General features: G+C 42.2%; 1 long non-coding RNA gene across 1 annotated transcript; it reads left to right on the plus strand.

Annotated features, from left to right (window-relative positions):
- The first annotated feature begins 5,083 nt into the window (after positions 1–5,083).
- Positions 5,084–39,799, plus strand: LOC133386215 (uncharacterized). The gene is made up of 4 exons (XR_009763094.1): positions 5,084–5,502; positions 33,093–33,366; positions 37,521–37,641; positions 39,144–39,799. It is a non-coding gene; the product is annotated as an uncharacterized LOC133386215 (long non-coding RNA).
- Positions 39,800–72,089: the final 32,290 nt, after the last annotated feature.

Below are 72,089 nucleotides of genomic sequence, written 5' to 3' on the forward strand. Positions count from 1 at the left end.
ACATCAGTCAATTCCTGATTGGTCAATTAATCTTGGACCGTTAGGATCTTTTTCCCTTAAGTATAGGGCTAGGGACCCACAGCCTTTGTTCTCTGTTCTCTGCCTATGCTGACTGGCACCAGAGTTCCAAACCTTTTCTGCCTTATGGTTCCTGGGGTTGCTTATGGGAAGGCAACCTATGTCTGGTTCCATTGCTTTATGTTGAACATCCATCTCTCTTAGGAGAGGTGCCACGCAACCAACTACCTCGTATGTAAGTAGTTAGGTGAGCTAGTTTATTATTTTCTTGTTGTGTGTATGAATTCTCTTGTAAGAACCTAAACCCCTGTTGGGTGAATGGTCTTAAAGGATTACTTGCTGCTATATGATATGTGCACTTATATATTTTAATAAAGCTACTTCTATTTAACCTGGTGTGTTCATTTAAGAGAAGGGGTGGTTCTAAATTCAGTGTTTTGACCCAACCTCAGTCACTCACTACCAAAGAGGGTTAAGAAGTTAAAAGCTTGGATTTTAAGTGTTAAACCAGAGGTGCCTGGCAAGGAGTGTAACTGTGACTCTTGCCTTTTAGGACCTTGGTTTTATATACCTTCTGGGCTCAGAGATCCCCTGGCTCTGAGTGGACCAGTATACAGGGGTGGTGGCAGCCTACCTTCTACCTTGCAGGGTTGTTGTGAGCGTACACAGCCTTGGCAAGGGTGAAGTAATAGCTTTTTGGTTCCAGTCTCATTTCCCTAAGGGTGGGGGTCTGAGCCTGATGCATGTTCCCGGGACCCTGAGGGTCGGGCGGGCATGACATGGCTGGCAGTGGTGAGGATCGAAGCCATTCCTGCTCTTAAGTGAACACGCTGTGTGAGATAAGTGCATTGCAGCAAGTTGTAAATTTTAAAGAGACTTCTGACACAATTGTTTGTTACTTTGGGTAGTAAGGTTAGTGCAGAATGTCGCAAAAGATAAAAACCAGATCTCAAAAGAATGGAGCCGAGGATGTGCTCCTGGCAGACACTGCGTTGCCTAGTCAGCTTGCTCAGCTGGAAGAAGGCGCTGCTGCTCTGTCGTTTATGCCTCAGCCTTCTGTGGATGACCAGGAGTTCGTGTCTAAGCAAACTGAGGATAGCGAAGATGAGGAGGAATCAGATTTGGATGAGGAAGAGTTGCCTAGGAGCATGCAGCGCTACCTGGCTAAGCAAATGAAGCTGTTGTCCCTGCAGTTCAAGGCTATGGAGGAAGACCGCCGGAGTAGGGAAAACTTTGCTCGTGAGATGCAACAACCGCGAGGAGGAAGACCAGACCTCCATAAAAAATCCTTTCCGACCTTTCGTGAGACAGATGACATTTTTACCTTCTTCCAAGTTTTTGCTCACTCTTGTAGAGATCAAGGTGTGCCTAAAAAGTACTGGATGAGTGCTTTACGCATTAATGCTGAAGGCGAGTTGAGAGAACTGTTGAACTCTTTGCCACTGGAGTATGCAGATGATTTTGACTACTTTTATGCTTTAGCCAAGTCTCACTTTGCGCTAACATCAGAAGATTGTTTTCGGCATTTAGAAGCAGACCAGAAGAAGTCTCGGGAAAGCTTCTCAGCCTTTGCTGCACGGATGGGCAGAAATGTGGAACGTTGGGCTGACACAGCCGAGGCTGTAACCCGAGAGGAGGTTTTAGATCTGTTTGCAAAAGAACTGTTTTACAGACGCCTCCCTCGAGATTTGATGGCTCTGGTCAGAGACCAGCAGCCCCGTTCTCTGACCGAAGCAGGCATGCTAGCAGATCGTATGTTTAAAAACAGAGCTGGAGAAAAGTATACTTTGTTTCGGAGACCGGAGTACGTTCCTGTGAAACCGCCGAGGCGAGAGACCGCAGGTATGCAGAAACCAGGGCAACCGGCGAAGGAAGAGAAAGGGGGGCCTGCTGGCTACTTCAAAGTACCTTCCGCCCGGCCCGAGGCTGCGTTGCAAGAGAAGCCCCGTGAAGAAATAATTTGTTTTAAATGTGGGCAAATTGGTCATAAGGCTAATTCCTGTTCTAAAATCTTGTCTAAGCCCAATCCTGCTGGAAGGAAGAACCCAAAGGTTGCTCCAGTTGCACGTGTGAGAGACTTAACGTCCCCTGGAGCGGAACCTCCTGAACTTTCTTCATGGTCGTCAGCCGAGGAAAATGAAGGAGCAGAATCGGATTTTGTATTTTCTGCCCCAAATTCACAAGACCGTCCTGAGACCCCTCGTGGACCAGTTGTTAAAGCCCTGTCGGTGAGTGTTGTACAAAATATATCCGGGGGCAAAGAGGGAGAAGAAAAGGATGGTTTGCTGCAAGGGAGGGACTGTCCAGAACCTCTTTCATCGGAATGCAAGGAATGGGTTCGAACGCAGTTTTCAGAACCCATATATGTTAACTGTATTCAGGTCATGGGACGGGTAGATTCGGGCGCAGAGCTCTCCAGTGTTGCTGAACACTTGGTGAAGCCAGAGCAATATGTCCCTGACCTACAAGTGACTGTCACGGCTTATGGACCCAGGGCTGTGCAAGCTCGTGTGGCCGAGCTAGTGCTTTCATACAAGAATTGGACTGGGCGCCATAGAGTTCTAGTTCATTCAACCAACAGTTTGTGGGACATTTTGATAGGAACAGACCTGCTCTTCCTGCACCATAAAGAGACTGAACGTAGGGCGGAGAGGGATGCTCTTGCTAAGTCTCAAGTTTTGTTAGACACCTGGAAAGGTAGTGGGAGAGAAGCTAAGGCTTTAAAGGAACGGGCTGTGTGCTTGCCTAAGCCGCAGAAAGAAAGTTCGCTTTTGCAGCCCAGGGGAGGGGGGCTGATGGAATGTAAAGTGCCGCCTGTTGGCTCTCAAGGAAGTAAGACAGTTCTAAAAAGGAAGGAAAGCCTTCAAGGTTGTAAAAGCAAAACAGAAGTTAACTCGGCTGTTTTATTACCAGCGGAGGAAGCTGAGCCTCCTAATAGACATTTAATTATGGCCTGTACCAAGGCGTGTGAATTTGCAGAGGATTCTTTGGATTTGGTTACAGAGAGTCAACAAGCAGGGGGGATAACTGAAATTACCCTGCCCGAAGGTTTGACTCAGGAGCAACGAAGGCAATTAGTTCAAATCCTGATGGACTTTAAACCTATGTTTTCCAGTAAGCCTGGAAGAACTGACTTGGCTATTCATTCCATTAACACCGGGGATCATCCCCCTATGCAAGCTTCTCCGTACCGAGTTATAGGACGAAATGCAGAAGTGGTAGAGAGGGAAATCCAAGCTATGCTGGAAATGGGAGTTATTGAACCCTCTACCAGTCCCTGGTCCTCCCCTATTGTGCTAGTGGCTAAACGGGAAGCTAATGAAGTGCGTTTCTGTGTGGATTACAGGAAGCTGAACCAGATTTCCCAAGTGGATCCGTATCCTTTGCCTAGGATGGACCATTTAATAGAAAGACTGGGAGCAGCAAAATACATCACTACACTGGATTTAACTAAGGGATATTGGCAAGTGCCTCTAGATGGGGACGCTGCTGTGAAATCTGCTTTTGTCACGCATATGGGTTTGTTCCAGTTCAAGGTTCTCCCATTCGGACTTCGAAATGCCCCAGCCACGTTCATGAGGCTTATTAATTCTGTGATTAATGGCCTAGGTGAATTTTCTTGTGCGTATCTGGACGATCTGGCCATCTTTAGCCCTGACTGGAAGTCGCATTTGAACCATTTGAGAATTGTTTTACAGCGACTGCAGGCCGCTGGACTAACCATCAAAGCGCAGAAATGTCAATTTGGTCTGGGGGAAGTTGTGTATTTGGGCCACAGGGTGGGGCAGGATTGTGTCAAACCCCTAGAGGCTAAGATCGAAGCTATTCAAAATTGGCCTGTCCCTAAGACCAAGAAACAGGTTCAATCTTTTTTGGGGTTAGCCGGCTATTACAGAAAATTTGCTCCACATTTTAGTAGTGTTGCTACCCCTCTAACTGAACTGTGCAAAAAGACTATGCCAATGCGTGTCATTTGGACTGATAAATGTCAAAGTGCTTTTGATGCTTTAAAGACGATGTTGATAAACTATCCTGTTTTGAAAGCTCCTGATTTTTCAAGCCCTTTTGTAGTTCAGACGGATGCCTCTAACTTTGGGCTTGGAGCTGCTTTGCTCCAGGAAGATGCTGCTGGAGAATTGCACCCTATTGCATACATTAGTAAGAAATTGCTTCCAAGAGAGCGCAATTTGGCTACCATTGAAAAGGAGTGTCTTGCTTTGGTTTGGGCTCTTGATAAGTTACGCCCGTACCTATGGGGACGTCATTTTCAATTGCAGACAGACCATTCTCCTTTGTGTTGGTTGAACAGGATGAAAAACTCCAACCAAAAATTGTTACGTTGGAGTCTGGCCCTCCAAGATTTTGATTTTACAATTCAGTTCATAAAGGGGCGCGATAATATAGTAGCTGATGCTCTATCTCGCCTATCTGTTCCAGTTGATTGATATTTGATTCATGCCTATTCCACTGACTGATTTTCCGGCTCTGATGACCTCTGGACCGTTTTTAGACCTTGTTTTACTCTTTTACGCTTTTAACATGTTTTATGGACTTTTTAAAGATTTTACGGCTTATGACCTTTTTTGAACTTGGACCAGTTTTGGATCACCCCATTTTTTATTCTATTTTTTTTATTTTTTTTTTTATAATAAAGTTTTTTTTTTTTTTTGGGTGTTTTAGGGGTCCCTTATTTCTTTTTTTTTTTCCTTTATTGTTTGTTATGTTGTAACTTTGAACTTAATTAGAAGGCATAAGACAAGAAGTAGCTCACTTGCCTAAAATGTATTAAATTGTTTTTTTTTTCTCTTTTTTATATGCTGTATTGTAATGTTGATGGAATTTTTTTTTCTGATTGTTCCCTTATTCCTGGTTGCTGTGGTGATGACGCAGAACTATTCAGAGTTCTGACATCATCTTCCCAAAAAGGGGCGTGTCATGAACCTGTAATGGTCATGAGTTATTAGAAATCTGATGACAACACTTTGGTTCCAGTAAGGGACTCTGGGAGATGGTTATAGTCAGACAAGACAGGCCTTGCCAATTTGCAAAGTTAAGTTTCATTTTCCCAGCTGAAGACGGTTAGAAGAAGCCTTAACAAGCTGCACCTGTTTATCTTTGCTGATTAGCAAGTGCCTGGCACCCAAGGTCATCCTTGGCCTATGCAGTTGGAAAACACCGTTGGGAGGGGGGCCTGAAGGCACGAAAATGTGAGAAACATCGAGAAGAAAGTTACATCAGTCAATTCCTGATTGGTCAATTAATCTTGGACCGTTAGGATCTTTTTCCCTTAAGTATAGGGCTAGGGACCCACAGCCTTTGTTCTCTGTTCTCTGCCTATGCTGACTGGCACCAGAGTTCCAAACCTTTTCTGCCTTATGGTTCCTGGGGTTGCTTATGGGAAGGCAACCTATGTCTGGTTCCATTGCTTTATGTTGAACATCCATCTCTCTTAGGAGAGGTGCCACGCAACCAACTACCTCGTATGTAAGTAGTTAGGTGAGCTAGTTTATTATTTTCTTGTTGTGTGTATGAATTCTCTTGTAAGAACCTAAACCCCTGTTGGGTGAATGGTCTTAAAGGATTACTTGCTGCTATATGATATGTGCACTTATATATTTTAATAAAGCTACTTCTATTTAACCTGGTGTGTTCATTTAAGAGAAGGGGTGGTTCTAAATTCAGTGTTTTGACCCAACCTCAGTCACTCACTACCAAAGAGGGTTAAGAAGTTAAAAGCTTGGATTTTAAGTGTTAAACCAGAGGTGCCTGGCAAGGAGTGTAACTGTGACTCTTGCCTTTTAGGACCTTGGTTTTATATACCTTCTGGGCTCAGAGATCCCCTGGCTCTGAGTGGACCAGTATACAGGGGTGGTGGCAGCCTACCTTCTACCTTGCAGGGTTGTTGTGAGCGTACACAGCCTTGGCAAGGGTGAAGTAATAGCTTTTTGGTTCCAGTCTCATTTCCCTAAGGGTGGGGGTCTGAGCCTGATGCATGTTCCCGGGACCCTGAGGGTCGGGCGGGCATGACAGAAACATTTCTGAATTTTACAGTTTTTTTCCTTTTGGCAGCAGATCAGTGCAATGGTTTACCCAGATGAAAAACAGGGACTTGGTATAGTGAGTTGCTGTACCTTGTTTCAAAGTCCACTGAAGCTCTTTCAATTAGCTTTACAGAAGGTGAAGGATATAGCATGTTATCAATTCCTTCTCCACTTATACTGGTTCAAGTCCTTACATTTCTGTGGGTATCAGTTTTGCAAATCTGAAGATCCGTCCAACTGTCAGCATATTGAAGGTGTGACTTCCCTGCACAGCAGCAAGGCCTTGGGCAGGATTCAGGCTGAAAGCAAACAGATAGCAGAACTCTGATGTTGCTTTAGCAGCCATCCAACTAAGACTGAGCCCTTTAATAGTAGCATCTGCATCCCCGTTGCTAACCCTGTCTTCATTGGAAGGTTCCTCTTCAGATAAAGAGCGCTAGCCAGCTCCAGTAGCTGTCTGACAGAACTGGGAGGGGGGCACTCTAATCTCACTGGGGCTTCTGCAGTAGAGTCCACCAAGTCCAAAGACAGAGGCACTGGAACCACAGACTCATCTTATGGAAGCGCTTCTGGGATTGGTCCTGTGTGCCAGTCCCCTTCTGTTTCCAAGTCCCCAACCTCATCTCATGAAGAAAGGGAATCTGGCTCCAGGATCATGACAGTCATATGTGCAATAAAGCCCTCCCCCACAGTAGTAGTTATGTAATTTTAGACTTTGGATTTAACAGTCTCATCACCACCACCCCTTTAGATGGCAATGTACATTACTTCACTTATTTCAACCTAAAGTAAGCAACCCTGCTACTTTTGGGGATCCTTCTGCTCATTCTGGAAAGTGGGGCCATGAATGTCTGCCCCACAGTACTGCCCTGATGGCATCATTGTCCCCCACCCCCATACACACACATGTGTTGATGATGCAGCTGTGCTCTGAGGGTCATGCTGTTAGGTGCCACTTAAAAAAAAATCAGCTTGGTACCAGTATGATGAAAAACAATATATATACACACACATTTTTACAGATTATATTTAAAGCAAATGTTCAGAACCTTTATGATACTCATGTTTGATGATATTGTTTTCTTTTAAAAAAGTTAAACACATAGTGTATACTTCAAAGTTTAACACTTTTTAAGTCCCCTAGATTTCAATGGAATAGTTAAGAATATGCTTTGCTCTCTTGCATTGCAATCAGTAGACGTTTGGCTATATTGTGCCCTTAGCGTGTTCTGTAGTTGTTCATTACCCTTTTGTGTGTAACTAAAGGCTATATTCATTATCATAGCCTTCTGAGGCTCTCATCAAGAGCCATGAGATTTTAAGGTGCTATGAGATTCCATGTAACAGCCACATGGAGGTTTTGTGCTGATGATAGCAGTGTGCTCATAACCAATACACTGACACACCTTGAAAAGCCTTCAGATATGATTAGGTGCTGTGTACACAGTATGCTTTTTCCTCTTTTTCCAATGATCCTAGTGGGGCAGTTGCACTTGTGAATTGGTGTCTGGCAATAGTGGTGGAAGTCAAATAAACCACTTAATCCTGTCAAAATGGAGGTGTTGATGGCTGGCTGAGGGTTCAGATGGCCTTAGGGGCATGTATTCAACTTGTTTTGAATGAGATTTATTCTTTATCAAGGATTCACTTTAAAGTTTGAGGGTGCCTTTGGATTCTCTGCTGTTCCCAGATGGTGCTGTCGGTCAGGAATGTTCTTATCAGTTGATGTTGGTAAATTGGGTGTGCTCTCTCTCCTGGGTACAAAGGATCTGGCCAGCGTCTTTCATGCCCTTCCATGTTATACTACTGTAACATGTTGTACTCAAGGCCTGCTTCTGAAAACTGTTCAGAAACTCAACTGGTCCTGAATATAACAGCAAAGCTAGACCCATCTGTATTGCATAGAGCATGTTGCTCTGATACTTTACCAATTTCACTAGCCCCAGATAAATTTCTGCTCCCAATTCAAAGGGCTGCAGCCTGGTAATGACCTAAAGGCAGGAGCAGGGAACCTTTCCTAGCTAGAAACTGGATTATTACTTCCCACAATCTGCACGGGCCATTTTGATAGGTGAGTGGGGCTATTTCCTTTTGCCTCTGTTTGAAATCAAACCACCAGGGAAAGGCTCAGGGATTTGTAGGCACCAACAACAACCTGTAGCTGATTAGCGTCTCCTGCAAATCCGGTTTCTTTCGCAGGGGAGATCAAACTGCATAGCCAAAAGCACAGAGGTTTGCAGTTGTGGTTGATCAGCTGTGGCTGCAAATCTCACTTCTTTTGCCCAGGTGGTTTGAAATAAAATCATGCAGGTACAAGTGTCTTTGATGGTGCCTGCAAACGCCAATTTTGGCAGAGAGATGTGTCTTCATCTGCTACACCACAGGAAGTAGGCATGGCTTGGGGAAAATGGCCTCGGGGCAGAGCTTGGAAAAGTTACTTTTTTGAACTACAACTCCCATCAGCCCCAGCCAGCGCTGGCTGGGGCTGATGGGAGTTGTAGCTCAAAAAAGTAACTTTTCCAAGCTCTGCTCAGGGGCTAAAGCAGAACCCCTGCAAGGCCTAATTAGGCCCAAGGGCTGGAGGCTCCCCACTGCTGACTTGGGATAATGACCTAAATCAAGGATGGGGAACTTTGTTTTTTGAGGGCCACATTCCTCAGATAAAATCTGCTGGGAGGCATATGCCAGCAGTGAGTGGGGTCACAGAAAAAAGTGGACAGAGTTTGCAGGATTGCATAACCCTGTCTCCTCTCTCTCTCTCTCTCCCTGTGCTTGCCACACTCCCTCCATCTCTCTGTTTTTGCTCCTCCCCATTAACACAGGTTAGAACTGGTTGTTTGCAGAGGGCTCTCTCTTCTTCCACCCTCATTGCTCTATATGGTTTGGCTCCCTACAGTTTGATTGTTTCCTTTCCTACTTTCCTTCTCTTTCCCCAGCTTGGCCCATCAGCTTGTGGTTCACTGCAAGATTCCCCCACCACCCCCAGACCCACTATCAGGTAGCTGAGTCTCCTTCTCTCTCTCTGACCCCCCCCCACAAGCACAATGTGGTCTGGGGAGCAAGAATGGGCCCACAATGACCAGAGGGCCAAATGAAATTAGGCCGAGGTCAAATGTGACACCCTCCAGGTCACAGATGCCCCCACCAATGACGTAAGTAACCTGGGCACAGAATATCTCAAGAACCACTTACTCCAGAGGCGTCTAATGCAATGCCCATGGTCACCATAGTGCCTGCAAAGCCCTTCATAGGCACCACCAGGAAGGGATCCCAGAGTGTGAGCTTTCATTTAAGGAAAAAGTAAGTCTTTAGCTCTCCTAGAAAGAAATTTATGAAGTAAAATGTGCAGGTAACCTTCTAAGTGATTTATTTGAAATGAGCCAGCTTGGCTGCTCCTGCCTGTTAGTGTTTTTAGCTAATGAGTGAAATGAGAGCTGTGATTGATAAGTGAGTTGTTTGGACACCAGGCAGTAGTTATCCCTGGGGTCCTAAAGAGCTTCTGTTTCCCCCCATCTTTTTGCAAACTTTTTCTGCTTTTGTCTTATTTTTCAGTAGTCCTTGGAATCTCTGTAGTTTGCCCTTCCTTTGTCCCTAGCAACCAAGATGCATATTTCCTGTGGTGAGTTTGTCTGAGATCAGGTAGTCCCTAGCAGTTATGTTCTGCAAATACTACTATACAATAAGTGCAGGTGGATAAAGAATCCCCTCTCCAAATGGCAAATCCCAAATGGGAAATCTTTGCAAAGAGACTTAGGCATGTCTCTTGCTGTGCAGAAGCTGATATCCAGACACTCATTAAGAATTGACAGTATAGTTAACTTTCAATACAATGGTATACATATCCACTTCAGAAGTAGATGTCTTTGTGTTTAATGGGGCTTACTCTCAGGTAAGTGGGTACAGGATGGCAGCCTAGGCTTTAGCTTAGCATTGACATTGGTGAAAACAGGGCTTTTGTGACCTTAGCAGTTGTATCTCTACAATTGGGACCAGCAGGACATAACTGATTTCTCATGGTAAACAAGAGTTTCTCCTGGGCAGGGGTAGGGCATAGAGAAGCAGTAATGACTATACTCTCTCTTATTTTGTGTTATGCCATGATTCCCATGGCAGCCATTTTGTGACGAGTGTCCTCATCACTCTCTCAAAATTCAACATGTGCCCCTAATACAAAAGGTTGGCAACCTTTGACTTACACCTTTATGAACCTGCCTTATCACTCAGATCAAATTCAGAGGCACTCTCCAAACACCCCTAGCTTCTGAGGTATGGTGAGTGATCATGAGAGCCAGACCCTTTTCATTAGTGGAGTTGACCTGGCTCCATTCTGGTTAAATACTACATCTGCTCAAAACTTTTCTTTTTCACAGAACCTCAGAGGTTGCAAATGAATATTGGGTTATTTCCTGCTATTTTATTACTGTTTTATCATTACTTCATTTAAAAATTTATAGTCATTTTTTTTTGACATGGTTCTGTTTTTGGTTGGCTTAGAATGTTTAACTGTGTTTTTATTTCTAAATTACTTTTAAATTGTGTTTTTACTTTTAAAATCTGGATAATTTTGATGGAAATCCATCATATAAATATTTTAAATAAATATATCTTATTCACTTTTCATTCTCATTGTTTTATTAATAATTAAGAGTTTGATGACATCTTAGAGACTAATAGATTTATAGCACCATAAGTGTTTGTGAACTAGAGCCGACTTTGTCGTAAAGGCTTCTGTCACAATAAATCTGCTAGCATTTAAGGTGCCACCTTGCTGTTTTTAATGCAACAGACAAACTCTGCAGTTTGTTTTATTCAAGTTTCTTGAAAATAAATGCAGCAAATGAAACTTCTGCTGTTTGGACTCTGAGTAGCTGAAATGTTACTTGAATGAAAATACTGCAAAATAAAATTGTGTTTCTCAATAATCGCAGGCAAATGTGCCTTGAAAAACAAGATGAGGGTGTACTGTTATGTGAGGATTTTTTTTTAAATGAGGGGCTCCTCAGGAACTCTAGAAAAATGCAGCTGGCTTTAAAAAAAATCCTGGTTAAGTAGAATCCTCACATTCAAGGTGATTCAAAGGAAAACCATATCCTGGAGGACAAAGATGTTCAGCCAGGGCTGCTACGGTGTGACCACATGACACACCTGGAGGCAACAGCAGAGCTGTTGGTGCAGCTGCCTACTGCGAATGCCAAGGAGACAGATGAGACTGGAGGAATAAAGAAGGTGAGGATGAGTTGATATTTGGGGCACAAGAGAGCCATGGTGATAACAGGGTTTCAGGTTGTGTTTGTACCTTCTTGAAATATCTCCAGAACAGCTCAGCCAACAATATTTGAGCCAAAGATGAAAGTCGCTTAGGTAGATGGCCTTAGTGGCTTGTCAGTGCTACCTTCCCTCTTTATATTTCCTCTAAAACATGCATATTTCATTAATTACCAAGCTACAAAAATAAACTAAGCCTCTTCAGAAACCAGCTGCATTTATTTCACTGAATAACCCTCTCTATTCTTAAGGCATGAGATGGATAATAGTGTAATAAATGAATATAAAACAATCCCATTAGAACAGGTAAAACATAAATCCCAAATCCTAACCATTTAGTGTCGTGGCCACCATCAATAAAAGCCTACATAAGCAGCATCACATAAAGCTAAGTACCTCTTTATGGGAGGAAACCCAGAAAATGGAGGGTTAATCAGGGATAATGCTTAAAGTGTGATTGGCTTACATCACTGACTTGTGGAATGTTCAGATGCTTTCCTATTTAATTAATTATATAATTATTCTATTTTATTAAACATCATCATATCAAGGCATGCAGTATAGTGTTCTCCTTTCATGGCAAAAAGCATTTGCACCACTCCCTTGAAATGCAAGCAGAGAACCCTGCTTTAGAAAATCAGGGTTTTATTTTTGGGACAAATTGTCTATCTTAAAATATCACTCTTTGTTTATTTTAAAGTATGATTTATTTATTTCAATAATTTATATACCATTTAATACTTTACATTCTATGCAGCGTGCAGTAAAGCTATAAATTATAATCTGAATTAAAATTAACCATGAAATCAGAAAACTTAAATTCCTGCTGAAATTATACAGCAATGAGAGGCTGTATACTATGAGTCAGCATGGATTTTTCACATCCGCAATGTTAAATTGAAAATACCCCCATGCCATTCTGATGCTTCGCATAAGCTCATTTCAGAACAAAACCTTACAAAACATAGTCCTGAACTCAGAAACGCTTGCTTAACAACCCTCTACATTTTCATGGCGATGCACAAAACAGTCAGAGAGAATCGAGAGTTCTACATGTAAAAAGAGAGACAAAAAAACCAGACCCCTTTTGGACTTTTTTCTCTGAGAGTTCTCATAATTTGTCAAAATTAATTAAAAATCAGCCATGTTCACAGAGTACCTGTAATCCTATTACTGACCTTGCCCCATACTCTGGCCTTCATCTTCTGCAGTTTAAAAGTAAAAAAAAATAAAAAAATGCCTGGCTGTTTTTTAATTAATTTAAGAAATTTAGCATTGAACTCGATGATAATGTTGGGCATGCTCAGTAAGAACCAACTGTCAGTGTCAGGGCCAGCTCCAGGCACGTTGGGGCCCTTGGGCATCAGGTTGCCCTGGGTCCCCATGTGTGTGCACACGCGTGTGCCCCCCCAAGCCCCCACCTACCTGTCTGCTGTCTTTTACCATTGCCCTTAACGAAGATGGCGGCCGCAGTTTCCCTAAAGGGATGATGCGTGGGGGGGATGGATTGCAGAAGGGGAGCAGAGGGGCAGCTGAGGGGCCCCTTGTAGCTTTAGGGGCCGTCAGGCCAGTGCCTCACCTGGCCGCCCTTTAGAACTGGCCCTGGTCAGTGTTCTAAAAGCCAGACTTCTAGCTGCTTGGCTTGCCTAATCAAGGGGCCACACCCACACCAGACCTTTATTTCACTTTAGACAGTCATGTCTTCTCCCAAACAATCCTGGGAAGTGTGGTTTGTGAAGGGTGCTGAGAGGAGACTCATATTCCCCTGACAGAGCTCCAGTGGCCAGAGTGGTTTAACAGTCAGTCGCTCTGTTTGAAGCTCTTTGAGGGGAACAAGGCATCTCCAAGCAACTTTCAGCAATGGCCTCATGGTCCAGATTGGACCCCCTGGAGGGCCAAGATTGGTCTGTGGGCTAGAGGTTCTTCCCCGTGCCATAGTATGAGAAAGTGCTGCATTTGACACTTTCAGTGGTGTTGCAGCAACAGCAGCATCCAAGGCACTATGGAGCTGGGTGACTTTATCCTGAAAGTGCCAAGCAAACTGTTGATAACATGCTGCTAAGTGCTCCAGAGGTCCATCTACTACTTCTGATATGACCAGCCTCCAGACTACTGGAGTTTGGTATATAGTGCAGCAGAAATGAATAGTCTGGTAAGATTGGTAGTTGAAAGAATAAAGAAACTGAAGGTTTATTACTATTGGGAAATAAAGCCATTCTGAATACAGACATACATGTAGCCATTGTAGAGTCATAAAAGCGTATATAAGAACATATAGTATCTTTTCTTATCTTTGCTTATATTATAACAATTTAAAGTCTACATCAATCCCAGAAATACCTACTTCTCTTTTTATATAATGTACAATCAGCTTCTACTCTTCCAGCCTTTCTTATAATTTCTGTGTTTCTTTACCATTCTTGTCAACTTCTGTTGTTTTTCTATGGCTGTCTGTTCCCATAAACAACAAATAAATTCTATTTTTTTACACACCACTTCCAAAGCCTTTACAAACAGAATCTTAGCTAACGTTAATATATAGAATATTTAAATATTGACATATTTTGGTATCATCTTATTATTTACATTGTTCGGTAAACATAACAGCAGGTTATGTCAAACATAGCCCCACAAAATGGTTTATAACTAAGATTACTATCCTCCAATACCTTTCAGCTTTCCAGCTTTTCCATCAGATGTGAACAAAATCTTCTTTTCTTTGATCACAAAACCAACAATTTCTGTTACCCCTGTTACCCCTCACCATTTTGCTTGCCCATAGTGACCAATGTCACAGTAGCGTCATCTTACTACAATTTTTGCTGAATTGTTGGCAACTGTAAAATTTGAGTCTAAGCCAAATAAGAAATACTATACTACTTCCAGGATTTCCATTTGTAAATATCTTTCCCATTTTACCATATACCTATGTTTTAATTCATTATGTTTATGAGCCAGCAATTGGTATCATTCAGAAATTACTTGGGTGCCAACAGGATTTCCTGGCCCTGTACACTCTTTGTAGATTGGGCCCACAACATTTACCACTCCCCACCTCCTGGCAATCTATTGCCAAGAACTGCTGCTTATGTACACGTATTACCAATATGAACACTTAATTTGAATCTACAATCTTGATTTAAGATGTATTTAACACATTTTTAACCTGCTTTTCAAAGTTTCCATCCTCACAGGGCATTATTTTCATTTAATTATTAAATAACATTTAAACGTTAAAATTAAAACAATAGGAGCAGCTAAAAAAAAACTTGTGCAGCTTGACAGAACTACTTCTCAGCCTACCCTACCTCACACAGTTGTTGCAAAGATAAAATGGGGAAGGAGGACCTAGGAAGAAAAACAAGGTGCAAATATATCATGTCATATTTGCAAACTGTGCAGTGAGGAGGGGCATGTACAAAGGCAGTCTCTCCACTGCTTTAACTACAAAATTCCACAGTCCTGATATTTTACAGCAAGATACCAACAAATAAGCTTGCCAATCCTGAAAATAACACACACACAGAGAGAGAGAGAGCATGTGCAGCTTGACTGAACCAACTCTCAGCCTAACCTACTTCACGGGGTTTTTGCAAAGATAAAAGGGGGAGGTAGGACCTAGGAAGAAAACTGAGGTGCAAATATGTCATGTCATATTCACAAACCTTGCAGTGAGGAAGAAAAGTATTCACAAAGGTAGTCCCTCCCCAATTGCAACATTCCACCTGTATTTTACAGCAAATTACAAAAAAGCCTTTAACACACCCACATCCACACTCATACACATACTCTTAAGCATGTGTACCTTGACTGAACCAAATGTCAGCAGAGCCTATCTCATAGGGTTGTTGGAAAGCACACACACTGGAGATGTAAAAATACACCCCTCCATATAATAGTTTGTTGTCACAACCAGTTGGTCAGTAAAAAATCAGTATTAGTTTCCTGCCAAATAACAGTAGTGACACCTAAGTAAGCCCTGCCTAATTGCCTTAAAATAGCATGGGATGGAGGAAAAGCAAGAGAGGGAAGGATTAACAACACAACACTATGCTATGCCTACTCAAAGTCCCATTGATCTACAGCAAAATCCTAAACATGTTTACTCAAAAGTAAGTCCTACTGAATTCAGTGGGGTTTACTCCCAGGTATGTGGGATTAGGATTGCATCTTTAGTCCCAGAAAAGTGAGTATAGCATTAAAGCTTCATGTTGGGAAGGTTTTCAAAACAGCCTATGAATTAGACAAATAAATTGCCCTGTTCAGCAACATAGGGAAATTTAAACTTGTATGACTCCTCATATTTAGAACTATAGCACATTATAATGGACATCATAAGCTGCATATACACTTTTTATGTGCAAATAAATTGCAAATAATTTTAAAAACTGAATGTACGTTTTATCATCATCACTGAAATTGTTTACTGTGCATGCCTACCAAGATCCTGCTGTGCTATGTGTGCTTCCTTGATCTTCTGGACCTCGTGCTGGATGTGCATAGAGAGAGAGAAGCGGGCAGGCAGGCTGCTGCAAGCTACATGCTTACTCAAGCATATGATGTGCACATGTACATCATTAACCAATATGCAGAGACAAAGCAGAAAATGCAGCTCTTTCAGCACTGGCCACGGTTTATAGCTATTGCCTGGTGTTCAACAAGTCTCTTGTTAATCACAGCTCTGACTTCATTCATTGACTAAAAACCTGAAAGGGTGGGGATTGGAGCAGCTGGCTAGCTCATTTCATTGACATTGTGGGAGGGGGTGGCTCACATGTTGGTCTATAACTTTTTTCTCCTGATCACTTAGAAACTTTTTTTTTAAATGAAAGTTAAAAACCTGGGCCCTCTGCTACCTGTCTGTCAGTGGCCCTTTCTACCTATCTGCCAGCAGCCCAGGAACCACTTAACTTGTTTTTTCCTAATCAGTTTTTCAGATTTTGTTTTCCAATTTCCTGTCTTTGTTCCATCCTATTTAATTAAGTTCTTATTTGAATATACTGAAAGATTGGTTGTGTCCTAGGCATTTTCTCTCTCACTTTGGCCTCATGTCCTTATTGTCCCCCAGTCTTCATAACTGCACATACCATTTTCTTGCCACAACCTAAAACTTCCAAAATGACCATTCAGATTAAATCTCTCAGTAGGTAACATGTTGGCAGGCAAGTATGACTATTTTTATCCTACAGTAAGTCTATTATTAACTATATATAACTCTATCTAGTGTACCATTTCTTTCTAGACTTTTTGGTCATCCATTGTAAATTTAAAATATTTGTTTGCACCATGTGTTCTTCCATGGTTTTAAAATATTGACTTTCTTTCTTGACTGCACAACCCATGTTAAAATGCCCGCTACATAATAAAATTCAAAATCAGGAATTCCCAGTGTTCCCTTCTAACGATGCTCTCCCCTTATTACCTTGGATACCCTTGCCTTTTTTATTTCCCATATACAACTTGATATTGTTCCTTGCCATTCTTGTAACATACTGGCATGTTCTCCAGAAAATAAGTTATTCTTGGTAGATTGAAATAATGCAGTTTCAACTGGATTAGATATTTCACTGCAGATAGTTTAAGCAGAAACAAAGTTTTTTTATTATTTTTATTTAACAAAATGTATATACTGCTTGATTGTAATAAATAAAACCTCTAGTTTACAAAAGGTGTGTGGGTACAATTACAGTCAAATACCTTTTAAGTCCCAATGATTTCAATAGGAGAGATTTCAGCACACACTTACAGAGCAATCCAAATGGTGGGAAGCAGGCGGAGGAGCGTCGGCAGAGAAGGAGCCAGCAGAAAGCTCTGTGGTGTCCACTTGCTGCTCAGGCCACTGGCCCCACTGAGCGCCAGCTCTGTCAGGAGCTCCATGCATGGGCGGGAAGGAGGCTGGCTCACATGAATAAAAAAATCTACATTATTTGGAATTTCCCTCTTTTGACATTCTGGGGCTCCCTCCCCCCCTTCTTTTCTTATTCACATGAATTGGCCTCCTCGGGAGTAAGTGTTCCCTGTAGACACCCATTACAATTTTTTTACTCCACCAGCCTTTTGCCCGATGGAGATTTCAGTTGGATTGGGACCCGAGGGAGGGCTTTGAACGCGAGGAGAAACTTGCATAAGTCCCCCCTGTGGCTCCTCCGCTGCACACCTCTGGAATGCCCCATTTTATGGGTCACCATCGGCATCTGACTGCTCTCCATCCATGAGCTGGCCATCGACAGTGGACCACAGCAAAGTGTTGATGTGTGAGCGTTGTTGCGTGAACAGCATACGTTACGTTGGAGTTAAGTTGAGCAAGAAACTTCACAGAGGCTTGAAAAAAGGTTTAAGAGTCTTTACTAAGACATTACGGCCAAAGGCTTAAGAGGATAGTTACAAGTAGAATTCTCCCCCCCCCTTCAAGGATAGACCTGCTTGCTTCAAAGACACACACAGAAGAAGGAAGAACTAACAGCAGTTACAACTTTCCCAGCTGTTATCTCCAGTTACCATGACAACTACTGTCTGGCCTTGAATGAGCGCTCCCAGGCCAGCACAGCAGATAAGGCTGCTTTCCCATACATCTTGAAACATTTCAGACCTGATGAAAAAACACATTGGTAGTAAGGCCTAGTAAGCCAACACTTCCCCCTTTCATCATGTCTGTAAATCCATTACAACAATAACAATAACACATTTCTACAATACAAAGATAATGCATCATACAGATCCAGTTTACATTTCAGTACATTTCAGAACATCTCAGTACATTTCATAACTTTATTCACTCAAATTTCGGTTGAACACAGGTCAAATATAGTGTCTCTGGATCCATCTCAACCTGTTTATGCATACCTGGGCTGGTAATTACCCCCACAGTAAATGTTTCAGGCGGTTTGCCAATGTTCGCTCTTGTAGAGCGTCTCAAAGGAACTAGAGCTTCTGCTCTCTCAGCCCCCCCATCTGAGCTGGTACTTGGCACAGCTTGATCAGGAAATTTCATTTCTTCAACCTTGAGTTTCTTATTTCTACGTTTCCCACAAATGAGTTCATTTAACGCATCCCTGAGAGGAATTTGTGTGCCTTCCACTTTTATGTCAAGGTTTGGTTTGAATGTTTGTGCTTGCGTTTGTGCTTGTGTGTCAGTTGATCCTGTAAGAATGACTGTTTGCCTTTGATCCCAAGGCTTTTCTGCAATTTTAATGCTTCTGCTCAGAATTAATTGTTGTGTTTCTGGTAACCAAACTCTGAAATATGCATTCTGAAATCCCAAAATAAACCCTTGCTGTGCTCTGGGTGCAAGCTTGCCTCTTCTTTTTCCCTGTGAAATGTGGACCCAGCAACGTGCCCTGAATTTTTGAATGTGTTGTATTTTCGGCTTTCTGCCAGTGAGTTTCTCATAAGAAGACATTCAAAGTGCACTGTGTAATATCCTGTTGTGAATGTAATTCGCATACAAAATTGCCTCTCCCCAGAAAGAATTCCCTAAACTGGAATCCATTAACATGGCTCTCAATGCTTCCTGAAGCACCCTATTTTTTCTCTCTGCAGTCCCGTTGGAAAACGGGCTAAATGGAGCAGTGAAATTCTGTTTTATTCGCTTACTCTCAAGGAAGTCACTCAATGCTTTACTCGTGAATTCCCCTCCCTGGTCTGAGTGTATCGCTTTCACAGTAACGCCACGTTGAGTTTCGATTCTCTTAATGAACAGTTTCAGCTTCTGCTCAGCTTCACTTTTATGCTTGAGCAAATAAAGATTAGTGTATCTAGAGAAATCATCTACCAGTACCATAAAGAATCTCGCACCTCCTCGTGAAGTGTTTATTGGCCCTGATAAATCAACATGAACTAACTGGTAGGGAGCTGTTGTGGTTCTCTCAGCCTCCCGGTTTATTGGTGCAATTGTCATTTTCGCTTTATGACGTGCATCACAATCCATTAACTGTCCACAATCTTTCAACAGCATGTTTTCACTATGCATTGGGGTTTTCTTTATCGTGTCAAAGTTTGCATGCCCCAGCCTTTGATGCCATTCATGGACGCAGCCTTGATGTGTGTGTGCCTCAGCGTTTAACACAGCACACCCTGCTTGACTGCTTTTTATTACAAACTGTGAATCATTAAGGCTTCCCTGCAAGCACACTTGATCTCCCCTCATTACATAACATTTGTCTTTGTGAAACAAGACTGAAAAATCACAACTCACCAGTTTTCTGACTGACAATATGTTATGAGCCAATTCTGGTACAAGCAAACAATCTGACAGTATTCCAAGTTTATGAAATCTCACCAGACCTCGAGCCTCCACATTCTTGCGTGATCCATCCACCAGTTGAACAAAGTCCTGCTCATCTGTAGACGTGTAAAACAAACTCCTGTCTTTGATTAATATATGGCTCGCCCCACTGTCAAGAATCCAGTTAACAGGTCCTAAATCTTGAGACTTCTGTTTACAAACAAAGTTCACACTGCCGCTCTGTTTCCAGCCTCCGTCCCTGGAGTTTCGCTTGACTGCACAGTCTCTCTGAAGATGCCCACGAGCTCCGCAACAATAACAAGCCTTTAACCGCTGTTGCTCCTGCTTGTTTCCTGCTGCCTCCTTCGGCACGGCACCTTTCGCCTCCTGTCTCTGCTGCCATTCCTGGGTCAGCTTTTCTTCAATAAAGGCTACATTCAGCCCACCATCGGGCATGGCTTCAATTCCCATAACAAAATTATTCCAAGTCCCATCGAGTGAAGCCAGGATCAAATAGGTCTTCTGAAGGACAGAGTGTTCCATGCCTCGATCCTGCAACTCAGCAAATAGGCGTCTGAATTCCGTGAGATGCTCACTCATTTCGCACTCACCCGTGAAGCGCATCTGGTACAGCTTCCTTGCCAAACACAATTTAGATCCTGCGGTCTGTTGCACATGAAGGGCCTCCAACACGTCCCACATCTGTTTGGCGTTTGTAACATCTCTCACGTGTAGCAGTTGAGAGTCGGATAGAGCCAGGATAATAAAAGCTTGCGCCCGCTCATCGTTCCGAGTCCAGGCCGCTGTTAGGAGTGCAGGGGGTGTTCCATCAATAGCTTCCCATAAATCCTCTTTTATCAACAAAGCCCGCATCCTTGGCCTCCAGCTTCCATAATTCTTTTCATTAAGTCGTTCCATCGGCAAGCCTCCAGACATGTTTACAGCAGCCATCCTGCTCACCTCTGTCTGGCACAATCAATCAAGCTGCCCTCTCTGGAACTCCGTCTGCCATTCAGACCAGCCACTTACTCCTGTGTAACGCGCTGTGGATCTGGGCCCATAACCCTGTTGATGTGTGAGCGTTGTTGCGTGAACAGCATACGTTACGTTGGAGTTAAGTTGAGCAAGAAACTTCACAGAGGCTTGAGAAAGGTTTAAGAGTCTTTACTAAGACATTACGGCCAAAGGCTTAAGAGGATAGTTACAAGTAGAATTCTCCCCCCCCCTTCAAGGATAGACCTGCTTGCTTCAAAGACACACACAGAAGAAGGAAGAACTAACAGCAGTTACAACTTTCCCAGCTGTTATCTCCAGTTACCATGACAACTACTGTCTGGCCTTGAATGAGCGCTCCCAGGCCAGCACAGCAGATAAGGCTGCTTTCCCATACATCTTGAAACATTTCAGACCTGATGAAAAAACACATTGGTAGTAAGGCCTAGTAAGCCAACACAAAGCTGGCAGGGTTCCAGTGGTCCCGCAGCTCAGCTGCGGTGGGGGGCTTCTGCTGGTGGAGCCTGCAGTGCCAGGAGCCTGCCAACTCAGCTGGGGGTCTGCTGCATCCAACTCCCCACAGCCTGGCAGAAACATGAGTTGGATTGCACCCTTCATCCTCACATTGAAATCAATGGGAATTATTTCTGAATTCATTTATTTCAAATATATCCCAGGGCATGTAAATGTTGTCTGCAGTGATACCACATCACATGATTCTTTTGTCTAGAACGTGAGGGAAATGCGAGTTGGCAGTAGACATTTCCTCCCTGTCCCCACAGCCAGGGTCTTAAAAATTTTTAATTGTTACCCAGACTGCACAGAGATGTGTGGGCATCACCGACCCGTGTCTTTTGCTACATCTGCTTGGTAACATGTAGTTGAAAATATACATAGTGTCTGTGTGCATGCGCAAACACACTGAAGAGAAGGGATAAGGGAAAATACGTCTCTATTGAAATATGGCAATTGTCTGTGTATGCTGTGTCCACAGTGTGAGGGGATTGTGCTCTTACTGTGTAGAACCAGTGTGCTAGCCAGACATATTGGTGCTCCTGAAGGGTAAAGCATGGTGGTGGTGGGAAGCTAGTGCGCCTATTCAGTCTTCTTATCAGTTTTCATACATAATGGACTACAAAGCGCTTGATAGTCTCCCTTGTTTAAGCAGTCCACGGCAGGCAGCAAAACCAAGAGGTGGCTCACCACAATGTGGCTGCATTCATCTTGCTGGACCATTCTTATTTGTACACCTTTCATAAGAATGTATATTTGAACACAATGCCATATTTGTGGTGCAGCTGCTAAGCACTTTGGAAATACGTGGTAGAACTCCAACTGGCCCATATCAGAACAGTCCAACTTAACTGCATTATCAATCAGATTGTTGCTATTTCAGGAGAGCTAAATAAGAAGATTGATTTTGTGGAAGAAATGGGCTGGGTACAAAGGTGTTCATGCAGGAATTTGTTTGTATGGGTTATGATTCTAGATATGTTTTCCAGCCTATGCGCTAATTAGCTACCATGTTGAATTTGAAATGTGATAATTAAGCAAATTAAAGCTGCAGCACAGTTATTAATGAGGCAAAATATGCTAATATGCTTTGATAAAGAGCTTTTTCTTCTGTTCCACATGAAGCTGGCAAGCATCTTTTATTTCAAGCTAGACAGCTTATCGCAAGTGATTAAGAGGTAAGGTTCAGCATTATAGGCTGCTGAACAAATACTATCAAATAGGTAACCATCAGAATTAACAATATGCGTAAAAACAAAAGGAAGTAGTAAGCCAATAATGTAATTTGTGGCAATCATAGTTTAAGAAGAAATATCAGTTTGGTGCCTTCTGAATTTGTTGGGCCACCACTTCAGATGGCAGTGCACAAAGACACAACAAGGAAGGAATGCCATTTTTATCTTGGGTTTTCAAACACTCCCTACCATTATAATTTTGGTTTGTAGTAAAATTTATTTCAGCCCACAGGGTAATCACGGAAAAGTTTCCTGTTTTGTTAGTAAACCTCTGGTTCGTGCTCTGGAGCTAGTCTACAGAGCACCAGTCTCCCAGTTTAGATTATAGATGACACCATTTCAACCAGGAACACAGCCACGATGTTTCTTCAGATATGAATGTCTTGGCTCTTGTAACTCCTAAGTGCTATGTGACAGAGAACATGTAACAAATGGCATTTTTTCCTAATGTATACTGTGCCGTACCAAAAGACAGTTGTGCAGTGTGAAATAAGTTTTTGTGCAGTTGGGAAGATGGGGTTTAACAAGCAGGTAGGCTGTTCCTCATTAAAAGTTAATATAGAAATAGAAAATGAAGATGACCAGTGTTTCCTTTAAATCTTCAAAACCTTATATAAATGATATATTACAAGATGAATTACTTGATTAGCCAAAGGCCTTCACTGATTCTTATTGAACTCTACTGGCAGAACAATCTAACCTCTGGCTGAGCAGTGGCAGGGTTTGATGCAGAGCCACTGCATATCTGCAGCCCTGTTATGCCAGCTGGGGTGGAAGGTGGATGGCCAGGAAAATTGCTGCACCAGCCTTGGGGCTTTCTGCAGGCTACTGCCAGCGGGAAACTCACTAGCAGCACTTCCACCTGTTCAGCTGGCAAAACAGGGAACTCTGCAGTGGCAGAGTGATGACTGCCCACAGAGATGCTGCGGTTGGCAGGGCTGGGTGGACGGACACCTCAGTCCAATCCCATCCCCCAAGGGGGGTTGTATTGTAGCTTTAAATGGTATATGTAGGTATACAACTGTCACACAGCAGTGCAAAACAAAGGATGGCCTGATTTGTGGTCAGATTGTCGTGGTTTGGGACATTGCAGGGCAGGACCTTTGGAGCCCCCGCCATTCCCTCGTTCAACCTAACTCTGTGACCCACAGCAGCAATCCTGCTGCGAATCACCACCTGGCTGCCCTTTGGAGCAGGCCCTGAAGCTGATGGCAGTGTCACTTCAAAACGCAGCCAGAAAAACAATTCTCTTTGCTTTTGAAGTGACTAATGTGCCCACAGCCCTCAGCTGTAACAGCAGTTCTAGCATAGGACAGATATCTTCTGTGCCATTCCAAAATTCTGAGGATTCTTTGGACTGTGTTCCTGTTTACAAGTATTAGTTTTATCTTTCACCTATGCTGAGGAACTAACCGTTGCAGAGGATTCACACTACATGACTAGACTTCTGGAAGGTTCAATTCAACTCAGTCTCTTCAAGAGGAAACATCTCTGAGAGACTCCCAGACTAAGACAAGGCCTCAGCTAGGCCAAGCAGAATTAACTAGGTATGCCAAGAAGCAAAAGTTGCCCACACAAACAATTGGAAAGACAGATATACCGTTAAGGTTGTACCCAGGACCTTATTCTAGACAGTGTTGTAAATAATATATAAACTCCTTATTACAGGCAACTATACAGTTGTTGAGCAGTCATTTTGTGAACAACCTCCATTAATCCCTCATACATAATAACATTAACTATAAACAGAACCTTCAGCGTATTTTATAAGGATAATATCCTTTTTCTTCCCCAGGGAAGGAAAATCCTAGTCACTAGAATTAAAGTGGGCAGGGTTTTTTCTCTCTCTGATATGCTTTAGAGGAGAGGAAGTCTCAGTATCCAACTATAGGGAAGAGAGAGAAGCTAATCACTAAATAAATGCGGACCATCCCCTTATCCTCTCAGGGGACTGGAAACAAAGCCCTATGAGGAGAGACTGAAAGAACTGGGCATGTTTAGCCTGGAGAAGAGAAGACTGAGGGGAGATATGATAGCACTCTTCAAGGACTTGAAAGGTTGCCACACAGAGGAGGGCCGGGATCTCCTCTTGATTGTCCCAGAGTGCAGGACACAGAATAATGGGCTCAAGTTGCAAGAAGCCAGATTTCGACTGGACATCAGGAAAAACTTCCTAACTGTTAGAGCCATACGACAATGGAACCAATTCCTAGAGAGGTAGTGGGCTCTCCAACACTGGAGGCATTCAAGAGGCAGCTGGACAGCCCTCTGTCGTGAATGCTTTGATTTGGATTCCTGCATTGAGCAGGGGGTTGGACTTGATGGCCTTGTAGGCCCCTTCCAACTCTACTATTCTATGATTCTATGAAAATATTTATATAAGCATGACTATCAAATATGTTTATTATTTATACAACCTGTAAAGATATTTATAGTGCAATCCTATGTTTGTTTACTCAGAAGCAAGTCCCAATGTATTCAATGGGGCTTACTCAACCAGGGAAAATGGTACCCTGAAGTGATAAGGAACTTGTTCCTTTAACAAGTCTTTTAAGTTGAGACCTTATCCCAGTCTGCGTCTGTGCTGGAATTGCTTTTAATTATGTTTTTAAACCTTTTCTTTAAAAAAATGTTTTTAAAGCTTTTAAAAATGTTTTTAAAGATGTTTTGTTTTAATATATTTTAAAGTCTGTTTTTATGATTTTTAAAGTGTTTTTAGTGCTTTTGTTTGCCGCCCTGGGCTCCTACTGGGAGGAAGGGCAGGATATAAATCAAATAATAAATAAATAAAAATAAATAAATAAACTTCATTCATTTTTTTAAAAAACCAGTATTAGTTTCCTACATAATAACAACTGTGATAAACCCTGCCTAGTTTCTTTAAAAATAGGGTTGGAGGAGGAGAGAAAGATTTACAACACAAACACAAGTCTGCGCTATGTTTACTCAAGACTCCCATTAATTTACAGCACAATCCTAACCATGTCTACTCAAAAGTAAGTTCTAATGGAGTTCAATGGGGTTTCCTCCAGGTACATGGGATTAGAATTGCTTTACTCCCAGAAAAGCAGATATTGAATTAAATACTTTCATATTTCATAGCCCAGGGTCTGACTCTTGGACAGAAGAGAAAAAACAACGTTAAGCCATATTACCTACGCAAACTGCAAAAATCTTAAAGCCACCATTTTCTGATGTTGAAATTAAGCCTAGGCATGCCTGGATCAACAAGTCACAACCCTGGGTTCATTGGCTACAATCCTGAAAGGGCGGGGTTACAGCCAGAGCGTTGAAAAGTTACTTTTTAAAAACTACAACTCCCATCAGCCCCAGCCAGCATGGCCACTGGATTGGGCTGATGGGAGTTGTAGCTAGAGCAAGGAATTGTTCTAAAAATCTGTAAAAAACAGTCGCACGGGGGGGCGGTTGATGTTTTGGTGTATATGTCGGGAACCAGACCACCTAGAAACTTAATTTTTTTTTAAATTGAAGCTGAGAGTCCAGAGATTAAGGGTTGTAGCCGGAGAGCTGGAGGGCCCCCCCAAAAACCGGAGACTCTGGCCAAAAACCAGAGATTAAACAACATGGGGGCAATTCTGGCCAGAGGTGAGAAAAGCAAGGGCGGGGCTGGAATCTCCGGCCATTTGCTGGAGATCTGGCATCGCTACTCCCCTCCTACCCAAAACTATACATTCAGTTTCAGTGTGAAGAGTGTACATGCATGTACTTTAGGGTTGCCAGGTCAGAAGCATCCCAAGCCCTGAGATTTCATGGGCGGACCCTAGTGATGTCATGGGGTGGGCCCTAGTGATGTCATGGGGTTGGCCCTAGTGATGTCATGGGGTTGGCCCTAGTGATGTCACAGGGGCAGGTCTGAGTGATGTCATGGGCCGGGCCAGGGTGATGTCATTAAGGATGATACATTAAGCATCAACCACAGTTGCTTGGAGCATACAATTCAAACAAAAACATTTCTCTGATTAGGAAAAGATAGAAATCTTAGCTAAAAGATGGAGCCTGGGTAAGGAACATTTAATCAGCCTACTTGCTTCTGGCAAGAAGGGTTTAAGTGCCCTCAGGTCAGGAGAGTCACCAGAAGGCCAATGTAGGAAGAAAAGAGGGGGATGTTGTGTTGTGAGGATGTTAGATGAGAGCACTCAGGAGTAAAGATGGATGCCCCTGAAGGCTGCAACTCTGAATACACTAAGGGACTAAGCCCCATGGAACTCAATAGGACTTATTTCTGAGTAGATATGGTTTGGATTGTGCTGTTGTAAAGCTTGACCAGAGATCCTCAGCAAAGCTATCCATATCCAAAGCAGGGCTGGCAACCCTCTGCCTGGATTGCCCTGCCCCTACCTTTCAACATGGCTGTTCCAAATTACTTTACAGATTTGACCCTTCTCTTCAGAAAGAGGTCTGAGAAATGAATAAGAGTAAGAAGACTCTCTACCCTTTTATGTCTACTTTGTGGGCTGCTATAAACTCACTTTGATAGCCAATCCAATTCCACTGAATAATGACTGACAGAGAGAAAACACACATGGTTTAGTCTAACTTCATGCAGCAGCTTGGGAACAACAGTTGCAGCCATGCTTCCCAGTATGTGAATTCTCTTTTACCACTATTGGGCAAGAAACGAACTGTCATGCAACCAACAAGGTGTATCATTAGTGGGTTTAAGGGGGTTGAGCTGAGCTCATGGAACCACTGTTGTTGATTCTATGGCTGTAAGGGAGTGAGGTTGAAGGTAAATGAAATGTAAATAGAAAAATAAAAATAAAAGACGGTGATGATTTCCTAAATGCAATACTGTACAAGCACAACAAGATTCCTATGAGTAAGGCAGAAAACTCAGCATCCTATAACTACTCAGGATTCCTAACCAAAACCCAAACCTAAAAGAATCCTGGCAGCCAGTCAGCCAAGGCCACAGAAATCCCCATGCAGCACAACCTGACTTGGGGGCTGCAGCACGATTGCTAACAAGAGGGAGGCCCTATCAGCACACAATACCTCTGCTTTGAAATCTGCAGTGGTTGCTGATTTGCTACCAGGCCAAGTTCAAGATGTGCTTTCTATGTTACAGGTGCTATGTAGTACTTGTTCTGCTCTTGTAAGAAATCAGTCCTTTAGTGTGGCAGCACCTACGCGTTGGAACTCCCTGCCTATTGACATTAGGCATACACCTTCATTGTACTCTTTTCAGCACCTGCTAAAAACATTTTTGTTTAGGCAAGCCTACCCAGGCATGTAGAAGCTATTGTGTTTTTACCTGTTTTCTTTCTTTCTTTTATTCAAGATAAAGTAAAAGTACAAAATGTTCCAATTCGATTACATAGAAACATTACAAAATAAAGCAACCACAAAAACAAAATATGAAATGAACAAAAGTAATAATAGGTAATTATTAAGGTTAACTTCTTACCCCTTCATATAATACAACAGTTTCCTACATTGAGGTAAATAAATTAAATGGAGCTATTTCATCTATCACTTTATCATTCCAGAATTGTATAAATAAAGCCCATTTCTCTACAAATTTATTTTGATGGTTATAATTCATCGCATTTCTATTATAAGTCATTTTTATCATTAATACTGTCTTCCAAGTTTTTTTCAACCAATCCATCTATGTTGGGAGTTTGTTATTCTTCCATTTTTGCCACTGTGAGCAAAGTAGCTACTAATTGAAAATCTACATTAATAATTTCTTCACGAAATAAGCACAAAAGAATTGTTTTAGGATTTTTGGATAACGTTTGACCTGTAATATTCTGTATTATATCTAAAATTTTGTTCCAAAAAGATTTTATTTTAACACAGCTCCAAAAAAGATGTATAAAATCCGCGTTACTTCTTCTACATCTCCAACAGTACATATTTTGATTAAATATTTTGCTTAATCTATGTGGTGTTAAGTAACATTGATAAACTGCTTTAAAAAAATTCTCTTTCAAATTACTATTTGATAATGTGGTTGGGATATTCTTAAACAACCAAATCCACTCTTCTTCCGATATTGATAAATTAAATTTCTCTAAATCTCTGCTCCATTTCTTTTTATATGTTGAATGTAATTGTTGCATACTTAATGAGGAGAGGATTTGATATATTTTAGCAATAGCATTCTTTTTCTCTGATTGTAGTAAAAAAAAGTCTCAAAAGCCGTAGGAGGACATGGGTTTCCGTGTTTTGTTTTTATTTGTTCTACTATATGCCTTAATTGAAAGAATTGAAATAATGGAGGCCTCTTATTATTCAAAATTTCAGCTGCATTTTCATAAGAAATAATAAATCCTTGTTTAAACCAATCACTATACTTGAACAGTTTTCCCCATGTATGGTAATTAATAGTTTGTTGTAGTTGATTGTTTACAAATTCGTTTCTCAAAATTGAAGTCAGAGGGGAGAAACCTGGGGCCAGCTTTTTTACGCAATAAATCCATACTTTAAATACTCTGTAAATGTAAGGAAATTCTGTTTAGTTGTTATTGTTTTTGGCTTAACCCATAGTAGTTCTTGTAATCTTCTCCTATACATTTCTTGCTCTGCTTTTAATAAGATACTATCGCAATCTTCAAACCAATCTGTAATTAACGATAATTTGACTGCTTGGTAGTAACTAATAATGTTGGGTACTCCGAGTCCTCCATTACTAATTTTTTGATACAGATGTTCATTTGCTGTTCTACTTGGCTTGTTTGACCAGATAAATTTCAATATTTTTTTCTGTATTTGATTAAGTTCGTAGTTTTCTATTTCTAATGGTAAGGTCATAAAAATAAATAAAATCTTAGGTAGGATCATCATGGATATAGCTGCTATTTTTCCTAGCCATGACAGTTGTAATTTTCCCCATTTATTTAAATCTTCCTCAATCTGTTTAAGCAATCTTTTATAATTATAAACTTTGATTATTTGAAGATTAGGATGTAGCCAAATGCCTAAGTATCTTATTGGTTTATCTTCTCATTGTAAACCCATGCCCTTTAGCTGTTTTTCTATTTGCCTTTTGTATATATTAACTCCAAAGCACTCAGATTTATCTATATTTATTTTATATCCAGATGCTTCACTATATAGTTGTAACACCTTAAAAGTGCTTTCAATAGATATTACTGGATGTGTTAAAGTTAAAGCTATATCATCTGCATATAAGTTTATTTTAAATTCCTCCATACCGTATTTGACTCCTGTTATTTGTTGGTTATTTCTTATTAATGTTGCTAATGGTTCCAAAAGAATAGCAAATAATAATGGTGAGAGTGGGCATCCCTGACGAGTTCCACGTTTCAGCCAAATAGGTTTTGATACTTGATTATTAACATATACTTTTGCTGTGGTTTCTGATATATTAATTCTATCCAGGATTTAAATATCCCTCCCAAGTTCATTTTTTTAGGGTTCTAATCAGAAATGACCATTCCACCCTGTCAAATGCTTTCTCTGCGTCTAAGAACAAAAATAACGCTTGTAAATTTTGCTTTTGACTTATTTCTATGCAATCAACAATTTTTTTAACGTCATGTTGTAGTTTCCTATTTTTTATTAATCCCATTTGGTATTGCTTAATGTAGCTTGGTATTATATTATTAAGCCTTTTTGCTATAATGGTCCATATTTTTGCATCTTGATTTAATAATGAAATTGGCCTATATGATTCCATCAAGGTGGGATCTTTGTTTGGTTTTGATATAACTTTAATAATGGCTTCTGACCATGATGCTGGTAGTTTTCTTTGTTGCATTGATTCATTTATCGTTGTTAGATAATGAGGAGTTAATGTATCCACAAATATTTTATAAAATTCGCTTGTTAACCCATCTGGTCCAAAAACAAAACAAAAAACAACTGTTTTTACCTGTTTTTAACTCATTTTCATTATTCTGAATGTTTTTAAATACCTGTCTTTTTATTGTTTTAATTCCTTCTGTAAACTTCTTTGAGATTTTTTACAATAAAGCAGTATATAAATGTTGTACATAACATACATAAGTAATTTTTGGAGTCACTGTGGCCCTTGGGTCTCTTTCCATTTTTAGGAACAAAGGTTTTACTCCCAGAAAAGCGAGTATAGGATTAAAGCTTCATATTGGAAAGGTTTTCAAAACACTGCCCTCTTCAACAGCCCAGGAAAATTTAAGCTTGTTTGACTCCTGCACACAAGAGAGAGAAAAAATTAAAACTATATACTTACTTAATTTATGTGATTTTCAGATAAATGGGGAAAAAACAGGTTTTCCAGCCTTGCAATATGGTCTAGGTACTGCCTTGTCAATCACAACTCTGACTTCGCTTATGGGTTACAAACCTGAAAGGGTGGGGTTAGAGCAGCCAGCTACCAGCTCATTTAACAGAAGTTGCGGGGAGTGGGGTGGCAGCTGACATTTTGGTGTATATCTCTTGAACCAGACCACCTTGAAACTTTTTTTTTAATGAAAGCTGAGAGTCCAGAGATGAAGGTCACTCACCTGGAAAGCCCCCCAAAATCCAGAGTCTCCGGGCAAAAACCAGAGATGTGGCAACCCTAATACTGATACAGGTGTTTGTGGACAAGGCTCTCCATGCAAGAAGAAATCCTCATAGATTTCTCCTTGGATGGAAGAACTGTAAGTGTGTACATATCTGCTTCTTTTCTTTCTCCACAGGCTAGACCTGGTCAAGCAGCCATTAAAGATTCTAGCCCTCAGTTTTGAGTACTTGTTTGATACCACTTGTAATTAAACCATACTCAGCTTAGACCATTTCTCTGCATTTTGCATTAACCTTGAAGGATTTTACATGTGCTAATAACTGTTTTACTGCTGGATGACTCCATTTTTATTGTGGAGGTTGACCACTTGTAAGGACTTTTGCCATAGTAGGTGGCACCCATTTGTATGAAGCAGCAAAATTACTGCAGCAGTTTCTAGGAGTAGTTCTCACTAATTCCTGATTTATGCTATGATTTTCCAAATACTGTGGGCACCAAACCAAGCAGGAAGCTTGCCTGTGTATGCTCTATTGAAATGAGTGAGAAATGCAAAAAGGAACAATTGTGGACTAAATTATACTAATTTAAATATATCTCTACCACCACCATTAGAAGACTTATGCAATGAATCTCATAGCTGGATGCCTTTATAAATATTTTATAGGAATGGGTTGCAGGGTGCATTCCAATGATTCTATGGACTGCAACACTCCAAAATTCAGCCTATGCTTTAAAACCTTTCAGCTGGAGAAGGACATAGCTCACTGGTGGAGCCCATGACATCGCTTTTCTGGAAAATGTTGAATTGGAAATTTTTCCTATACAAATTAGGATAATTTGCATATGGTAATTTGCGTCAGATTTTTTTTAGTTCACACTAAAATTGTCTGATGTCCTATAGAATGATCTAACTTAGCAAATTTATTTTACTTATATTTAGTAAACAAAGCTAAAAACTTTGAAACTGACAAGTTTGCCTAATATATTTGCAATTGTCATCCATTAATTGTTACCAATGATATTATGAAATGGAAAATAAAGCACTGGGAAATTTTCTACCCCACATCACTGGATAGAGCACCTGATTTGCATGCATCCAGACAGGGCTGAAAAAGACTCCTGCCTGAAATCCTGGAGTGCTGCTGCCACTCAAAGAAGACAATAAATGCAGAGGTAGATGGAGCAAAGGAGTGACTTGGTATAAAGTTGTTTTCTATGTTCTTGAGCTATATTGTCATACAATGATGGTGGACCCATGGGACCCCCTTTATAAGCTGAAAAATCTTTGTGACCCCCTTCCCCCAGGGAGGCAGACTGGCTGCCAGGGAGGAAGGGGGAAAGCAGCCTTTCTTTGCAGGCTTGCTTCTTTTTGCTTCACAAAAAGCCCTCTCCTCTCATTCTAAGTAAGGGCGTTGCCAGTAGCGGCAGTGCAAGGAGATGGGAATCAGTGATAGTAATCCCCTCTTCTTCCTGGTAGCTCCACCCTCAGTCTCCTTTGGCATCTGCCATGTATTTTATAGGCAGATGCCTGCCCTTAGAACGCCTGAAAGACGCTCTGACGCTTCAGCAAAAGGCCTCCCCTCTCGTTTGGAGCAAGGGGGAGGTGTCATCTGCAGCAGCAGCGGAAAGCAGACAGGGTAGACGGAGTGAAGACTTTTTAAAAAAAATTAATAAATAATCAATTTCTTTACTGTTCACGGCCCCCTCTGGATTACTTTTCGGCCCCCTTGGGGGTCCCGGCCCCCAGGTTGGGAACCACTGATCTACAGCTCTGCTCATCACAGCACTTGGACAGGGTTCATAGACATCAGTACTGAGAGTTCCCACCTTGCTGACAGGCCCAGAGGGCTCTGTCAGCGGTGGGCCTTTGCAGCCACATCAGGGGAAGTCCTGGCGTGGCTTCAAACTCCTTCCCCTAGGGCGGCTATGCATTCTGTGTCACTCTGGGGAGGGGCAGGGTGTGACTATTTAAGCCCTGCTCCACCCCTACTCGGCATCTTCTGGCCTTGGGCTAATTTTTGCAGCTTAGGGGCAAGTTTGGAGGGCTGCTATTTTGCCATCAAGTTGGTCAGTCTTTAACTAAGTATCAATTTTGGACCATCACCAGTCGGGCCTTGTCAAGTTTGGGTCTTGCAGTTAGGCACACATTCCTTTAGGATTGGTGCAGCTTCCACTGCGGCTATCTTGGGCTTTGGGAGCACTGATATACAGGTGGTGGGGCGCTGGCAATCAGGTGCTTTCCTGACTTATGTGAGGCCAATCAAGGGCCCTCATTAAATGTTGTGCTAGTGAGCACCTTGTTAATTATTTTGTTTCTGTCTTAACAGATTGGAGAGTGCTGGAGAGTCAAGGGACTCAATATGCGGCCACAGCATAGTGTTCTGGGCCAAGAGGAGGGCGTTGCAAGCCAGGCACAGAATCCAATTGGGGCTCAGCCATTGCCCTTCAGTCCAGTGGTTGGGTAGATGTGGTATGCTGTGGAAATGCCTCCTACCAACAATTTTTGATCCTTCATTGGTGCAGCACCATCCAGAGGTTCTGGATGCACATTTGGGAGGCAATGACCTGGGAATGTTGAAGAGGAAAGCCCTTATCATTCAGGTTTGCCTGGATTTGGGGGTCATATGTAGCCACTGGCCTGGGACATTGATTGTTTAGTCCGACATCCTCTGTAGGAGGATTTGGAGGGTGGGAATTGACCCTAGGAGCCTAAACAAAGTGTGAAAGAAAGTAAATAGGGAGGCCCGGCTCATTCTTGCTGATTTGCAGGGCAAGGTAATACCCCATCCAGAGGTGAAGTATAGCAGGGCTGATCGTTACTGGTCAGACGGTGTTCATATGTCTGACTTGGGTGATTATCTGTTTCTGACTGATCTGCAGAGTACCCTGTGTGAAATCATTGGCCACAGGTGGGGAAAGAGGGACTAAGCTGAGGCTTGTCCTCTTCTGTGGCAGATATGTGTGGGAAGTTCACAGGGGGGAGGGCTTGGTGAGCACCCTTAGGCACCCTTTAAGGTGAAAGGTGGGATCTCAGGCTTGCCCTCTGGGTTGGTGAGGCCTGTTGGCAGGATAAGGCTCACTTTTGGGGGTAACTTGTAACACCCACTCCGTTGTGAGGCCCTGGGATGGGGTGGAACAGGAAGCCTCCCTAACCACCCTGTGGGGTTAGGGCTGGGGGAAGGGGACTGGGTTTGGACCATCCCCTTTTCCTTGGCAAGGTTTCCTTGCCCAATTGGTTAAGAGTTCTGTCCCACACTTTATCTCTGCAGATCAGTTTGCATAATCAATCACTTAATTAGCTTTATCTAAATAAACATGGCCCTTGTTTTACTCACACACACTTCACCTTGTCTCTTCTCTTCATTTCTTGACTGTGGCTGCAAAGGAACTGATGGGAGAATCCTGACTAGAGATGTAAAATTTCTGTTTGAAGTTTGAAGCTATGGGAAAAAAGGTTTTTCCCTGTTTTTTGTTCTCAGAAAAAAACTAAAATTTGGGGGAAAATGGAAAAATATGCAATATTATTAGCACTGTTTACAGATTAAAAATCACTTTATAATAAATACATATATAATATAAAATAATATATAATAAAATAATATAAATATAAAATAATATAATATAAATATATTTTATATAATATAAAATATATTATGTATAACTTGGTTTGCCTTACGTATCATGTTTTGGATATTAAAAGTACAATTTATTTTAAGTCCAGTTTATTCAGACAAAAATTACAAATTTAATTTAAATGGAGCTATAAGCTGCTGAACTGTAAGGAAACCAGTATCTCTTTCATTTTGCCAGTTTATGAGGAGCAAGCAAAAAAAATAAAAATGGAAGAAAACACCAAAATTATTATAAAACAAATAAAGTTATTGTGTATTACGAAATTTATTATATTCCTCCAGTCCTCCACAGTGACAAGCAGACATGAAACACAAGTTTCCATAGAAACAGCTTAGAAAAAGAGGGGAGAAACGAGGACTGGTGCCAGGCATGACTGGGCCCTTGGGCGCCAGTTTGCTCCAGACCCGCAGTACTGTAAAGCCAAACACCCCCTACCCAATACAGGTAGCATGGGGCTTAAATAAGCCCACCCACCCAATTTACATGTCGCATCAGTGTGTCAGTGCACACGCCTGCGCGCATGATTGCCATAACCCAAGATGGTGGCAGGGGCATCAACCCCTTAGGGATGCCTGCCACCATCTTGGGTGATGGCAAACATGCACACGCAGCATGCATGCTGATGTGACAAATAATTGATCAATTGCCTGCTTTGAATGTGTCGTACTTCCCCTGAAAGAGCAGGTTTATTGTCTGGGGGTGCTCCTGGATCGGTGCTCCTGGATCCATCCCTGTTGCTAGAGGCCCAGGTGACCCTAAGAGTGACTTTTACCAACTTTGGCTAGTAAGATAAGTTTGGCTGTTTCTAGACTAGAATAGCCTGACTGCTAATGTCCATTCCCTGGTAATCTCCAGGCTGCATTACTGCAATGTGCCTTTTGTGGGGCTGCCCTTGATATTACCATTTTGTAGCTGGTGCAAAATGTGGTGGCTTGACTGCTCACTGGGGCAGGATATTGCCAACATATTGCCCCACTGCTGAAAGAATTTCACCGGCTACCAATTAGCTACTAAGGTGCTGGTTTGGGGGTATAAAGTTCAAGGTGCTGGTTTTGGGGTATGAAGCGCTATACAGCTTGGAACCAGAATACCTGAAAGATCATCTCACCCCTTATATATCCAGTTGATCACTGCACTCTATAGGTGAGGGCCTCCTGTGGATACCATCTTATTAGGAGGTCCATTCTGCACTATATAAGAATTGGGCCTTTAGTGTTGTGGCACCTACCCTTTGGAATTCCCTCCCCTTAAATATTAGATATGATAGAACTCTTTGTACTTGAAAGGTTGTCAAACAGAGGAGGGCCAAGATCTCTTCTCGATCATCCCAGATTGTAGGATAATGGATAATCCCAGAGTGGAATATGGACTCAAGTTGCCAGATTTTCAACTGAACATCAGGAAAACCTTCCTAACTGTTAGAGTGGTATCACAATGGAACCAATTACCTAGGGAAGTGGTGGGTCTCAAACACTGGAGGCATTCAAGAGGCAGCTGGACAGCTACCTGTCAGGTATGCTTTAATTTGGATTCCTGCATTGAGCAGGGGGTTGGACTCGATGGCCTTATAGGCCCCTTCTAATTCTATGATTCCAGACAGGTGCTGTCTAGACCTACCTGGAGTTGCCAGGAATTGAATTTGGGACCTTCTGCATGCAAGGCAGATGCTCTACCACTGAGCTATGGCGCTGAGCTATTCTATGTGGAGGTTTGTTTGTTTGCATGAAGGGGCATTCAGTCATGGAAGCCATGTAAGGACAGTGTCAAGTGCTACACCCAAACACCCAAACAAGATTATCTCCTTAGACAAAATTATGGATGTCTGTTTTACTATCGTCTCTGGACATTGTCTGAAGAGAATTCTGAACGTTTCCCATCTGGGTGCTTGGGGGCAATGATCATGTTATTGGTTACCAGAACTTGGTTTGTCTTTAATGTTTTCAGGCTACTGCTACTGTATGTGCACAAAGATCTGTAGACTAGGGTACTAATCAGAAGCGAATCCCTCATTGGTATTAGAACAGGGCCAGAAGAGGGCATCTCTTGGCCATAATAAACACAGGAGATCCATGACTAGATGTCCTGATACCCATTTCAAAGTTTAAAAGTTGCTGTGGAGGGTGAGCCTTTGCCAAATGGTAGTGGATTCCCCCATGTCATGTTCCTCATCAAAATACTCCCCTCAAAACATTCTAATAGCCTTGTTGGGGGGGGGGAGAGGCAGGTATAGTAAGTTTTGTCCCTGAAAAATGAAATGGACTGCTTTCAAGTCGATTTCAACTTATGGGTGACCTTATGAATAGGGTTTTCATGGTAAGCGGTATTCAGAGGGTGTTTACCATTGCCTTCCTCTGAGGCTGAGAAGCAGTGACTGGCCCAAGGTCACCCAGTGAGCTTCATGGCTGTGTGGGGATTTGAACCCAGGTCTCCCAGGTTGTAGTCCAACATCTTAACCACTACACCACACTGGCTCTCTGATTTTATCCCTACTAGGGCTAATATCAGAGATGCCCTGGCCTCCATGCTCTAGTAACCTCTAGGTTTGACTACTATAATGTACCACAGATGAGCTGCCTTTGAAGATGGTTTGGCAAGCTAGTATGAATTTTCTCATTCACAAATCCGCATTAGAAATACACTGAAAAACCAATATGCTTTCCTGTATCGATAATAAATTGCATTAACGTCCATGTGCTTGGACACAATGCCATGGACTTTCCTGCAATAGGCAGTCCATGGGCATTCCTCCATCATATGCCAAGCCCCGTCTCCTTCCCCCCCTAATAGCCAGTTGCATTTCCGGTACCAAATTTGGATCCACCCTCTCCCTTTCCTACAGTTCATTCCTGCTTCTGGTACTGAACTGGTACTTCCTCTTTCTGGCTTCTGTAACTGTATCACATTTATTTTTAAAGCTACTGTTTTGTGATCAAACAAAATCAAATGTTTAATGAATAATATTTCCACTTAAAAGCTATTTTGCAATATTATGCAAACAATTCATTGAAAACATGGAGTTTAAAGGAGGAGGTTTTTAACTGAGCTTCCTTGGGCTGATAGGGGGAAATTGGGGGGGGGGAAGGAGCAAGCTCTTGTAATTTAATGTGGTATTGATCTTGCAGCCAATCCAGCAGCAGGCAAAGCCTCTTTTCCTGCCCAACAGCTGATGGGGACGGAAGGGGGAGCCAAGCATACCAAAGAGCCAGGCAGCCATCTCTCTCTCTCTCTGTGACCGCAGGCACTGTAAGTTGTTTTCTTTTCCTCCGAGCCTGAAACTGACTAATCTGGGTCCCCTCTTTGCTAACTTAAAACTGAATGACAGATGATCTCTTGCTTCCTTTCTCCCATATGGAAAACGTGGATTTTGTGGTTTGGTATGGATGGGCCCTTAGTGTTTTGACCATCTTACAGCTGTGCTATGCCAATAGCACTGGTTCTCACTTGTTTCCAGGCCCAATTCAAAGTGTTTGTTTCAATCTATAAAGCCCTAAATGGTTTGAGGACAGGTTAGCTGAAGGATCACCTCATCCCGTATAAACTTACTTGGATCTTGAGGTAATTGTCAGATATCCTTCTCTGAGGACTACTGCCTAATGATATCTGGCTGGTTTCTACTAGGGAGAAGGTCTGCTCCATGATAACACCTTGGATGTGGAATATCCTCCATGCAGAAGCTTGCCTGGTGCCTACTCTGTATTTTCGTTTTGGTACCTGGTGAAGACTTTTTATTTTTCTATTGTATGTTTCTAAACCATTTTTATATACACTACCCAGAGACTGTGGAATAAAAGTGGAATAGACATACTCACCAGTACAAAGTAATGGCACTTTTTTTGCTGTCCATAGCAGCTCTTTTGTGCTGGCACCCACGACACTATTAGCAACACGTGAGTACCGGCACCTCATTCCCCCCCCCAAAAAAGCACTGGAAATATTGGAAATATTGTTTAACAAAATAACAAACAAGCCTTTATATCTCAGTTTGTGCCTTATTGCAACTCTTCGTATGCCTCCTTCTATACACACATACTATTAATTAATTAATTAATCAATTAATATCCCACCTTTCCTCCCAGTAGGAGCCCAGGGTGGCAAACAAAAGCACTAAAAACACTCTAAAACATAATAAAAACAGACTTTAAAATATATAAAAACAAAACATCCTTAAAACATATTAAAATGATATATCTGTAAAAAAATCTTTTTTAAAAAAAAAAGCATTAAAAACAACTTTTTATTTAAAAAAAGCTTTAAAAACTCATTAAAAAGCAATTCTAATACAGTCACAGACTGGGGTAAGTTCTCTACTTAAAAGGCTTGTTGAAAGAGGAAGGTCTTCAATAGGCACCAAAAAGATAACAGAGATGGCGCCTGCCTAATATTTAAGGGGAGGGAATTCCACAGGGTAGGTGCCACTACACTAAAGGGTCACTTCTTATGTTGTGCAGAATGGACCTCCTGATAAGATGGTATCTTCATGAGGCCCTCACCTGCAGAGTTCAGTGACCGACTGGGCATATAAGGGATAAGACGGTCTTTCCAGTATCCTGGTCCCAAGCTGTATAGGGCCTTAGGCACTGAAACTAGAACCTTGAACTTAGCCTGGTAGGTAATAGGTAGCCAGTGCAATTCATTCAGCATCAGGGTGACATGTTGGCAATATTTGCGACCAGACAGTAGTTGTCACAAACCAATGGGTCCAGGGTGGGCATTTTCAGGAGTGGTCAGATCACTGTCTCTTTCAGGGTGGCTGGAACCATTCCCTCCCACAATGACACATCGACCACACCCTGGATCCACTCAGTCAACCACCGTCAGCAAGTTTTAGTAAGCCAAGAAGGGCAAGGGTCAAGAGAACATGTTGCTGGCTGCATCGTCACAAGCACCTTGTCCACCTCATCAGGCTGCATCAACTTAAACTGATCCCAAGAAGTTGCAGCAGATGTTGGACTGGATACCTCACTGGGGACTACAGTACATGTGGATGGGGCATCAAGATTACTATGGAGGTGAGCAACTTTACCCTCAAAGTGCCTTGCAAACAATTCACAGTGGGCCTTCGAAGTGTCTAAAACTCAATTTCCTGGAGTTGATGTCAACAGACCCCTGACAATATGGCAAAGTTCCACTGGATGGCTACTTGAGGATGTGATGGAGGCAGAGAAGTGGGCCTTCTTCATCGCCTCCACTGCCACACAGTAGGCACGGTTATGATGTTTTACTCATGCCTGATAAGCCTCACAGCACAACTTTCGCCACTTGCACTCTAGCCGTCATCCAGCCTGTTTCATTGCCCTTAGCTCACTGGTATACCAAGGTGCAAGCCGGGCTCCACAATGCTGGAGAAGGCAACATTTTAACAACATTTTTAACATCTGTTGTAACACCTACACTTGCACTTACGCTCTTAATATTTTAGTATCTTAATTACTTAACATCTTAATACTTTTAACTGATTTAATACGTTTTTAATATTTTTTAGGCTTGTATTATAGTTGTTTATATGTTTAATTATGTTCTACTACTTTTGGTATATTGTTTTTAAGTTGTTGTTAATATGTTTTTACTTGTATATTGGATGTTTTTATGTTGTGCACTGCCCCGAGAGGTACGGCTATTGGGCGGTATAGAAATATAATAAATAAATAAATAATAAATCGGGGCAACCGTGTCAACAGCCCGATGTGCCTCGCTGTTCCACAGCATGACAAGGGCTTCAACAGGGTCACCTACTTTATCTACTTGGAACTCTTCCGGGGCATTTAGGAATCCTGTAGATTAGTCTCCAGGGGCAGACCATCTTAATCTGTCCACCACCCCTGCATGGGAGGATCTGAGCCATATGTCTGAACTTCATCAGGAAGTGGTTTAACCATGACAATGGGGTGACATCCACCCCACTATCTCCAGACCTCCCCTTCCTCCATCTGGAGCAAAAACCAAGTTGAGGGCGTGCCCTCCCCTATGTGTTGAGCTGGTGACAACCTGAGATAGTCCAATGATTGTCATGGAGGCCATGAAGTCCCGAGCTGGAACACTATATGCAGCCTCAGCATGTACATTGAAATCACCCAGGACTATCATTCTGGGCTCCTCCAATGCCACAGCTGAGACAGCCTCCATCAGCTCAGTCAGAGAAGCTACCAGGCAGCAAGGTGGACAGTACACCAGCAGCAACCCTAGTTTACTGTCTCCTTGGCCTGACACCAGGTGCAGGCCCTCACAGCCAGCTCCAAGACAGAGTGGTTTCCTGGTTACCGAGATGGAAGTTCTGTAGACCCCAGCAACTCCTTCCCCCATCCCTGCAGCCTGTGCTGGTGTTGCACCAAGTGTCCAAGTGGACAAAGCTGGGTCAGATCAACTCCTCCTAGCTCACCCACTCAGGTCTCAGTAATGCACACCAAATCGGCACCTTCATCCATGATCAGATCATGGATGAGTGTGGTCTTATTGTGTACCAAACTTATGTTAAACAACAGCATATACAGCCCAGTGGGCACAGCAGATGCACAAAGAGGAAGCTGTCCATGAGAGGAGTGGGAGAAAGGAACAAGACGTAGATAGCCTTGCCCTCATCTTTTATGGTAGGTCGTCACCTCTCCATGACCATACCTCCCTCTACTCATGATCACTGAAATTGGGGTGGCATCACCCATGTTCCTCCTTATCAATACTCCTCTTAAACACCTGATATAGACATGACAAAGCCACCAACAAAACCTACCTGAACCAGTTATCCTAGTAGGCCTCTCAGAGAATTAGGAACAGTCACACCCACTCAATAACTTGCACACAGGGCACACCTACTCCCCCCCGTCTCACACCCAGGGAGGGCCAGCCTTCTGCCAGTTGCAGACTCTCACTCTGAAGGCATCTGGCAACTTTCTCCTATCATTCAGTTCACTGAACAGGCTCTCACCTTGTGCAGGAACTACACATGTGCCATATGCCCTCCCCACTACCAATCTCCTGTAGACTGGTTTTCTTAAAAAATAGAAGGGGGTAGCACCCTCGTCCTTGGGACTTCCTAAGGTGCCCCCTTTTGGTGTCACCTCTTTGGTGGCAACCCTAGTGGTGGCAGACCAGCTGCCCAAGGGCAGCCGGGCTTTTATGCCCCCTGACCCAGCCAGGAGCTGATGCAGGAGGCTGCAAGATTGACTACAGCCTCTCTCTGGAGTCAGGGTCAGGCAGGGGGTCCCAGTCTTTGCAGCACCTATCAGGGACTTCAGTTGTCTAAGAGCAACCCAGAGGAGTGAGCGAGCAAGCACCCAGATGCTCAGGTACTCACTCCCAGGGTAGCTCTTCTCCAGTCCCCCAGTGCTGCAGCTGTTCCCTTCCTGAGATTGTGGCTGCCCTTTGGGTCAGTGTAATTTTATTTTTATACTCCTTGCTGTGTGTGTAAACAGAAATTCTGGATTTTTTTGCTGGCAAACTGCAGTTGAAGATTTCGTCCACCATCTGGCAGGCATACTAGCACTGGCAACCTCTAGTTTGCCTAATAGAAATTCAGCAGATGCTGCAAAATAGCAACATAAACAAATCTTGATACAAACAGGAAAAGATCAGCAATGTTGCAAGTCCCCTGATATTTCTACAAATGTGATCTAGGATCCTTATGTGTTTGCAAAATATGGCCAAATAGAAAATAGCAAGATTTTTTCTATTCAGTTTTTTTTAAATGAGCATTAACCCTGGGCAAAGGTAGTACCTTTCCATCTTAGGGAGAAAACAAAAATTATTTGTGAGATTTTCTTTAGAATTAACAGTTGGAGGAAACTTCAGGTGTCTAAGCATTGGCTCAACTTTTGGTTGAGACATCAGGCAAGCTGACAACACTACCTATGGTTCACTGAGCAGTTTTGACTGAGATTGTGTACAGATGAAGATTTTTAGCTCATTATTATAACTGGAGTCATTGATTGAAACGTTATCTGGTTGAAACAATAGAGCAGAATGATTAAAATTAATGTGTTTTACAGTGCATGATGTGAAGTTTCCATGATCATAATAAAGCATAGCTCCTCTACTAGAGAAGCACTGCAGTTGCAGCTTCAGATTTGACAATATGCCTCAATCAATTTCTTTAGCACACTTGTTTCTGCAAGAGCTACACCCATCACAAAGTGTTGTTTGGCCCTGTTTACTGTAAAGTTACTGCCATGCCCTGAAAGCAGAGGAGCAGTTCCTGACATGGTAGTAAAGATAATACGGAAGACCAACTACAGGAACCATCTATTATAGGCATGACCACCAACTAATCACTAATACGATAGCCAGAGGAGACACTTCTGGTGAGTGAAGGAAGGGCCAAAACAGATGCGATGAAAGCTGTGAGTAAACTGCATTTATCCATGTAAACATTCCACATTTGCCCCCTCATGTAGAAATGTACTTCTATCATAATTCAGCCCGTTCACGTGTAGGGGTTAGCAAGCCCAAGCCTGAAGCATAATTTGGGGGGGGCTGGTACAAATTCGTAATATGCCCTTCCCACATACCACAATCCTATTCTACACATACCATAACATCATTCATGAAAGAAAATTTACTTACTTTATTTCTGAAATTTCGTTTTCTACATTTCTGAAATTATACCATTGTTACATTTTTCTACTTTGCCCCCACCTCACCACTATTTTTGCTGTTTTTGTTTTAACATAACATCCAGCCTGAAGAAGTCTCCTACAAAGCTTGCTGACTATTTGGGGATTTTTTGTTGGTTCTGAACCAAGGTGGCTGGAAACATTTTATAGACAAATTCACTTTAAAGCCCTCTCTGGCCTTTTTCATTGCAAAATTAGGAATTATCTCACCAGTGTTGATTTCTCCTGTAAGTTCACAGTCGATAAACAAAATAGCTAACTGTTTTTGCCCTGTGTGCGTGAACTAGACATTTTTCTCACATTATACAGCCATGTTAAATTGAAAATATCCCCATGCCATTCTGCTGCTTCCCATAACTTCATTTCAAAACAATATCTTACAAAACTTATAGTCCTGAACTCAGAAACACTTGCTTAACAGCCCCCTAAGTTTTCATGATGATACACAACACACTTAGAGAGAATCTAGGGTTCAAAGTCTAAAACAAGAAAAAAATCCAGACCACTATTGGACTTCTTTCTGTCAGTGGTCTTGTAATTTGTTGAAATTAATTAAAAACCAGCCATGTTCACAGTACCTACAATCCTATTACTGACCTTGGCCCATACTCTGACCTTCATCTTCTGCAGTTTAAAAGTTAAAAAAAATGCATGGCTGATTTTTAATTAATTTAAGAGATTTAACATTGGAGTCTATGACAGCACAGCAATGCTCAGTAAGAACCAACTCTCAGTGTTCTAAAAGCCAGACTCACAGCTGTTTGGCTTGGCTAATCAGGGGACCACACCCAAGCCAGACAATTATTCCACTTTAAACATCTTTGGAGATGTTGCTACCACTCCCCATATGTTCAGAGGCATGTTACCAAATTCTTCCAAGCTACACAGGAAGTGGATTGGACTGTGAAAGACCAACCCAAAATGTGTTTGCATTTTTACAAATTTGTAGGGCAGTGCAATATCTCAGAGAGGTCAGGTCTCCTGCTCCCCTGGTACATTCACTATAACTGCCCAATTTCCCTGCCTTTAATAGTTTGATAGAAATATCTCTTGGCTATAGGTATGTTCTTAAACCGCAAGGAGTATTTTTGCTTGTTTGTGAATATAGTTTAGGCCTGTAAAACCTACCAGCAGCTCTGGCTCACTCTGTCCCTGGGATTAATGTTCCTGATTATTATGGTGCTTCTCCCACCTTCTTATCTATGGATAAGGAACTCTGGGTCTAGTAGTTCTGGACAGAGCATGGCACATAGGGAAACACAAATGTATCTCAAACTACATATCTTAGTTTAATTGTACAAGTATGCCATCTCTGTTCTGTAGAAGGTCTGGGCCAGCAACTCACTGTTCAGAATACCTCTTGTTTGCCTCTAATAGTACTTATTGGCTCCAGGAAATCCCAGAAGAGATGGACAATAATTTCATAAATTTCCATACATATTATGAAACACAAACTACTATTTAAGATGCAATCCAACCCTCCTCCCTTACACTGGGCTGTATGTGTGTGGGAGCTGGATTCAGAAGAGGCATTCCCTCCACTTGCTTCCGCCAGCTCAGCCAGCCTTGTGCCACCACTAGAGTGACGCAAGTCCCAAGTGTCACTCAATTGCTGCAGTCCCCCTTCTTCCACCTACCGAACTTGAGAGTGTGCACAAGGCCCACTAGTGGCATCCTTACTAGCAGAGTCCAGCATAAAGCCCTGAAATTGAGCATTTTGAGGCTAGGGAGGGGGCTAGATCCAAAGGCACTCTCACAGCCTGTGCTGGCTGACATTGGGTCCAATTTGGACCCAATTGTTCTGCCAGCCTGGAGCTGATGCAGACATTGGGCATAATCTGCATCTCCCCACCCTGCCTTCTGCTGCTGCTGCTATGAATAGCCAGGCTATGGATGGAGCAATGGCTCTACCACTCTGTAGAGCCCAACCACCAGTGACAACATGGAAGTTAGGCTTGCTCTGCCAGTCGCAGTTTTTCCCCTTATAGCAATGATGTTGCAGCCTGGGCTCCCCACCCCCAGATAAAGGATGTGCTGGCTGGATGAAGCGTACCCCTTTCTCCCCTATGCTTGGGCCCTAAGTATGTCTGACAGCCAGCAGAACACCCATTCAGGCCTTCTAACTTTACATATTAATAGACTATGTACATTTTACACATGACAGGTTGCATATGGAATACTTATACTGCCAAGTGCTTCTATTACATCTATTTCAGCTCTAATTCAGGGCTTGATATGGAAATCCAGTCCCAAATGCTTGCTCAGAAATAGGCTGTGAAAATGCTTATTCAGAGGGAAAAAATATTCCAAAAGCCAGCTTTACCAGCTGTTTGAAGTAATATAAAACCAGTGAACTCTGGGAATGGCTGCAGTAGCCATGGGAACCAGTGAGGGGTCAGCAAGACTTCAGAGCCTGCTTGACCGAGGAGGGGAAGGAGAGGGAAAGAAGATAAACAGAAAATGAAATAATAAACAGAAAACTGACCAAGAAGTAGAACATAGGATGGGGCCCGCAGGTGACAAGATGGGGCTATTCATATATGAGGGGCTTGCTTCTGAATAGCTGGGGTCATCAAGGTTAGAAGGAGGTTTAGCTCCTGTTGAATTTAAGCAAAGTGCATTAACCGTGTCTGTCCCATTAAGTGTGGCCCAACTCCCAGGCTCCTACCTTCCTCTCTTTCCTTATTCTAGGCACTGTTGCCAATTTAGTGATTTTCCCACTAAATCTAATTTCTAAAGCATGTGTCTGGTGGCGAATTTTCCTGTCTAGTGGCTAGTGGGAACTCTAGCAGGCGTCAAACATTTTATGATCAGAATCTGATGTTTTTTTTACAAATATTCTCATTTCATAATGTTTATTATGTATTTCATGAAACTGTCTAGCCAAAATCTAGCTTTTTAAATTATTTTCTACTTTTGGACATTTTCTTGTATTTTTCATTGTTTGCTTTTCTGTTCCTGTGTACAGTCTCTGAAGTGCTGCTTGACTATTGTTTCATTTCTGCTGTAAGCCATGGCTAGCTGGCTACCCCTTTCATTGAAAGGCTACCAGAGTAATGTACCCAATACCACACAATGTTCACACCAGGCATTTTATTCCACTGCAATTCCACTTTAAACAGCCATGGCTTCCTTTAAAGAATCCTAGGAAGTGTAGTTTGTGAAGGGTTCCGAAAGTTGTGAGAAGGCTCCTGTTCTCCTCACAGAGCTACAATTCTCAGGAGTTTTCTGGGAAGAGGAAATGACTTAAATCTTTGTAGCAAACTATAGCTCTGTGAAGAGAATATTGGTCTCCTAAACTCTCAGCACCCTTCACAAACTACACTTCCCATGAACCTTTGGGGGGAAGTCATGACCATTTAAAGTGGAATAATAGTGGAATAAATGTCTAGTGTGAATGTGACCTTATTGTCTGCAGATCCTGTGGTGTGCTTGTTTTTTAAAGGTATAAAACAAGAAGGTTCTTGCCAATTGGCTTACTGAGAAGGAAATTGGGCAGGCAATATTCTACCCAATCAAAGTGTGATGTAGCCTAGGCATCAACAAGGAGGTGAGACATGATTAGGAACTATAAGCCTCAGAAATAAATGGCATGAGCATGCATAGAGTGCACTTGCCTCACCAATGATGAACTTCTGTTTTATTTATTAAGGTTATTCCACCACAAGTATCCTTTGTATAAACAGTACATCTTATAATCATCACAGGAAAACCTGCTGGATCAGGTCAATGGCCTATCTAGTCCAACACCCTGTTCTCTGAACACAGCAGTTTCCCCCCTTCCCCCCCAATGGTTGCTAGTACTTTTAAATTCTATTAAGCAATCCTTCATAACAGTGTTTCACAATAACACAAACATGTTATCGAATGCAGTGCCTAGGGAATTAATGTCAGATTTTGGTGGATTTGGGGTGTAGGTCTGGTGGGGAAAAAAATATTGTTGGCAACACTAATTCTAGGAGAAACACTGCAGCAGGCCTGTGTTTAGACCAAGGGAGTTGCATTTAGCCCTGTTAGTTAGTTACCAATACTTGTGTGGAGTATAAATGTGGAATAATAATAATAATAATAATAATTTAATTTGTGGGTCGCCTATCTGGCCAATGGCCACTCTAGGCGACGTACAATTTAACAACAATACATTACATCATAATAAAATACATCATAAAATACAATATAACAATAAAACAATAAAACAGTTCCAGTACAGAGTAGTAGGCTATTGGTCGTAAAAATTTAACCCTCCCCGTAAGTCCCAAAGGCCTGTCTGAAGAGCCAGGTCTTCAAAGCTTGGCGGAATACATTCAGGGAAGGGGCATGTCGAAGGTCATACGGGAGGGAGTTCCAGAGAGTGGGGGCCGCCACTGAAAATGCCCTCTCTCTTGTCCCCGCCAACCTAGCTGTTTTAGTTGGCGGGATTGAGAGAAGGTCCTGTGTGGCTGATCTTGTTGGGCGGCATGGTTGGTGGCGCTGGAGGTGCTCCATCAGATAAACTGGGCCGAGACCGTATAGGGATTTAAAGGTTAATACCAACACCTTGAATTGGGCCCGGAAAATAACTGGGAGCCAGTGTAGGTCGAACAACACTGGGGTGATGTGTTCCCAGCGGCGACAGTTTGTAAGTAGTCGAGCCGCAGCATTTTGTATAAGTTGTAATTTCCGGAATGTGGTAAGATTATTTTTCTCACCTCTTGGAGCAATGCAAAAAGCTGGCTTAACATATGGCTATATATACATCAATACGTTACAGCTTTGTAAATGGTCTTCTAGATTCACCTGCAGATAGATTATTGCATCTGCAAGTAACCACCCAGCAGAGCTTTTATGAGTGGTGGAAGGCCTTTTTTTTATTTGGCCAAGAGAGTTTTGCTTTGACACCTTTGGCAGCCTGCTGTAACAACTTTGGGAGGCACTATAGGGACAAAATCACTCAGATTTGGACAGAGTTGGATGCCAGAGTAAGTCCAATGGAGGCATCCAGTGCACTGTCTGTTCCATCTGTACTGGATCAGTTTCTATTACTGTAACCTGAGAATGTGGATAAGCTACTTGAAGAAGTGCGACCAACCACCTGCCTCTTTGACGCTTGCCCATCTTGGCTTCTTAGAACTAGCTATAGGGGGTTGACTATGTGGGTGTAGGGAGTGATCAGTGATTCGCTGGAGGAGGGTAAAGTACCATCTGCTTTGAAGGAGATGATGGTGTGTCCCCTCCTTAAGAAGACCTTGAATCCAGAAGTATTAAACAACTATCACCCAGTGGCAAATATCCTCTTTTAGGGCAAGGTACTCAAGAAGGTGGTGAGTCCAGCTTCTGGCTTGGAGGAGACTGAATATTTGGATCAATTTCAGTCTGGCTTTAAACCTGGTCATGGTAGTGAAACTGCCTTGGTTGCCCTGGTTGATGACATTTGTCAGGAGAGAGATGGGGGGGGGTACAACCCTGCTCATTCTTCTGGATCACCTGGTGGCTTTTGATACCATTGGCTGTGGTATCCTTCTGGAGCACGTTGTGGAGGTGGGGTTGGGAGCACTGTACTTCCACGATTCTGCTCCTACCTCCAGGGATGTTTCCACAAGGTAGATATGGCAAACTACTGTTTGACACCATGGGAGCTTTCCTGTGGGGTCCTGCAAGGTTCCATTCTGTTCCCCATGCTATTTAACATCTATATGAAACCGTTGGGAGTTGTCATCGGGTGTTTTGGAGTGAAGTGTCATAAATATATGGATAATACCCAGCTCTGTTTCTCTGTTCCATCTGAATCGTGACTCAGGAAAGGCAGTTGAGGTGCTAGACAGGTGTTTGGGGTGGTGATGGGCTGGATGACACCATCTCCTTCCCTACTGACTCTCTCAGGTGTTAAGATCAGTAGAGGTGGCCTTCTTGGTAGTTCCACACCCTCAGAAGTTCAGGGTGGTGGTGGCAGCACAGGAGAGGGCATTCTCTGTGGCAGCCCCATGTTGTAGAATTTCTTCCCCACAGCATCTTTGCTGTACAGTTTTTGATGAATGCTAAAGACACACATCTTTACGCTGGCCTTTAGCACTTGAGATGTAAGTTTTCAGGACCCACCCTATTCTTGTGAATGTAATTGTGTTTTAATTGCTTTTAATACTGCATTTTAGACTGTTGTTACCTGATTGGTGCTTCTTCTATGGGCCTCTTCAGCCTCAGGACCCTTGTGTGCAGCATGTGTGCATGGAGTTCCTTCTACTGCTACTAGGGTGATGTTTTACAAATGAAGGCAAGATTTTCCAGACCCCATGTTCTTCACTAGTCACCAGAGTTTGCATATTTATCATGACTTTACAACTGTATAGAATGCCAACTTACAGAAATATACACGTATCAGCTCAGAAGTTAGCCTCATTGAGTTCAGTGGGCCTTACTTCAGATAAGTGTGTATAGGATTGTAACCTAAGTTGTTAAATATCAGCAATCATAAACAATAGAATGACAGAGGAAATTTACAATATACCCTTTTTTAATCAGTAAACTTTCCTGCTTTGTACTGTAAAGCCTGTATTGCTTTAATCTCTCCCCCAACATTACTTACAGATTGGTAATCATTTCTAATACTCAAATCAAAATAAAATGACATTGTATGTTGTTTGGTTTGTAAAAATCAAAGCCTGAATATTTTAACATACAAGTTGTAATGAATGCAGAATATGCAATGTCAGCAAGTCTCATATACCTCTGCAGGTTATTTGCTAATAACTAAAATACCATTTTCATGTTTTTGATGGGAAAGCTGCTCACAGAAGACTGACTTCCCCATTTTCAGTAATGGAGCAGATGATATTAAGCAATGCTTTTGGTTAACCAGAGACCTAAAAGTTATAGAACTTTCTACTTCTCTCACACCCTTTTCTTATTTTTGTGTTTCTGTGCAGGACAATAGGATGATAATTCTTGATTCCTCTAGTTGTTGCTATACACATGTGTCATTTGATGCTGTTTTGCAATTCTGAAATATTAGTATCTTATTGGTATAAGGATTTGTGACGACATTTTTTTTTTTACAAAACCACCTTTCTGCAAATTGTTTGCACACATCGCCATCAGAAAGCCATAAACCTTGGAAAGGAAAGCCAAACCCCTATGTCTGCATTTTTATTTTCCCTAGTCTCTTGACTATTTTGTCATTTTAAAGCTGTACTTGGCATGTTGATTGTCCGAAGAGACTAAGCAAACAGGCTGGCTTTGGGGGCTGCCTTTTCTGGTGGGTGGTGGATCTTTAGTGCCATCTGCCATTTTGAAAATTAAAGCAAAGGAAAGGTCATTGGGATAAACTGATTTGCCAAACAAAATGGTTAACAACTCATGAATAAAACTTTGTTTAAAAAAAAAACTTAGAAGGGGCAAACTTTTTTTATTAAAAAAAAACCCTCTCTCCAGACTGCCTGCCTTGTGCTCCGCCCATCTCCTTTCCAGTTCATTTCCATCATTATGAGGAAGAAAAAGCCCTCACATGAAGTTGTTTGTGTGTGGTGGAAGAGAGGAGTTTGCAATCTGTGCTGGAGGAGGTGCCCACCAGATTTCTAATGGCTTTTCAATGATAATGTCAAAAAGGCTTTGTTCTCCTTGCTCTTAGGGGTTACCACAGCAGCACCAGTAACACAGGCCTCTTTACTAGAGAGCCACTTTTGTCTCTTGCCCGCTTCAGTGGTGTATTCTTTTCCCTGCCCGTCTCTCTTTCTCTCTCCACTTTAACAGGTCAAACACAGGAGCAATGGGTTTGTCCTTGAAAATAAAGAAGGGAGAAGAACCCAAAAGTGGCTTTAAGAGGAGGCAAGGTGAGGTGGCAGATTATTTATGGGTGCTGCTGCTGAGGGTAGCATAATGGTAGACAGGCAAATGCACTTCATCTGCTCTTGTTTATTTCAATGGGCGTCATGCAGGATGAGTTCCTGGTCCATTGTGCTCTGTTTTAGGGACAAACATAGATGCAATATGATTTTTTTTAATCATATAACTCTTCTGTTCACAGATAAGGTGTAAAAGTGGTTGGGGGTATAATTTTAACATTGAAATGTATTAAATAAATAAATAAAACTTGAAAGGGGTGTAAAGGTGTGAAAAGAGCAGAATCCTAGTCTCCAGCCAGCCCAAGACATTTTGCTGCAGGCCTGAAGCAGAACAGCAAATGGCACCCCCCTCCCCCCCAGTCAAGGGGCATTAGGCTGGTCAAGTTATTTTGGCACATGGGGCAGAAAATCACATAGCACCTCTATCCCCTCCCTGGTAATAAAAATACAATAATAATAAATTAAATCTAACAATATGCTGCCCTTTAATGACACCTAAAATCAGCTGCCTGAGATGGCTGTCACTCTGCCTAATAGCATAGCCAAGCCAACCGTTTGATCTCCCCACAGTTCATTGCCTCAAACACTTTTCTCTTAGCTTGGCTCACTTTTGGTATCAAAGGTGGAGTTGGGGGAGAAAAAACACTACATTTGTTCACACTAAGACTGGGGGCACTATTCACTTCAAAAGCAGGAGGACAGTTTTTGAGGCTGTGTTTTGAAGCGATTCTGCCCTTGGCTGGACACACCTTCCTTCCCCACTGCTGACTTCAGACCTTTCAGGGCTGCCCACAACAAAGTATTGAGTCAGTCACTGTCTCTGCCTGAGCCTACAGCAAAGCTTTTTAATTGGCCACACCTGGAGGGGCGATGGGTTGATCTACCGATCAGTTGCAAAATCTGTCTGAAGCTTAATAATAATAATAATAATGATGATGATGATGATGATGATGATGATGATGAATGCACTGGAACTGATCCAACCAGGTTTTAGAGTAAAAAAAAGGGGGGTAGTTTTACTAGTATTGTGTGCTCCTGTTTTCAGAAAACAGCGGTGAAGATGCACAAGAACTGGCACAAGAGTGTGTCTCTAGTCTGACACAACACACAAGTCTTATTACTTCTTTCCTGCTTTTACCTATGTAGAATAGACAGGAGAATTATATATGAGAGATTCTGTGTAAAAGAATTTTAAAATTGATGGTACTTATCTTCACAAGTTTTCCCACTCAACGTATATATTTTGCCCTGACAAATAAAGGACAGTCCACAGAAGGAGATATTTGGTGGGAGATTATTGTGCTTTTGGCTTTTGTACTTGGATCAGAAGAAAACAAAAACCCTCTATTTTCCCTGCCAAGGATCTGAATGAAGCAATTATTCTAGTGCTTACTAAGGGTACAAGTGCAGGAGATACCTTTTCTGCGTACATGAAAAAGGCCATTAAAAACTTACTAAGGTGGTAGCTGTTATGATCTCAGAAAGAAGGCTTATGAGATGTGTGAAGAATCTTGACAAGGATACAAGCCCGGCCTTGGGTAATTTTTCGGTGTATCTTCCTCAAGTGTAATAATATTTAGCATTTATATACTGATTTCAGAAGGAATAAAGTAGTTCACATAAATTTATCTCAATAATTCTTACAACAACCTTGAAGGGCAAATAAGTATTATTAACCTTACCTTGCAAGTGTGGAGAAGGACTAAGAGAAGTGTAGTGCCTTCTGACAAGCACATGGTTGAGGTGACATTTGAAACATTGACTCCCATTCTCACACATGTGTTTTTAGCCAGTGCCACAGTATTTCTGAAATACAGTGTTCAAAACGAGTATAATTATAGGGGACTTTATTAATGTTACAAGTATTTTATTCCAGATTAGTTAGTATGTGGGGGTGTTCACACTTAGTTCCCCCCCCCAGCCTAACTACATCTGAAATTATTCCTAACATAGCTTCAATACAAGTAGTATTTATTTGTTTTATTCTCCACATGGAGAATTACTTCAAATTTGTACAGGATTCTCCCATCCTATACTTCATGCAGGGCTATCCCATATTTATTGTGGGCAAGGTTATGGAGATTACCGGATTTGTTGTCCTAGTTGTTTAAGTGCAGAGGGGGTCTCTGATTTGAATGTTGGTTGATTTTGACTTAAGAGTTTGTATTATTTTTTTTGAAATGAGCATTGATTAGGTTAACTATGAAGATTTTACATGTAGGAAGGATCTGTGAGCAAAATTCTAGACTCCATCTTGTTGTTTACGGTGTTGGTTCAAGAAAAGTTACAGGAGTAAAATAACCATCATCACCTAGTTCCCATCTCCTGAGGCTCTTTTCAACAGGAATCCATGAGTGCAAACAAAACATTATGGCCCTGATCTAGCTGTAGTCACAGTGACTCATGGCTTGCGTTGCAAAAAAGAAAGCATAGCTAGTTGCATGTTGCTTTGAAGAACACACTAGTTAAGAGTGTATACTGGTTAAAAAGGTACACTTCTGCCATTGCCAATCAGGTGTTTTTACTGGCCTGACTAGTAAAACTGTAGTTCTGGTTACTATTTCTAGGGACTGAAAGGACACTTATAGCGAGGCTCTTGTCCTGACCTGGCAGATACCTGGTGGCAGAACCCACAGGTTCTGCCTATAGGTTCTATTAACACTTGAACTCTTGCTCTGGCTCACCATGCACTGACCTGGCTCTGCCCAGGGGGTAATATTTTATTTATATTGATTATATTTATTGTTACACTTAAACCTCACCTTTCTTTCAAGAAGCTCAAGGTGGTATATGTGATTTTCCCACTCCCCATTTTATCCTCACAACAATCCTGTGAGGTAGGTTAGCTACATATTATTATTATTAGCTCAGCTGCATGGCTGAATGGGGATTTGAATCTTGGTTCAGCACTCTAACTACTATACCATACTGGACATCAGAAGCTGAAACCAGAAATTGGCAATCCTGTCCCTAACTACTTTATATATGAGTGGCCACTTGCAAAACAGCCATGTTAACACACTTCTGTGTTATAAACTGTGTGAGCAAGATTGGATTACAATGGCTAAAAATAATCTGACCCACACAGAAAGCTTTTCCCACAAGCCATTTGGCATGTGGAGAACCCCATGTGGAAGCTTTGCATTTGGCCACAAATGTAGGTGTCTGTAGGAATGAAGCAGTGCCAGTGGAGCTTGAAGATTTCAGATATTGATCTCTGAAAATAATTGTTTGTCTCCTTTTCTCCAAACTATGGCTTGCCTTCAAACTATGGTTTGCCTGAACTGACTGCCTAAGAATGTCATTGCGCTGGAAGGGCAGACCTCATCTCCTTGGAATCATGGAGGTGGAAGGGCAAAGCAGTGATGTGGCCTCCAAATTATGTCTGGGCATCCTCTAACAATACTGAGATCCTCTCCTGCCCTGGTGAAACACTGAAGACAGAGAGGAACAGTGAGGATAAAAGTGCCTTTTACCGGCTTTGGCTGGTAAGACAGCTACAGCTGTTTCTGGACTGGGATAGCCTGCGCACTGTTGTCCATGCACTGGTAACCTCTAGGCTCGATTACTGTAATGCGCTCTATGTGGGGCTGCCCTTGAGGTTGGTCTGGAAGCTGCAGCTGGTGCAAAATGCGGGGCAGGGTACCACCAACATGTCACCCTGCTGCTGAATGAATCACACTGGCTGGCCATTAGCTACTGGGCTAAGTTCAAGGTTCTGGTTTTGGTGTACAAGGCTTGGGACCAGGCTGAAAGATCGTCTTACCCCTTATATACCCAGTCGATCACTACACTCTGAAGGTGGGGGCCTCCTGCAGATACCATCTTATAAGGTCCATTCTGCACAACAGAGGAAGCGGACCTTTAGTGCAGTGGCACTTACCCTTTGGAATTCCGTCCCCTTAAATATTACACAAGTGCCATCTCTGTTATCTTTTCGGCATCTACTGAAAACCTTCCTCTTTCAACAAGCCTTTTAAGTTGAAACCTTATCCCAGTCTACTTCTGTGTTGGAATTGCTTTTTAAGATGTTTAAAAAAAATTTTTTTAAAGATTTTTTAAAGTTGTTTTGTTTTAATATGTTTTTAAGGATGTTTTATTGTAATATATTTTAAGGTATGTTTTATGATTTTTTGAGTGTTTTTTGTGCTTTTGTTTGCCGCCCTGTCCTACTGGGAGGAAGGGAGGGATATAATTAATTAATTAAATAAATGGTGGTTTAAAATAACAGGAGAGATCTGAATAGATTGGGAAGGAAGGAACATGGTGGTTGGGTTTTTTTATATTTTAACAAGGAGAAATAGCAGAGATGGTACAACACAGAAGGTAACAGAAAGCTAACGGGTATAACAGAGCCTTTCCCAACTCCCTTCTTGCTGTATTCAAACTTCTCCTGTTTAAAACCAACACTTTTCTCCTGAGTGTTCCTCCATGTCTGCTTTACTCAAGCCCCTCCCATTGTTTAAATTGGTATGTGAGTGCAAAGGGGGCTGCAGAATAGGAGGGAGGAGGCATGGCAATGGGGTGGTCTGTGTGCAAGGGGGAGTTGAGAAAAGGAGGGAGGAAAAAGGGGTGAAGGTGAAAACAAGGTGTGTGTCCAAAGCGGGACTGCAGAATAGGAGGGATGAGGACACATGGAAATGGGAGTGGTCTATGTGGAAGGGGGAGCTGAGAAAATGAGGGAGGAAAAAGGGATGAAGGTGAAAGTGAAAGGGGCAAAGGGTGTTGCAAAAAGAGGGAGGAGGAGGCATGTCAGTGGGGCTGAAGATGAACTGGGTACAAAAGGGGCTGAAAAGTAATGGTGGCTTCATAACTGGACAGAAGGTGAAAATGGTGCTTAGTAGCTGCAATCTGTGGTAGGAGGAACATGCAGGAGGTTACCATGTGGATGGTCCGTGTGCAAGCGGGGGTTGCAGAAAAGGAGGGGGAAGAAGAGGCATGGTCATAGGGGTGAAGGTGAAAAAAGGGTGCAAAGTGGGCTGTGGAATAGAAATGGCTTTAGAAATGGGTTTGGGAAGGTGAAAAGAGAGTTAAGTAGTTGCATAGAGTAGGACAAGGAAGCTCTAGGGAGTTTCCTATTGGTTTTCAGAGGGCTCTGGGGAGTTTTTCAATTGGCATGGCTGGCTCTTCTGTTGAAGCCCTGGTTGATCTGTGGAATACAGAGATGACCTGGGTGATTGACATAATTGCACCTGAGCGTCCTCTCCCAACTGGCAGAGCTCAGAAAGCTCCATGGTATGCCCTGCAGCTAAAAGCAATGAAGCAAGAAGGGAGATGGCTTGAGGGCAGGTGGAGAAAAATGTCTCATGAATGAAACCGAACACTGGTATGTACTCATGTTCGAGCCTACTCAGTGGCAGTGATGGCAACGAACAAAACTTACTGCTCCACCTCTGTTGCATCCTCGGCTTGCCATCTAGCTGAGCTGTTTAGAGTGGTTAAGGGCTTATTACATACTGGCCCTGGGGAGGTGGTAGAGCCACCTAAAGCCCTCTGTGACATGTTTGCTAAGCTTTCTGAGGATAAAATCGCTTCTATCTGCCGGGATTTGGACTCCACTGTTGATGCAGTGAGGTGTTTGGAGTGCTTTCTAGTCCAATGTCATTGCGTGAGTTTCAGTTGCCGTAGCCTAAGGATGTGGACAAGGTACTTGGTCAGGTCTGTGCAACCACCTGTATCTTGGACCCTTGCCCTTCATGGCTGATAAAATCAGCCAGGGAGGGAACAGCTGGGTTGGCCAGAGAGTTAATTAACGCTTCTTTCCAAGAAGGAGTTGTCCCGGGCTACCTGAAGGAGACAGTGGTAAGACCACTCCTGAAGAAGTCTTCCCTGGACCCGGAAGATCCTAATAATTTTAGACCAGTAGCAAATGTCCCCTTTCTGGGCAAGGTTCTTGTGAGGGTTGTTGCCAACCAGAACAAAGTACTCTTGGAGGAGACAGATTTTCTAGATCCATTTCACTTGGGATTCAGACCTGGGTTTGGTACGGAAACTGCCTTGGTCGTTCTATACGGTGATCTGTGTTGGGAGAGAGACAGGGGGAGTGTGACTCGGTTGATCCTCCTGGATGTTTCAGCAGCTTTTGATACCCTCAGTCATGGTATCTTTCTTGAGTCAACTGTCCGAGTTGGGTATTGGGGCCACCACATTGCAATGGCTCCATTCTTACTTGGCTGGCTGGCTCCAGAAAGCTGTTCTTGGGGAGCATTGCTTGGCTCCATGGGCTCCAGTATGGGGTCCCGCAGGAGTTGGTTCTGTCCCCCATGTTATTTACCATTTACATGAAACTGTTGAATGGGGTCATATGGAGTTTTGGAGTGCATTGTCATCAGTATGCTGATGACACACTGCTCTATTTCTCCTTTTCATCTTCTGCAGGTGAGGCAGTGGATGTGTTGAATCAGTGAGTGACTGCGATAATGGATAAACTGAAGCTTAATCCAGACAAGCTTGAGATGCTGTTGGTGGGTGGTTCCTTTGATCGGCTGAGTAGTGTGTGGCCTGCTCTAGATGGAGTCACACTCCCTCGGAAGGAGTGGGTTTGCAGTTTTGGGGTTTTCCTGGATCCATTGCTGTCGCTTGAGGCACAGGTGGCACAGAGCGTCTTCCATCAGCTTAGGTTGGTGGCCCAACTGTGACCCTATCTGGACAGGGATAACCTGGTTCCAATAATCTATGTTGTGGTAACCTCAAGGTTGGATTATTGCAATGCACGTTATGTGGGGCTGCCTTTGAAAATGATTCGGAAGCTTCAATTAGTTTAGAATGCAGCTGCCCAATTGTTGGTGGGTTCAAGGCGAACAGAACATATAACACCTATCCTGTTCCAATTGCTTTGGCTGCCTATACACTTCCGAGACCAATTCAAAGTGCTGGTTTTGACCTATAAAGCTCTTTACTGCTCAGGACCCCAATATCTTTTGGAACACCTCTCCTGATATGAACCTACCTGGACCCTTAGATCTTCCTCTGAGGCCCTTCTCTTGATCCCCCCTTTGAGGGAAGCTCGGAGTGTGGTGACAAGGGAGAGGGCCTTTTCAGTTGTTGCTCTGCATCTGTGGAATATGCTCCCAGTGAGGTCCACCTGGCGCCCTCATTGACATCTTTTCAGTGCCAGATAAAGATGCACCTTTTCTCCCAAGGCATTTGATAGATTGAGATGATATTTTGTTTTTAATACAGTAGGGCCCCACTCATATGGCAGGTTCTGTTCTGGACCGCCACTGTAAAGTGAAATCCGCCGTAAAGTGGAACGCATTGACTAACATTGTCTAAAATGGCACCCGATGCCCGAAAAATTCTGTAAAAGTGGAACAAGCGCAGTAGGAGCGGGGCCTTTCTGCAATTGACAACCTCTGTATCGGTGGAATGCTGCAAAGCAGAGCGCCGCAAAGCGGGACCATACTGTATGCTGTCAAAGCTTTCTGTGGCTGTGTGGAGGGTGGTATTGCTATTGTTTTATTGTTGTTTGTTATGTTTTTATAGTGTCTTTTATTTGTTTTTGTTTTAACATTGTAAAAGTCGCTTGGGGACCTTCAGGTATCAAGTAACTAATAAATCTAATCATCGTCATCATCATCATGGTGGGAGCTGGCGAGCAGAGCACTAAACGATAAACATTGTTGAGAAAAGCCAATGCCCCAACCAAATCAGGCTATTTAGTTTTATGATCAAACTCACGTGGACAAAGATGGAATCTTCCATGTTTGCATTTAATTTTCTAGTGTATACAAAACTGGTGTCTGCACTCCTGGCATGCATACCTTGTAGAACCTATATTTGGCTTTATGAATTGTTTATGGAATCTAGCTATGAATGTTGCATAAAATAGCTGCTGAAGGAATGTGACTGGACTTAAGTTTGCTTTTTCTTGGATAGGTGTGGTGAGTGGCTGATGTTTAATTGATTATAACAATATTAATGAATCAATGCATTAACATTCCAATATAAACAATACAAGTCCTTCAAAGAACCTTAAGAAAAGTAATATGGTAAGGAATGTTTACCTGCAAACTGATGTTGAACAAGGAGTTGATAAATATTGAAGTGTAAAATATTTTCATTCCTTGATCCATCTACTTTTTTGTTAAATTAAATTTTATTTCTTGTCATATGCATACTCATAGCATGATGACTTTCAGTGTAGGCTGGACAATATTCCATATATACATAATAGTAAACTATGGTCTGTGCAAAACAAAGTTGAAAATACAAACCCTGTTTTGAGTTTCCAAACATGCAACAAGCAAACCATGGTTAAGAACTATCTGCTTTTGTTTTCTGTTCTCTCAGCAGTCAGTCATCTCATTCTGTATCTCTATGACACAGCAACCTGTAGAGGCAGGGAAACAGCTGCAACTATGCTTTGTCAATTCAGACATCACACCAAACTGCCTTCAAACCATGCTTTCATGTACTGGTTGGCTGGCTTATTGCAAATCATGATTTGTCAAGTTTCCCCAACAGTGGTTTGCCATGCTTTCTGAATTGAGCCAATGTTAAGTATTTTAAGTCTGACTTCAGGAGGAATGATAAACATGTGCTTGATTGTCTTCTGCTAGTGGCGATATGGTCGCCTGCTCTGGATGCCCCCTGGGCAGGGTTGGAAATGAACATCAAATTGACTGTTATTAAATAATGTTACATTATACAATTTATTTTTAGCATTGAATGAATATGTTTTTGAGATGGTAGATGAAAAGACAGTAGTGTGCTCAGAGGCTTAGTGAGGATGGTAGACTTAGGCAGAGTGTCACTGCTGTATCTTGCTTGTGATATAATCAAGTGCATTGACACAATATTGCTGGTAGAGGAAGTGAAAGTGGGAGGCATATGAGCATGGATAGCAGCGACCAGAAGACTTTTTTCTTTTTGGCATATGAGTTTCTGAACAGTCTGACTAGTGAGAAATGTGAATTTTAGCAGCAGTATTCTTAAAGATCCACAGCCATTCTGTCTTTCACTGACATCATTAGAACTTGCAAGTGCTTAGTTTAGCTGAATCATACTCTTTCCTGTTTCTTCTTCCCATGATGCATTGCTACTATTAGGGATGGGTGAGAAATTCAGTTCAGTTCACATTTCAAATTGAATCTATCAAATCTGCGCTTTCTGTAACAATATGAGAATTGAAACACAGCCATCCTTTGAAATTCTCACTTACCCAAATTTTGTGATGCAGTCTCATAACCATACCGGAACCCAGACTGGGATGGGTCCAGATAATCTGTTCCATCCAAGAGTACTTGCAATTGCTGTGCCACAGTACTACAATGCTTTGATGGTACAGTCAAAGAGTGATAAATATGAGAATCAGTTTACATATGGAAAGCTATGCAGAGGCCTTTTCTTATCACATTCTAGCTGCTGCTAGCATAACTAACTGGGAGCAAAGTTGCAAAGGAGCAGAATGGGAGCCAGGCAGCAGGAATGATTGGAAGGTGTCTTCTTGCTTGTAATAGCTGAAGCAGAGCTTCGAAGATTACTTTTAAAAAGTAATAAATCACAGTTACAGTTACATGGCCCAAAAAGTAGTAATTACCGCTACAATTGCAATTGCTCTGAAAGTAACTGATTACTTTACTTTTACTCAAAAATAATTGCTACAATTACATTTTAGTTACTTTTTAAAAACAATTGCCTACAAGGTGCTAGACTTGGCTCCTGCACATCTAAGTAGCCTAAAACAACATTAAAAATAAGCACACACACATAGAGGGTAGTAGAATAATTTTTTTTATCCATAAGATTAACAGAATGGCATAACAGAATCTCACATCCCCTCACCCCACCCCCAGCAATGATGATACCCCAACACACATATTTTTTGTATATTATACAGCCACAAGAGTGGCTGTATACTATAGTCAGCGGGGATTTTTCACATTCCGCAATGTTAAATGGAAAATATCCCCCCATGCCATTCTGAGGCTTCCCATAAGCTCATTTCAAAACAAAACCTTACAAAACTTATAGTTCTGAACTCAGAAACGCTTGCTTAACAACCCTGTCAATTTTCATGGCGATACACAAAACAGTCAGTGAGAATCGAGAGTTCAAAGTCTAAAAAGAGAGAAAAAAACTCAGAGCCCTTTTGGACTTTTTTCTGCGAGTTCTCATAATCTGTTGAAATTCATTAAAAATCAGCCATGTTCACAGAGTACCTGTAATCCTAATACTGACCTTGCCCCATACTCTGACCTTCATCTACTGCAGTTTAAAAGTTAAAAAAATGCCTGGCTGATTTTTAATTAATTTAAGAAATTTTGGCTGGAAGCCTATTATAACGTGTGGCATGCTCAGTTAGGACCAACTGTCAGTGTTCTAAAAGCCTTACAGCTGCTGGGCTTGGCTAATCAGAGGGCCACACCCACACCAGACTTGATTTCACTTGAGACAGTCATGGCTTCCCTCAAAGAATCCTGGGAAGTGTAGTTTGTGAAGGCTGCTGAGAGGAGACTCCTGTTCCCCTGAGAGAATGGTTAACCGTCAGCGACTCTGTTTGAAGTCTGTGAGGGGAACAGGGCGTCTCCTAGCAACTCTCAGCACCCTTCACTAACTACACTTCCCAGGATTCTTTGAGAGAAGCCATGATTGGCTTTGAGCCATGGCTTTGAGAGAAGCCATGATAGATTGTTTTAAATTGTTTTTAAAAGTTGTGTTTTTAAATTTGTATATTTATTTTTAATGTTTTTAGTTATTGTTAACCACCCAGAGAGCTTCAGCTATGGGGTGGTATATAAATACACTAAATAAATAGATAAATAAATAATGATTGTCCAAAGTGTAATAGAGGTCTGGTGTGGATGTGGCCAGGGACAGCTTTGTTTTAAATTTGGGTGGGAGGTAGGGTTGCCAGGTTCAGGGCCTGAGACTGATCCTGTATCTTTAGGAGAAGAGAAAGTCAGCCAAGTGCCGGTGTTCTTGCAACATTGTAATGGGAAAAACCACAAGGTAGAATTGTTCCTTCCCCCTGCCCAACTGTGAAAGATACAGAAGACATCTTGGTTGGCAGGCCCAGCCTGGTCAATTTTACCTATCCTAATCATGATTGCATAGGAGTATATCCGATTCAACTCAATAATCATACAAATGATCAGACCTGCCTTTTCCCTCCTTCCCCTTTCCTCTCCCTTTCTCCTCCCCTCTTCCTTCTTCTGCCTTCCCTGCCCACTCCAGCCCTCCGTCCCTCCCCCCCAGTCAGTTTTACCTATCCTAAGCATGATTGCACGGGAGTAAATCCCACTGAACTCAATAAACATGCAAACGACCACACCTGTCCTTCTTCTCCCCTTCCCCTCCTGCCTGCTCCCATCCCAGTCCTCCCCTCTGCCTTTCCACCCCTCCCTCCTCCCCCTCCTCCCTTCCCCATCCCCTGTGGTCAGTTTCACCTATCCTATGCATGATTGCCTGGTGTGTGTGTGTAAATCCCACTTAACTCAATAAGCATGCAAATGATCAATCCATTCTCAGCAAACTTGCACAGGATCCCATTTCTTACCTCCCGGATTAAAAAGCAGGGAAATTCACTAATAGGCAAAAAACCTTGCAGTTTAAGAATGTACCTATAGCCCACAGCTATTTCTATCAAACTTTAAAAAGCAGGGAAATTGGGCAGCTATAGTGAATGCGCCAGGGGAGCAGGAGACCTGAACTTCTCTCTGAGATATTGTACTGCCCTACAAATTGGTCAAAATGCAAACACCATTTGGGTTGGTCTTTCACAGTCCAATCCACTTGCTGTGCAGCTTGGAAGAATTTGGTAACATGTGCCTCTGAGCATATGGTGAGTGGTGGCAATACCTGTAATCAGCCCAAATAATAGAAAGAAGATATGTGCTGTGCTGATCTTGTTTTAGCCGGGAGGAAGCAACATTATTAAGACAGTTGATATAGTTCAGATGGTCACTTTAAATATGTCTGATTTACTTTGCAATTTTAGTGAAGTTTTCTATAGGAAATCATTTTCTTTTGCTTTTGTTTCTATGAATTTGTGAAGTACAGCAACACTTTGCAAAATTTATACTAAAAACCTCCAAACATAATTGTGGAATAATGGCACTGACTTCTGCAAAATAGTCTCCAGTGGACCTCAGAAGTGTATCAATTTGCACAAGATAAAACAGTGGGAGGTGAAATATATTCTAGCAAAATTCTAGGTGTGCTCTTTGTTTTTAATTGATCGTGAACACCTTGCCTTAAATAAAGTGGTTTAACATAGCAGGCTGAAAACATGCATCCTCTTTTTCCCAACAGCTAGAGTCATTGCTGAAGTAGCAACATATTGTAATCAGTCTGATTTTACATTAAACTGCAGTTTCAGGTCCAACTGTTAATGCACCCAAAATAGAAATAGACCATAACCTCCAGTTTGAAACAAAAAAGGCTATCTTCACCATCATATGACATTGACCAATAAAAAGGCTTTGAAATTAGAAAAATAAATTTGACACAGATTTCTAGGATGAATAATGAGGGAAATAAACTTTTCTAGTTTAGATTCTCTGTGGAAACGTTAGTAACACAGGAAAGAAGCAAAGTAAGAAGAACACCAACAAACATAGAAAAATATAATTCTCCATCTTTGGAGATGGCAGGTGTTGCCACCACTCACCGTATGCTCAGAGACACATGTTACCAAATTCTTCCAAGCCAATATTTCAGAGAGGAGTTCAGGTCTCCTGCTCCCCTGGTGCATTCACTATAGCTGCCCAATTTCCCTGCTTTTAAAAGTTTGGTAGAAATATCTATGGGCTATAGGTACATTCTTAAACCGCAAGGTTTTTTGCCTATTAGTGAATATATATTGCCTCCAGCTCTTTTCTCCTTACACTCCTGTCGATTTTTAAACAATTGTTTTCTCCACGCCGTCTTGCTCTCCACCTCCTCCCTTGTCGCCTCCTAAGCACCCATAGAGCATGAAGGAAGAACAAAGGTGCACAGAAGCCCAATTTGAAGCACATGATTTTTATTCACAGATCAGAGGAGCAGAAGACTTCCCCTGCTCCCCTCCCCCAAGTAATGCGCAAAAGTAATGCTGGAAACATCACAATTACTCCTCAAAAGTAATGAAGTTACTACTCATTCTATTACCAGCAAAATGTAATGAAGTTACCCACTTGTTACTCAAAAAAGTAGTAAATTACAAGTAATTCGTTACTTGTAACTAGTTACTTCCAAGCTCTGAGCTGAAGAGTATCTGGCCAAAGATATCATTCTTCTTATTCCAGTTTTCCCTCCAGCAAACTCTACTGTAGACCTGCACAACATATGACACACGGAACTTAACAGGCAAGCATCCTTCTTTCTATTATTTTTTTATTTGGTTTAAATTGTTGCAGCAAAAAAGAGATTTGTCAATGAACGGATCTTAACAGGCGAGAATAAACAATCTTTTAATGCTGTCTACAAAAGAGCTCCGTTGAATCTGAAATCTTGCTAAAATCTTGGCCTAATATAAATTGGCCTATGCAGTTGTTTCATATCTGATAGGATAAAGACTCATTATTTTTTTAAAAAAATCTTGAATCTTTCTCTCAGCTTTGTTTCATCTGGCTCCTGTGGAGTTCCTTTATTGTATTTAAAAGCATTCAGCCTGCAACTCCATTCTTCCTTGGGGAGATGATTGTTTCTGACTTTTCTATTTAGAGTTAGAAAGAATCAAAGGGTCCTACAGGGTTGTGGCAAAGCACTTGAGATAAGTGGTTTCCTCCCCCTTCCTTTTATTATTTATTAAAACTGGTGGAGCATAACTAAGATGATGAAAAAAGACTGAAGAAATATGGAATACAATGCCCTTCAGATTTTAATGGGAGATATGGCTAGAAGCTATTTGTAAATTATTTAAAAAATGATTTTGTTGTCACAGCCACGCTCCAAGGTGTATTTGTCTGCTGTATTATATTTGCCTTGTGTGTTGTTTCAAGCAACTTTTTTTTTTTAAAAATGGACTTTTTATGGGTCTGACTAATTAAATATGAAATTTACATTCAGGTGCACAGCTGCCACATTCTTTCCCCAGTGGTCACACCAGATGCCCACCTTGAAATACTAACATTAGGTCAGTTGTGAGGCTCAAACAGAGATAAACTTGCTCTCAATTACTATCCATTTTCTACAGACTACTTCTTCATATGTTTATATTAGCTAGCTGTTAATATTGTGGTTGTTGATATAAAAATAATGGAAAGTGCCTTCATACATGCTAGATTAAATTCTCAGAAGTCAGGGCTTTTCCAAAATATTCCAACCAATTCCCAAAGCTGTAACATGCTCCTGCACACTTGCAAGCACTTCAGATGGAGCAAGCCACAAGAGCTTGACCAGTTTTGGGTCATTTGACACATGAATATATATATATATTGCATAGCTAGTGCAAATACATAGTACATATGAACATAAGAAGAGCCTGCTCCTGGATCAGGTCAATGGCCCATCTAGTCCAGCATCATGTTCTCACAGTGGCCAACCAGATGCCTATGGGAAGCCCTCAAGCAGGACCTGAGCACAAGAGCACTCTTCCCTCCTATGGTTTCTAGCAACTGGTATTCAGAAACATACTGCTCTGACTATGGAGGCAGAGCATAGCCATTGATAGTAGCCATTGATAGCCTTATCCTCCATGTATTTGTCTAATCTTTTAAAGCCATCCAAGTTGGTGGCCATCACTGCCTTCTGTGGGAGTGAATTCTACAGTTTAACTTTGCACTATGTGAAGAAGTACTTTCCTTTGTCTGTCCTGAATCTTCCAACATTTAGCTTCATTGGATGCCCACGAGTTCTAGTGTTATGAGAGAGGGGGAAAAAAACTTTTCTCTATCCACTTTCTCCATGTCATGCATAATTGTATACACTTCTAGCTTGTCACCTCTAAACTAAAAAGCCCCCAAAGGCTATAATCTTTTTTCATAGGGGAGTCCCTCCTTGATCAGTGCCCTTTTCAGAACCTTTTCCAACTCTACAATATCTTTTTTGAGGTGAGGCAACCAGAACTATATACAGTATTCCAAATGCCGTCACACCATAGATTTGTATAATGGAATTATGATAGTTTTATTTTCAACACCTTTCCTAATGACCCTTAGTATGAAATTTGCCTTTTTCATAGCTGCTGCATACTGTGTCGACCTCTTCATTGAACTATCTGTTACCACCCAGTATCTTGCTCCTGGTCAGTCATTGCCAGTTCAGACCCCATAAGTGTATATGTGAAATTAAGATTTTTTACCCTGACATGCATAACTTTATTACATTGAATTGCATTTGCTATTTTACTGCCCATTCACTCAGTTAGGAGAAGTGCTTTTGGAACTCTTCACAATCCTTTTTTGTTTTAAGCACCCTGAAAAATTTAGTATCATCAGCAAATTTGGCTACCTTACTGCTCATTCCTGAATTCTAGATCACCCCTAATTCTAGATCATTTATGAACACATTAAAAAACACAGGTCCCATTACCTATTCTTGGGGGACTCCACTTTCTACATCCCTCCATTGAGAGAACTGTCTATTTATTCCTGCTCTCTTTCTGTTTCCTAGCCAGTTCCTGATCCACAAAAGGACCTTTCCTCTTATTCCATGACTGCAAAGCTTATTCAGGAATCTTCGGTAAGGTTTCTTGTCAAAAGCTTTCTGAAAGTTCAAGTACAAAATGGTAGTGCTTGTTAGTTTCTTGTAGTTTACCAAAGACTATGTACATACCCTACATTTCCCCCAAAAGAATCCTGGGAACGGTAGTCTTCTCCTCATAGAGCTACAATTCCCTGTACTCTTAACAAACTACAGTTCCCTCCATCATTTTAGATGGCTTGCAAACTTGCTGGTACTAAGCATGTACAGAATGGATAGGGAACCTCAAGTCTGGGGGGCAAAATGGTAGGAATGGCAAGCCAGTGGGTCCAGACCAGTGTGGCATAATTAGCAATGCACCACTCAATAGCCTGTAGTGAGAGATTTGTGAATCACTTTGAGGGGGAAATTATGGCATCTGTTGCTGAATTTGATGCCATAATTGGCTGAGGTATATAGGAGGTCCCTGGAACACCATTGAATAACAGATTGTGGGATCAGTTTCAGCTGTTGCAGTCTGAAGATGTAGACAGGACAGTCATTGTCGTCTTGATCCCTGCCCATCATGGCTGGTAAAATCTGGTAGGAGGGGATTGACTGGATGGGTCCAGAGAGTGGTCAATGCCTCACTATAGAAGGGAGTTATGTCCACCACTTTGAAAGAAGGGTGGTGTGGTCCCTCTTGAAGAAGTCCTCCTTGGTCCTCCCTCTTGAAGAGGTCCTTATGAGTGGTTAGCATTTAAGCCTGACACAAAAATTTATTTGATTTCATTTATTTAAAATGTTACAAAATCAATAAATTTTGTAAAGCCTGTGGCACCATAATAGGCCAAAGCATGCCTTGTCAGAAGCAACTCACCCAAGCTTATGGCATGGTAGATTTGTTAAAGTTACTGCAGGTTTTGCTGGTTGTTTTTGCTACAAGAGAAAAACATGGTTTCATATTTCATGAGGTCTCTCTCATTTTTCCTGCTTACCCCAAACACAAGCAGACAAAATCCATTTTTGCAATTTTATCCATGAGAAATGTAGCTTTAGTATACTGGAGCAAAACACTTTTTTCCCTTTAGAAAACCAATTAAAAAGTCAATATGAAAATAAGTTATTAATAAATAGTCTCTTGTAACTGAATGCTCTGAAATAGTGGAACTCTAAGAGGAGGGTAGTAAAATATTTTCCAGAGAATGACTTTACAACCTCAAGCAATTAAAAATGCATGAACTAAATGTATTTCTCCCCCCCCTCCAATAATTTTCAATAGTTCTTGGCCCCTGGTGTTCAGTGCAATGAGCCACAAAAATAAATTGGGTGCAATGTTCACAGTTTCCTTTCTGGCAGAGTGAATGGGAATAAGCCCAGTCACAGAGAAACACTTCCCAGCCCACACTGCAGTGCTCATTTGCTTGTAAATATTGTTATAGCTTGATTCTGTGCTGGAGGAGAGAGTGGAGGGATCAGTAAATAGCAAATGCGTACTGATAGAAGCCTTGTGAAGTTGGTATGTCCATGTACCTACACTGCTGGCTATACTTTTAAACCCATGCAGTAAAAGAGGTTTCAGTACTCTTGTGCAGATGTCTCCTTGAAACAGAGCACAACAGAAAATATTGTAAGGAACCCAAAAGAGATATTTCAGCACTGACTTTTTTGCTGTGTTGGACGTGCGATTTTTATTATATGCATCAGCATAGCCACAATGTGCAATATAGCCCAATGTGCATATTTTATGGCAAACATAAGGAACCTTTAGCTCAGCCTTGTCCAACCTTTGGGCCACAGATGTTGCTGGACTACAGTTCCCATAATTCCTGACCATTGGCCATGCTGGCTGGGGCTGATGGGAGTTGCAGTCCAGCAACATCTGTGGTCCAAAGGTTGGACAAGGCTGCTTTAGCTTGTTTGTCACATTAGGCCTGCCAAGAGTCCTAATCTGACCCACAAGATTGTTTTTCTGCTGTAACCCCCACCTGATGTCAGGTCTGGGACAGGTAAAGCTGCAGCTATAAAGCAACAATCAGGAATGTCAAAGTGCATTCCTGATTGCTCCTCTGCAAGTAGAGCTTGCATTTGGTGCCTTGTAAATTTGATGCTAAGTGGAAGCCCCGCTGGGATCAGCTTGAGCAAAACCAATCACTGCCACGTGGTGTTTGCAGCAACATTCTTCCTTTGCAGATGCAGCTTGATTCAAGTTGCTACTGTAAAGAAACATTTTTCCTTTGCAGCCTGGTTTGAACCTTTCTTCCTTAAATCCAAACTGCATGTGCAAAGGAAGAAAGGAAAGAATCAGTGCAATCCAGATTCTTTCCTTTTGAAGTTCTCATCTAACTTCATGGTGACATTTGGTAATTGACAAGTAGGTAGCTGAGGGTGGTTCGTGGGGGTGAGGGAGCTCAAGATCTGTTCCACCAACCAAACTCTGCTCTCCACCACTGTCTTATATCACATTTGAACAGAGCTTGGAAAAGTTACTTTTTTGAACTACAACTCCCATCAGCCCAATCCAGTGGCCATGCTGGCTGGGGCTGATGGGGGTTGTAGTTTACAAAAGTAACTTTTCCAAGCTCTGTATTTGAATGCAAGTATTTTGTTTTAGTGCACTGTTAGTTGGTTACATTAATACTGGCATGGGGATAAATGACGCCCCGCTCGCCGCGCAGCTGACGAGGGGGGTATGGTTGCAGATGCGGGTGAAGCTGTTGCCTCCATCTTTAACTGGGGCAACGTCGCGCGTCACACCTATGACACAAGCGCGACGTGCAGTGTGGAGGGGTGGAGCCTCTGGGCTTATTTAAGTCCAACCACCCTTCCTACCTTCCTCTTTGCAAGCGCGACGTCGACGAGGGATGGAGCAGAACAGAGAGGAGAGCAGCAGCGGCCATTATTGCGGCCGCATGATTGACCTGATCGGCGCCATTTTAGGCGCTGGTCTTCAGCAGCACAGGCCGCGTTTGTGGCCTCAGCGCCATTAAGGCACTGGTGTTCAGCGGCTCAGACCACTTTCTGTGGCCATGTTAGGCCTTGCCTGATTCCCCAGAAGGGATAATGATTGCAACTGGGCGGCGAGCGGCTGGAGGAGCGGCGGCGGCTTTGGCGGGCCTCGTTACAGGGGCCTACTCGGCCGGACGCTGCAGCTGCCCCCCTGTCAGTTGGGAAGGGAGAAGCTAGGTGTCCTCCAGTAGTGCTGCCACAAGGCTGCAGCAGGTTAAACAGCTGCAGGCAGTTAGATAAGAACATATTCACTAACAGGCAAAAAACCTTGCGGTTTAAGAATGTACCTATAGCTCACAGCTATTTCTATCAAACTTTAAAAAGCAGGGAAATTGGGCAGCTATAGTGAATGCACCAGGGGAGCAGGAGACCTGAACTCCTCTCTGAGATATTGTACTGCCCTACAAATTGGTCAAAATGCAAACACCATTTGGGTTGGTCTTTCACAGTCCAATCCACTTGCTGTGTAGCTTGGAAGAATTTGGTAACGTGCCTCTGAGCATATGGTGAGTGGTGGCAACACCTGCCATCTCCAAAGATGGAGAATTATATTTTTCTATGTTTGTTGGTGTTCTTCTTACATTGCTTCTTTCCTGTGTTACTAATGTTTCTACAGAGAATGTGAACTAGAACATTTTATTTTCCTCATTATAATTCCCAGAAATCTGTGTCAAATTTATTTTTATTAATTTCAAAGCCTTTTTAGTGGTCAGTGTCCAACCACCCTCCCTGATTAGGATAGGTAAAACTGACCAGGCTGGGCCTCCCAACCAAGATGTCTTCTGTATGTTTCAAAGTTGTGCTTGGGGAAGGGAGAATTCTACCTTTTGGTTTTTCCCATTACAATGTTGCAAGAACACCGGCACTTGGCTGACTTTCTCTTCTCCTAAAGATACAGGATCAGTCTCAGGCCCTGAACCTGGCAACCCTACCTCCCACCCAAATTTAAAACAAAGCTGTCCCTGGCCACATCCGCACCAGGCCTCTATTACACTTTGGACAATCATTATTTATTTATCTATTTATTTAGTGTATTTATATACCGCCCCATAGCCGAAGCTCTCTGGGCGGTTTACAATAAATAAAAACATTAAAAACAAATATAAAAATTTAAAAACATCTTTTAAAAACAATTTAAAAGAATTTATCATGGGTTCTCTCAAAGCCATGGCTCAAAGAATCCTGGGAAGTGTAGTTAGTGAAGGGTGCTGAGAGTTGCTAGGAGACACACTGTTTTTCTCACATACCTTCAGAGTGGCTGACTGTTAAACCATTCTCTCAGGGGAACAGGAGTCTCCTCTCAGCAGCCTTCACAAACTACACTTCCCAGGATTCTTTGAGGGAAGCCATGACTGTCTCAAGTGAAATCAAGTCTGGTGTGGGTGTGGCCCTCTGATTAGCCAAGCCCAGCAGCTGTGAGGCTTTTAGAACACTGACAGTTGGTCCTTACTGAGCATGTCCCGCGTTATAATAGGCTTCCAGCCAAAATTTCTTAAATTAATTAAAAATCAACCAGGCATTTTTTTAAACTTTTAAACTGCAGTAGATGAAGGTCAGAGTATGGGGCAAGGTCAGTATTAGGATTACAGGTACTCTGTGAACATGGCTGATTTTTAATGAATTTCAACAGATTATGAGAACTCGCAGAAAAAAGTCCAAAAGGGCTCTGAGTTTTTTTCTCTCTTTTTAGACTTTGAACTCTCGATTCTCACTGACTGTTTTGTGTATCGCCATGAAAATTGACAGGGTTGTTAAGCAAGCGTTTCTGAGTTCAGAACTATAAGTTTTGTAAGGTTTTGTTTTGAAATGAGCTTATGGGAAGCCTCAGAATGGCATGGGGGGTATTTTCCATGTAACATTGCGGAATGTGAAAAATCCATGCTGGCTATAGTATACAGCCACTCTTGTGGCTGTATAAAGCCACTCTCATGGCTGTATAATAAGCGCTGCCTCAAGGCTGCTTCAGCAGCCAGTTAAACAAGAACACATAACACTTCTAATCATATCTCCCAGGCAGTGGGGCTTATAATATTTTAATAACTAATAGGGTTATTGGTATTTGTGGGTATAACAACTGATACTGGTACTTAATTATTGTCGTAAGCTAAGGACTGGGAATAGGTGAATTAAACCATATAGTCAGTGGTTTGTAATAATAAAAATACTTTAGACTTATTGGTATAAGCTGTCTGGAGATCAGCGAATTATGCCATACAGTTAGTGGCTTACAATAATAACAACATTAATAATAATAATAATAAGTCAGGAGTGGATTTAAAGCAGTGATGCTGCCCAAGACAGGTAAGGGTGTGTATGAAAGGTCCCCTCATAACATGTAGCCCTTTGGGCATTTTAAACCCCCCCCCATGCCTGGGATAGGTTTTGGTGTAGTGGTTGAGGTGTTTTGGACTGCGACCCAGGAGACCAGGCTTCGAATCTCCCCAGCAGCTGTGGGCTGCAGGCTCAGAACAAATTACGGGATAGGAAGCTGCACAAGCCTTCGAGTCTATCAACAGGCCCTATTTCCCCCCTTTGGTTGCCAAGGCTGGGTGTGAGTTCTCCTTGGTTAGGCTTGTGGCCTTTTGCTTGACTTGTGCCTATATTAGATTCAAGGTAATTATTCTATTAATCTTATTACATGGTGGCTGCTTTGGGGGGGTGCGGAGCTCTTTGGTTAGGCTTCCGACTTCTTGCTAGGCCCAGGAATATATTTGGTTGA

This window comes from Rhineura floridana, chromosome 5 (genome assembly GCF_030035675.1).
Source record: "Rhineura floridana isolate rRhiFlo1 chromosome 5, rRhiFlo1.hap2, whole genome shotgun sequence".
Taxonomy (NCBI): Eukaryota; Metazoa; Chordata; class Lepidosauria; order Squamata; family Rhineuridae; genus Rhineura; species Rhineura floridana.